At 39.5% G+C, this 66,747-nt stretch overlaps 2 protein-coding genes across 2 annotated transcripts; one reads left to right on the forward strand and one right to left on the reverse strand.

The window, feature by feature from the left end:
• Positions 1-29,674: 29,674 nt before the first annotated feature.
• On the forward strand, positions 29,675-43,996 carry FOXK2 (forkhead box K2). Its single transcript, XM_010082593.1, has 9 exons — positions 29,675-29,691; positions 31,122-31,316; positions 34,025-34,172; positions 34,619-34,765; positions 37,675-37,868; positions 38,700-38,875; positions 39,894-40,190; positions 40,433-40,642; positions 43,771-43,996. The coding sequence occupies exons 1-9, from the start codon at positions 29,675-29,677 to the stop codon at positions 43,965-43,967; spliced, it is 1,581 nt and encodes a 526-aa protein (XP_010080895.1). The 3' UTR covers positions 43,968-43,996.
• Positions 43,997-51,946: 7,950 nt separating this feature from the next.
• WDR45B (WD repeat domain 45B) lies at positions 51,947-61,412 on the reverse strand. The gene is made up of 9 exons (XM_010082592.1): positions 61,338-61,412; positions 58,278-58,379; positions 57,543-57,630; positions 56,921-57,015; positions 56,037-56,227; positions 54,101-54,186; positions 53,088-53,189; positions 52,416-52,537; positions 51,947-51,966 (listed from the first exon to the last, which is right to left on the reverse strand). Exons 1-9 carry the CDS (start codon positions 61,393-61,395, stop codon positions 51,947-51,949), a joined length of 864 nt encoding a protein of 287 aa, XP_010080894.1. The 5' UTR covers positions 61,396-61,412.
• Positions 61,413-66,747: the final 5,335 nt, after the last annotated feature.

The following is a 66,747-nucleotide window of genomic DNA, read 5'->3' on the forward strand; positions in this document are numbered from 1 at the left end:
ACCGGCGCCTCCGCCTGCTGCCCTCGGACGTGTCCTTCCTCGGGTGGCCCGGGCCCCGCCGGCACAGCCTCCTCGCTCGAGTGCCTCCGGCAGCCGGGGGTACAGGTGGGAAGCGTGACCCCATCCCCAGCAGCGCCAGGGCTGGTGGTTGACAAATGGTGACCCTCCTCCCGTGCTGTGCCTTTCCCTTAGTAGTGTCTGGTGTGAGTTTGGGAGCAAATCTGTCTACAGCAGTGCTTGGAGGTATTGTAATTAGCAAATAGAATTGGATACACCCTTCAGTGTTGTTTACGTGCTTCAAAGGAAAGCAGGCAAGTGGTTATCCACATATCTGGGATTTCTGAATTTAAGGTCAGTGCCGAGTGAATCTTGTAACACCCTCGGTGCTTTTGCAGAATGCAGGGGGTTTGTTTTGTGCGGATGATTGCCTTCTGATTTTTTGGTAAAAAATTCGTTATGGTAAACTGAATACACATGAAATATTTCTTGGTGTATTAAAATGTCTTACACGACAGCAAATGTATTAAGAGTTTTAAAATGATAATACGTTCCTTTACCATTACCAAACGTTAACTGTCTTTGCAAAATAATTTTCTAGGGGACTATGCGAGGCCTATGTACTACGTTTAAGGATATGTTGAACTGATTTAAATAAGTAAGCTATGTGTTGAGGAGTCGCATGTAGGAAAAGTGAAAGTGTTTTGGTTTAGTATATCTCAGCTGCTTTGACTAATAAAAGGTTAGGAGTGTTTTACCTTTCTAAAACACATGCCATTAGTGACACAGTCTCAATGCTTTACAAGTTTTTAAACTGTATTTAGAACGTTGATGTTGTATATTTTCCACTTTGACATCTTAGTTTCCCCACCTAGTACCTCTCTGAAAATTAAATTCGTACCTTTCTGCTTTCTAGGAAATGCTCTTTCTGAAAGGGTTTAACAGTGCCAGTATGTGTAGAGTTATATAATCATGAATACAGTTGGATGACTTGTTTGACCTTTAACTGTAACTTCTATTTTTGCTTTCTGCTTTTTAATGTTAATAATCATTTGGCATGTGGTTAATCTATATTTTAATCTAACACCGTTGTGAAATACAGATCAAATACTTTTTTCTTTGTAAACAGAGTTTGGTAGAATACACTAATTGTAAGCATTGTGCATTATATATGTTGATTGCAAACAGTCTGGAATTAGTTTGAGTAATTTAGTCAGTAGCATTCTGTTAAATGCTTAAGACCTCAGGAAAAAAAGTACTGCTTCTTCATGCAGTCCATGTAATTATTGACTTATAATTTATTTTAGTTCTTTCTGTCAGTGTCACTTTTCAAGGGGAAAGAAAATTATGAAGGCTTTTTTGTGTGTCACTTTTTTATTGAACAACGATGAAAACTTCTGTGCAGTTAAAATTTCTTCACGAGTGTACGTGGGTGGTGTTACAGAAACTAGCATTTGCTTGAAACTGGCTGTGTTCAGTGATTACACCATTTCTTAGACTGCACGCTGGTAGCCTGCAGTTTCAAGATCTGTAAGCTGACTGAAGTACTTACCTCCTTGTTACAAAATGTAGGTGTGATCTTCCATCAAGTCTTGTAAATAAAAAGGTGGCATACCTTCGGTCTTGGCTAGAAACAATGGAGCAGTGTGTGCACTGGGTGAACTGGGATTGCTTTAGTCAACAGGCACAGGGATGAGTTTTATCTGGAAGGGCAGGCAAAATCTACAGGGTCATAGTTAGATTGGTGACTAAGATCAAATGCTGCTTTATTGCTTTTTTTTTAAAGAAATAAATGTTTATAAAAGGAAGGTCTTCCTGGAGTTGTATAGGGAAATAGTAGTCTCATTATTTGCAAAGTTTGTTACTTTAACGCAGGAGTCTTCAGGCAAATTCAAAGCAGAAGTTATCTGCTTATAGCAAGTCATTACTGTGAATTACTGATGACTAATATTGTTTGTAGCCGTGTTCTTGAGTTTCATTGTAGATTTAACTGGTCACACTGAAGATAATCTCCTGGATTTTAAGAATCAAACTTAGTTGCTTCAGTATAATGTAAACATTAATTAAGAGTTGAAACATGATTGGAAAGAAAGTAGAGTAGTTTTGGTGTGAGTACAAGATCAATGATTGCTAACCTCCAGCTCAAGTAATCACTAGATCTATTTTTGTTGTTGTTGTTTAATCCTGCTATGTTGCCGGTAATATGCTTTGCCTATGAGTACGCAGTCATTTGACTTTTTTTTTAATGGCAGGTGAAGTTTAAAAAAATCAGGGTGGCGTGTTCCTTTTGTTTGTTTTTAAGTGATTTTTGGAAACCAAGATCTGTTTTTTCTAATTAATAGTGAACTTACAGATGACTCCAAGTAAAATACTGTTACAGACTTGAAATATCTTACTTATTTAGTTGTCACGAATAACTGTATGTAATTCCAGTGTCCTTGGCCTTTTTTTTTTTTTAATTTCAGCACAGTGTTTAAATGTGATTGCATTAGTGATGTTAATGAACTTCCTGGTTTTGGAAGGGAAAAAAAAGAAATACAACTCTGTAGTCTCCTGCAAAACATACATTTTGAAGATCTGAGGAAATTAAATTATTAATGTTAGAGTATGCTTTTACCTATAATAAAGGCATCTTTCTTTCTGCAGGTATAAATGCTATGAAACATGGAATTAGTGTGCATTAAGATAACTGTTCCTGTTGCTACTAATGCTTCTCTGGAAGCCTTGCCCACAGTTCAAATGTTTAAGTTATCAAGCAGGAGGTAATAGCAGTGGGAAGTGTGTTTTTGTTTTTCTCATTCTTGACAGACTCACATACCTACTTGTATATATACAAACCAGCTGTCATGTTTTTCGATGAATAAAATGGGGGCTGGGGGAAAATAGCAGGTTTTTTGTTTGTGTCCAGTAAATAGCTCTCCTGTCAATATCATAACAGAGGCATGGGAGGAAAGAAGTTTCAGAGTCTCCTGTTAAATACACACAAATCAAAGGAGTTCAGTTAGTCTTTTACATCTGCTTTTAAGATGCATGGACTCTCTCCAGTTCATACAGTTTATGTTTTTTAACTGTTTTTGTTTGATGCTTGTCAATTTTCCCCTGACTTCAGTGGAAGCATTGTGAGGATATATTTCTAAGTAATTAATAACACATATTTTACTTTTGAGGTACTTGGCTTGAAAAATACCTTTTGTGCTGGGCACAGCAGCAGTTGTTGACAGCGTTCTTGTATACAGCTTTTGGAGAGGCAGGATTCCAGACAGATGCAACTGATACAGCTGGAAAAAGCAGACTGACTTCTGGGTACAACTTAGCTCTGAATAAGATTTTTTGTTTTGTTTTTGGTTTTGGATTTATTGGATGTGCTTTGTACATTAGCATTCGAATTCATGAAGATCCTGACATCTTGGGCTTGACTGTTCAAGACAATGTGGTGTTCATTTTGACAAAGCCACACATTTTGTATTTTAGGAGTTACTTTAGGTTTTGGTTTTGTGCCAGACCACATCTGTGAATCATAAACACCACACCATTAACATAAGAACAGCATTTCTAAGTCAGAGCAAAGATGCATCTAGTCCATCACCTGCCTCCAAGGGTAGTCAGAAGCATGCCTAGGGAGGAGCATAGAAATGGATAAAAGCAAGTAGTTGTGTTTCCCTTGTTTTTTCTTTTGGATCCCAGAATCAGAGTTTCTGATGGGTTTGCCCTTGGCTGGGGGCCAGACCACACACCCACTCATGCAATTTCCGCCCCCCACCTGAGGATAGGGGAGAGAATTAAAGGGGTAAAGGGAAAAAAGGACTCGTGGTTTGGGTTGAGATAAGAACAATTTAATAACTAAACTACAATAATAATGAAAATAATACTATATACAAATATACAAGTGAGTGATACATAGTGACACTGCCCCCCACCCGATGACCAAGGCTCAGCCTGTTCCCAGCTAACGATCCCAGAGCAGGGAGAGTCTTAAAACCACACTCACGGAACAGAGATAACAGTCTGAGTGTCCCAGACCGAGAGCTGACTGGGATGGTGGGGGAAGGGCCTTGGGAGAGCGACCACCTGGAGCGAGATGATCTGGAACCAAAAGGGCCGATCTCCTGGAGGGTCCTTACCTATATCCTGGGCATGACGTGTATGTTATGGAATAGATTATTGGCAACTTTGGGTGTCAATCCCGAAGCTAAGATCAAATCCTGGGCTAGTAACTGGGGCTGTGCTCCCTCCCAGCTTCTCTGGTCTGCAGACCTTGGCAGCAGTGTAAACATCACTTTTTATCAGCTTTCTTCTGAGCACAAATCCAAAACACAGCCTCTTGCTAGCTATTAGGAAGAAAGTTAACTCTGTCTCAGCTGAACCCAGGACAGAGTTGATTTCCTTCTGAGTTAAAACCACATACTGTTTGCATTTTGATGAAAACCAATAGATTCTGAACAAGGATCAAGTAAGTCTATTCACTAAGTAAATGCCTTGCAAAAGTTGATTGTGTTCAGCATTTCCTGAGCAGGAAGTAGCACAACAGCTTCTAGAGAACCTCTAATGTATCAGTGCACTTTTTTCTGTTATCTTATTGCAGTTATTTGAATTACATGCAAAGATGTGATTGCTGTATGGAGCTAGAGCTGTGGCTGCACACATGCTCAATGAAAATTTCTCACTGGAAACAACTTGGGTTTGGCTTACCAGTTGAGGTGAACGGATCATAACATCTCCTTAGGTAGTGCTACTCACTAGCTTACGAGGAATGTTCTTTCCTTTTTTTTATGGTTTCTATTTTAAAGAGTTTCTTTATGAATGTAAGTCTTAGATGCTTTAAGAAATCAAACAAAACAACTTTTTCAAGGAATATATTTGTAATTATAGACTAATACCTCAGACTGGATTGATATCTGCTTTTTCCCTTTCTTGACAACACTTTTGATAGATACAGTTGCTCATAAGAAAGACAGCTGTCTGAAATTTTTTTTTTTTAGACCCTATGATTGATTTGTGTTCAGAGGAGTATTTCGAGTTCCCTACTGGTTGGATTAAAACTATGAATTACTTACAAATTATCTCTAAGCATAAAACTAAGAAACATTGGACTTGGCTGTGACTTATAAATCAGACTTCAGAAATTTTTTTTAACTTTCTTTATCAGACATTGCCATAATGACTAATAAGGTTAACTGGGCTATGTTTATAGGTGTCTTTTTAGTTGCTTTAAGGTAGGGTTTGCAAATGTCAAGCTCAGTAGCGATAGTGTTCTCACATGAGCAGATCTGATTGAAAAGGAATGTGGGAGGAAGAAGGTAGAGCGCATATTATTTTAAATGAAAATAGATGAGTGTGAAGTTCATATGATCATAATTTGTGTTACAGTTGTTTCTGTCATCTCATTTTTTTGTCTTTCCCTCTCAATTGTACACACTTTGAGTGATTTTTTTTTTTTTTAATTTGTTACTGAAACAGCATTGCAAATCGTCGTCCATGAATCAGGTAGTGGAGGTAAAGCTTAAACAGTTTTATGTTTGTATTAATTCCCACTTGCCATGCTTTTTCTGTTGGTATGATTGTTAGGTATATGAAACTTCCTTACCCAATTCTACAATTTTACTTATCTTACAAATGTTTATACATCTGTAGTTAGCTATAGGAGTAAGTACATTCTTTGTATAGTTCTGTGAAATACTGTAAACTGTGAAATCATCTTAAAAATTGATGGTTTATTTATTGATTGTTAAGTTCCAGTTCTCTGACAGAAGCAAAATTGGTGGGCTTTTTTTTTGTTGAAAAGTGCAGTCAGTATTAAAACTGTTCCAAGAATCTGTAGTTGAAAGAGAGTTTTGGGATTCTTACCTTCAGTCACAATAATGAGGTAAGAGATATGTAAATTAAATAATTCTTTGCATTGATTAGATCAAAATACAATACTGCTCCGGTTGCGAGATGCACTGTGTTTGAGTAGGAAGAGACAACTTTTGCTATTGGATAAGTTTAAGTTAAGTTAATAAAAAAAAGTTGAACTGTCACCCTTGCCTTTCAAAATAAATGTGTATGATTAATTTGCTTGTAATTAGGAAATGACATTGTCTTGTAAAGATTAGTCCTTCATGAAAGTAGATGTGTTTTAGAGAATAATTCTGCTGTGGAGGAATTCTGCTGCTGTTTGGTTTTTGTTGTGGGCTGGTTTTTTTTTTTTTGAGCATGTGTAATTCTCATGCACAGAGCAAAAAATTTTTTCACAGTCATGCCTAAGCTATTCAAAATAAGGTAATTGTGCATCTGATTTTACTGTATTTTTCAGTAAATATAGCACTGCCTTCAAGACCTCTCAAGTGCGAATAGCCTATGCAAAACACATGAAAAAAAAGGTAAATTTTGTAAATTACACAGATTTCAAAGAAAATTACAAATTTGTCATGTGATAGTGTGAGGCCATCTCTTTTGCGGCCTATAATGAATTTTCACAACAGCCTTGTGTTTACTAATAAGCTGATATCTTTCATGGAACTTCATACTGAAATATTGGGAAGATAGTGGTTTTGTCTCCTGTCTTGCTTGTTTTCATGATAAAAAGTTGATGTGTAGTGACATTTGTTTCCTGCGACTTCTTGCCTTTGAGGAGTTTTTTGACCTAGATAAAGCAGTTGGAGGGGAGGAACCGTATTTATTCTGCAGCTATTCCACATTGTATGGCATAGAAAATAAATGTTATATTCTTCAGTTAAGATTTCATCACTGCTGTTTTATCGCTGAAGGGTGCTGAGGCTTTAGTAAGTTACTTGACGAGCTAGCGCACATCTTTGTAATGTTGTAATACATCATTTTTTTATAGGGCTAGAGAAGGTCTGTACATGATTGGAGTCTTTGCTTCTTCACCTGCGTTTGTGATTGTGCTGCAGCTCATTAGTACTGTGAATCATAAACTTTTACAAAGCATCATCTTAATCTATGATGTATAGTTAAGTATTTGTGAAAATTTTTCAATATTCAAAATTTCAGAATGTCTTAATAAATATTTATATGAACACATCACCTTTTTGTTCGTCCATGTACACCAACTAAAATGAAAACCGTCAGCAGATTGACAAAAGTTGTGTCCGTGTTAAACTGTAAACATTCCTGTTGACTTCAGCAAGGCAGCTCATGTGGGTAAAGATGCATATGTAGAACTGAGCATTTGTAGAATCAGCGCTGTAAAGTAAGAGAGCTGGAGACATGTCATTATCGTAGCTTCATGAAGCATGGCAAAATAAAGTTGACTGGAATTAATTTTAATTCAGTGTTAATTTTAAGGTTTTACATTATGAGTTATAGAAGGGACCTCCAGCTGAAAGCAGAAATGACTTCAACATTAGATCAGACTGCTCAGCACCTTGTTTGTTTGCATCCTGAGTATCTCCAGGGATGGAGAAGTGTTAACTATAGAATAATTAGTGTAACTACAGCCCCATATTGAAAAAAGTATTATCTGTATTTCCAGTAGCAGGATTTGTCAGCACACCAGCTGGTTAGCTTAATGTGCAGCTTAGCGCTAAATCATTAAATAAATACTTGATATTGCTATTTAATATTGTTTTTGGTGATCTGAAGTAAATGCAATTGCCGATAAACATTTAGAGATTATATCAATGTTGGTAAATATTGTTCTCACAAATAATGAGGGCAAAAATGGACTTGGTAGATCCATTTAAAGAAAAAAAAAAAGCATCTCAAAAGGTATGCAGACCAGATCTACAGGGTAGGAAACTTGTGAAAAGTAGTAGTAGAGTGCATTTGAAAGAAAGGACTGAAGAGAAATCATCACATGCCTGTACTGAGGTGATGTGTCAAAGCAAAGTGATGTGATGATTGTGTGCAAATAGGGCAGCTCTATCGGGGAGTACTGAGAGGCGCTGGAACTTCGCCTGGTTCTGGAATCAAAATCTGTGTTCAAGAATCTTGCAAAACTGCAAGGGTCTAAGGGGGTGATTGCTAAAAAGAGTTGAAGGCAGGAGGAAATCCCAAATAGTCAGTGATTTAAGGAGTTCAGTGTATTTGTGCTATCAAAGAGTGCAAGATGGCTGGGTTGGCGTATGTACACTTCTGTGGGGATGAATTGGGGTACTGAAGGCTTGCTAATGGATAAAAACCCAAAGGCTGTAACTAAACTCTCAGGGTTTGAACTAAGCACATATTTTTAGCAGTGTTGGAACAGCTTACTAAGAATAATGATGGTATCTACATTTCACCATCTTCTGCTGATCAAAAATAGATGCCTTTTTGGAAAAGGTCCTTTAAACAAAAAAATAAACCTTGCTGTAGTCAGACGTGGTGATTAGGTGCAGTGTAGGTATGGTTGGATGAAATTTCATGGCTTATGGCTAGAAGAGGTACAAGTAGGTGAAGCTGCTTAGCTGTTTAGCCTGTACTTCCTCTGTAAGTCGTTTTTTAATAATCTCCCATTGGGTTATAGCAAGAGCCTTTTTTGTCAAGTGTTTTGCAAAGGAGTCAGTACTTGGCTGGGTTTTTAATTGAGAGTACTTCTAAAGCATCAAACACCTAGTTGGGCATTTGTTTATTTACACTTGCCAGCAGTGTTCTCACGTGCAAATGATTTTGATGCTTTTGTGCGTTATCACCTTAGTCTTCGTATTGGAGTACACTGTAAAGTTTCAAAGATAGTTTTCTTGTATTATACAGTGATTGTTCAAAAATTCTGTTTTTCAAATAAGTTTTAGATATAGCTCATAAGGTACAAGCCTCAGTTCTTGTATTGGTAAGTCAGGTTAGCATGTAATAGCAAAAGTGTTTACAACTTATACTGAAATTAAATTCAGATTTTCTAAAACACTTAAATGAGAATGAATGGCTTTGGTTCAGAGTTGATATGGACAAACTACTGTGTTGATAGAAGTTGCTTTTAAATTCTGATTTTTACTGACATGTTGCAGTATGGGAGCGGATAATTTCCTATCTTTTTCCTTTTTTCCTTCCTTTTTTTTTCCTGTCACAAATGGGAAAAAATAGTTTAACTTCCATTGAAGCATCCATTTCCTCAAAAAATGTATTCCTGAAATGTTAGTGTCTTAGTACAGTGTAGGATACATTGTTGTACTAGACGTAAGGTAAAACTCTGATTTATTTACGAAGATTCAAACATAATTATCTGGGTTGGTTGGTTTGTTTTGGTGTTTTTTTTATTTTGATTTTTTTAAGGCTGAGGATACATGAAGAAATTGATTTATCACTTTTTATTGTCCTGTGGACATATTTAGGGTGTTTTATAATTAGAGCAGAATATAATTTGAGCAGCGAAGGCATATACACAGAGTTTATAAACTTCCGTAGTAGGCAGGCTTGTTGTTTACAGTGTCAGTGTAGTAAACACCCAAGGAAAGTAGTTGGAAAGTGTAAGTGATGGAAACTGACTCTTAATTTCCTTTCTTAGGTGATTCTGCTATCTTCTGGTCCTTCTAGATAGGTGTAGTAATGAGGGAACTCAAAGAATTAATAAGATTAAAAAGAGTAGGGCTTAGACGAGAGAAGGGTGAATGTCATCATGCAAAATTCCGTATGGGGATAGGTTCAAAACTGGACCAGAAAAAGCTGATTATTTAAGCAAGCAAAACCCTGTAGGAATAATGGTAAAGAGATGGTAAAGACTATTTTAACATCATGCCATGTATAGATCAGAGAAATGGAAGAGAATTCAGTTACCACTGGGGAAAGATGGGGACATAGGCCAATGTGTTTTGCTTTAAGAGATGGTCAGGATATTGGTGAGGTTTGTAGTTGTTATTCACGGAGAAATGAAAGGGTTTCCTGGGAGGCTTGAAAAAAGATTGGAAGAAGTTGAAGGTCACCTCAAGTTTAAGAGCTGAGACTAAGAAGTAATACAATTGTTATCATTACAGAATGAAAGCAGGCTCTGTCTTTGATATTTAATTTGGGAAATGCGATTCAGAAGAATCTGGGGTCTCACTTTTTAGAAACATAGGCTATCCTTTTGTGAGCACCTGAGCTATCTGGTGTTTAACTGCTGCTGAAATGGAGCATGGGAGGGGAAGGTCTTGTTTTCTGCAGTGTTCCCAACTGCAGGTTGTGCTGGCCTTGAAGCTCATCAGATGTTCCATAAGCTGCTGATGTCTGCTTTTTTTTGCTATTTTTGGGTGGTTTTCAGTTGCACTGAAGTGGCTTACAGAGAGCTCTGGCAAGCAGTAGAGCTGGCATGAAGTATGTGGTGGGCCTGCACAGACAGTCAGCTTGCTGTATCTTGTGGAATCATACATTAAAGAATTGCAGTTACAAGAGCCATTATGATCTGTGAAATAAAAATAGAAAGAAGCAAAACACTAGAACACCAAAAAAAAGTTGGTATATTAAAAAACCACTTGCAATGTAATGTAAAAATGTTTAAATCCTAGAAGTTCTTGAGACAGCATGCCTTTTGATAAAGGGTTATGCTAAGTATTTGTTTTAAGTTAAAAAATAAAAAAGTTCAGACTGGATTCTGAGATGACTCTGTTGTGTCAGACCTTTGGTTAATATATGCTTTCTGGCCCTTTTTTAAAATCTCTGCATAATGTGAATGCATACAGAAAAACACTAGAGAAAAAGAGGTACAGGTTCCTTGGCTGTGGATCATCTCATAGCGGAGGACAGAATTAATGTATGGTCTCCATTCCATATGCTAAATCATCGTATCTCCTGCTTAAAGGTAGACTTTGCTCCATAGGTCATTAGTCCAGTTGGTGATTTAAGTATATTGTAGACGTGGGAAGTCACAACCTCTAGGGAAACCTGAACATTAAGGATATCATGGAGGTAAATAGCTCTTTTTAAAAAAATTAGTGGTTTTGTTTCTTGTGTCCCACCCACCCCCCTTCTTTTATCTCAGGAAGCAGATTTCTCTACCTGTAAGACAGGTGACTGACTAGAGTTTGTGGAGCATTCTGTAATCTGCCCAAAATAAGAAAATATTTTGAAGAAAAGTGTAAAAACCTTTTTGTTTTTCACATGTTTTGTTGCAGGGGCTGCATGTATCTGTAGTATTTTCTCAGGAAATATGTGAATCTGCTGAAGTTGGCTCTGCGGGTAGATGAGATTTTATTTGGATTTCCTGTGTTGTCTTTTGAGGGTCTCTGCTTGATAGGATGCAGAAACTTCTCAAAAAAATTCTTAATTTGAGAGAGAGCTTTTTCTTTCCCTTCTTTATACAGGATAGTGAAACAGACAGCCATTTAAGGTAAATGTATTAGTAGTCGAGAAATAAGTTTAGTTCATCCAGCCTTCCAAAAGTGCTTCGGTAGCAGGCTTGAAGGTGGCTGTGCATTTGCTCCCTTGTCTGCTTTAATCGTCTTCTCACGGTCACTCTGAGAATTCCTTCAGAGGGGATGAGGTGAAACATCTAAGAAAAGCAATAATTCGGAGAAGCATCAGATTATAACGAAGTGTCATTCATTTCCAGTGTGGTATTCAGTGGACTTAGATGCTGACAAAAGTTAGTAGGAGTGAATTACTTAAATTATCATCAATCAAAATCCTGTTCATAACTTCCACAGATGTAAGCATTAAATAACGTATTGAGCAAAGATGTGTTAAAGGAAGCAAGTTATTTCCTTTCCTTACATGTGTGAATATTCTGGGTGTGGCTGGGTTAGGTTCAGATAAGATTTCTACCAGCTATTCTGCCCGATCTGTCTTATATGGTCATTGGTTGAGATGCTTGTTTTGGGGTAACCAACAGAAGCAGTTTTCGTGTGTGTGTGTAGAGATCTGACCCAAGATGTTCTTTATCAAGTAGAGGGGGTTGATGGCTTTGGTTTTTTCTGCACTTTCATCTTCCTGAGCGTATTTGCTTTTTAGTAGCATTAGGGGCTGCAAGCTAAACAGTGAACTGTTATGCTGTTCAAATGATATGAAAACATTGCTTTGAAGAGTGTGCAATCTGTTCTTAAGTAACTCTATTTAAATGACTAGATTGGATAATGAGATTCTCATAGAAATTCATCCTCGTGCAGTCCAGCTATCAAGAGTACAGCCTTTTTCCTGGCAGCACTTTTGTAACTACATCGCTGAGTTGAAGAACAAATGCAGTAGTTTAAGGGGGTTACCCTCTGCTATGAGTGTGGGTTCTGAAATGAATGCAGAACTGAATTCTGAGTTTAGGGTGGGCTCCACAGTTTGTGGTTGATTATCGTATTAGTCATTCAGCTTTCTAGCTATTGATAAGTGCTACAAACACTCTGGACCTGGAAACCACAGTGTGTATGCCAGTTGAAATGTTCAGATGACAGGCACATTTAGCAACACAGGAAAGAGATGCAATAGGTAAAAACCACAGAAGAACTTCAGTTGTTTATCCTCTTGAATTGAAATTCAAGCCTTTGTTTTTAAAACCTTTTCCTGGTATTGGTCTGTCCATAAAGCTGAGAAATGCAACTAGTCTGTATTATCAGCAAATTCCAGAACCATGTAACAGTGTTCAAATGCCTTGTGAACCCCAGCAAGACAAAATAATTCTTCTGATAAACCTTCTCCAGTGAATGGCACAGAGCTGTGTAAGTTCTTGCCTGCTCCGTTGCTTAGTTCTTGACTAGCTGCATCTCTTCTCTTTTTCCTTTCCTCCTGAAGGACTCCTGGCCTCTGAGAAGTGCAGTTGCTTGGGCAGAATACACATAGTGACTTCAGAAATTCTTGTGAGCTTATTGAACTGTACACGTTCTTGTGAGTGGTTAAGCAGAGGAATGGGATGAAATGGAGGGAGCAGTGAGCAGCAAGTTGACAACGAAACAGGCTTTTCTGGAAGTGTTTCATTTTTACTTGTCTTTTTTTTTTTTTTTTTTTTTTTTTGAATATCCAATTCTATGAATGTCCAGGCTTTCTGCAACAAAACTTTCTTATTATAACTGAAATTCTGTCAGACTGTTAGGACTTTTTAAAAAGTTAGTTTTCGTAGCTGTTTTCTGTTTTGAAGCTTTTTCTGTGGGCTAAGGTGCTGTTTCCTCCAATAGTAATTTTTCCTTAACTGTATAGTAGGATAAAGGGAATATTACCTGTTTCAGATAGAAAAATTTGGCAGTAATTACATGTGAAAGAAACTTGTCCAAAGATGAAATGGGAAACCTTATTCACAGCTGGGGGAAGAATTCAGATCCTTCCACCTCTCTCAGTGTTTTAAAGATGCAAGTTAAATTCTGAAAGCCATTTGTGATCAAGATTTTAAGTTTCCTTCATGAATTTTGGCCTGTTGTGAATAGCTTTTACTGTCTACTGCAGTAGAGGCAGCCAGAGCAATCATCTGCAAGCATACCCCCGTACACAAATGTTTACTTTTCTGTCAGTAGCGAAATAACGCTGCTTGTTTTATGGTGTGGTTATTCTGAGGTTGGAAGATGGTTGAGCCTGGAAGAGATCACTAACCCCAGCTTGCTACTTAGCTATAAATAAGTTTGGTCTGCTGTGGGCTAGTAAGTACCAAAGATTCTTATGTGAGGTTATTCACTATTATCTAAGGTTATCAGCAAAATGGGTGTTTTTAAGCCTTTAAAGAAAAGAAGCATGCAAACCATGCAAAAAACCCCACCCAAACCCCCCAACTATGTGAATTCAGCCCTCAATCAGAAGGATAAAATTAAATTCTATAAAAGTTTTAAATTTGCGGTTAGTGTTTTAAAGTTATTTTGTCCTAGTAGTAGCTGGAGAAAATATTACTTATATTTATGTGTACATAGTGTTAGCTGGAATGTAGCTGAGAAGTGTGCCATAAAATGTTTGAACTTAATCTGAAAATCTTGAAAAGCGTGGTTATACAGAATACAAAATAACCATAAAGTGAGAGAGTGTGATTTTGACTACTTGGAGAAATAACAGGGTAGTAGACAGGGAGAAGAGACTGAGGAAGGTGTTTCTGAGGAATTGTATTTGGTAGCTTAACCAGAAATGTTGGTTATAAAAATTAGGCTTTTCTACAGTTTTTGAAATGAAGAAAAAACCCTGCAGTTGTGGAAATGAACGTGGGAGATGGCAATGTAGAAATGTGTTGCACAAGTCTCTTTCTGTTTGGGGAGACTTGAGAAGGCAGGATGTGTTTTTGGTAATTTTCATAATACTCTGTTTCCATTCTTGCACTGCAGTGTGTCACATGCCTTGTTTCCAAGGTAAACTGTTGTGTCTGCAACTTTTTCTTTTTGCAACAGCATTTGATAGTAGTAGAGTTAGGTGGTTTTCTTGTTCTCCCAGTTAGTGAAGGACTGAGTAGTTTAGGGTTAATCACTTTCAGATAAATATAGGTAAGTACCAGGGGGGTTGAGTGCCTGTTGCAGTGACGTTGCATTTCAACTTGGCGATCCCTGGGCTCTGATTAAGGGAGTGCTGGTTACTGGCTGTGTTACACTAATGCAATTTTGTCCAACGTGTGACTGTTTTGTCTTTGTGGTAGCTGCTTGTTCAAACTTTCCCGAAGAGGTTGAAAGAAGAGAATATATGTGACTGCCCTATGTTTTTATAGGGATGTTTTGTGGTAAACAAATTGCTGACTGAGAACATAGTGACAGTGTCTACAGAGAGAGCAGTAAACTGGGCTGATAAGGTTCTTCACGAGTGAAGGAAACTTTTCTTTTTAAATCTGAAACATGCTTAGATACTTGTATTGTGATGGTTTACACCATCTTTAAGTCATTAGAATAACCCTCTCAAAGCTGTTCTAAATGGAGACAGGATTTGACTTGTGCAGGTGATGATTTAATACAAAAGTACAAAGGAAAGAGAAATCGCTCTAGGGGATTTAAAATTAAAATACTACAGGATGGGTATTTAAAAGGAAGTAGATAGATCTAATCATAGCCACTGGTTTGGATGCAGGAGGGGTTGACATGGTCAGAAATTAGCATACAGTAGTGAGGCGGTGATCCTTTCTCAAATGGTCTGTGTGTCAGCACTGGAAACAACTTTCTTGGTATGACTTTGACAGAAATGGAAATGACTGTAGAGCGGGGAGGCAAAGCTGGCTGTTACAGAAAGCAGGTATTTGAAGTTGCATGTTTGAACTGCAACTGAATTCATTTTTTCCCCTGTGTTTTGGAATCTGAAAACTACACCATTGCATTTAATTGTCATCTGGGCAATGGGCTGTGTCATGTTCTGTATTGCTATGTTTGAGACTGTGAATGCATAGAGAGTTGTGCACAACTTCCGAGAGTGTTGCTGTTCTGAAGCTTAAGTGCATGCATATATAATCCGTAGCGTGGATCCAAGCAGAAAGTTGCCTGTAAGAATCACAGATGCTATAATAGTAATTTTATGTAATCTTACATAAACTGAGTCTACTGGTTTTAAAAGTTGCTTCACACTACCACTGGTTATATTTAATATAAGCTCTTCAAATGAGCTAGTGCCAAGCAAAGCATTGTTTGGAGTATGGAGAAATAACCTGCAAGCCAAAATTAGCATGTATTCATTTTGAGTGGTGTGTGTTTCGTCAGGGCTGCCCAGATCATGTCGTCCCTGAAGGCAGCGCATTTCAAATTTAAATGTTTAAGCTATTACAACATGGAACATGCTGGTGAACGATGCCAGTAACATACGCTGAACATATGACCAGCACATGCCCCCTCTTCAGCACAAGCCATGAATTATTTAGTTTGTGTTCCAAGCTGTTTGTTTTTGAGAGGTTTTTTCCCTTCTGTCAGTGTCAAGCACTGAGCCTTTTGTTTCTTTTTTTCCTTACTTTCTACTGTTGCTATTGATTCTGTATTTCTAAAATTTTCTGCTGTGTTCACGACCACCCCCACCCCCCCTATTTTGTGCTAGTTCTTTCAGGATGCAGTCCTTGGTATCTCATGTAGTAGTGTCATTGAAACTGTGGAGACTAGTCTGATTATTTTCAACTTGAACTTGAGAGATAAAATGACCTTATACTTAATCTTTTGGGACTTGGTCTATATTCATTAGTTAGCTGTGATACCTCCTCTTTGTGTAAATTTTTTACCATTATGTTTCACATCTGTGAAATGGCAGGTTTTTTCCCTCATCCCTTGTCATCTTTGGTTAGATAAATGATGTTAAGCATATACTCCACAGGCCTGTTCTGATCTTTAAAACCACAGCTCACAGGCTACTAGTGACTCTTCTGGAACAGCAGCTTTGTGCTGTGGGTTCTGGTACAAAACATCTGAGTGAGCACTGACCCAGGCTGACAGCCTGGCGAGTACTGGGGAGCAACAGTAAACAAAATACAAATACATACAAATACTGCCTCTTTGCAGTGTGTTTTGTAACATTTTAGAGAGTATTACCTCTCTGATGGGGTCTGGCTTGGCACAAAATTAATTTGACTTGGTGTGCTTTTCAGAATGCATAACTTCTTAATGATTTGTGTGTGCTGTAGGTAACAGGTTTAACATTGCATACTTTTTCATATAGATTATTCTCTTAAATTCAGTGTTCTCCTGAGACAGTGCATTGACTTAAAGAATACACTGTTACAGAAGGCTTTTGCTTCTCAGGTATATTGGTAAACTTTATTTTTCAAGCATTTGCAGTAATTGAAAGTGTCTTTCTCATTGTTCCTGTTTTTAAAAGTGTGTTTTTTTTTTTTTTTTTAACCTTCATATTAGAATTATGCAGTAGTACAGCAGCACTTGTTAGTAGATGTTGTTGTTTTGAGCATACCTGTATATAAGATTCAGGCTGCAAAGACAAACTGTAACTAACCCTTTGGTTTCAAGGTTAGTTAAAACAAGCTAATTGGGAGTTAGAGCTGAAAGAGCCATCCTGCTCTGTCCCGTGTGTTAGCTCTGGTGTTCACACTGTGCTTAAGCCGGATTAGTTTACTGGTAGGCCTGAAAAACAATCCCTTGGAAGAGGAGGAGAGAGGCAGGCTCAGGATTAGTTTTCTGTCAAGTCAGAAGTGCAGTTTTTTCCATTACCAGATGGGAAGAAGTTAATAAGATTGATAAAGTGGCTTCACAGTGTCGTACATAGCAGTGTTGTCAGCATTTGAGCCCGTCTAAAGGTTCTCTGCTCTTGAAAGGTTTTAGTAATTCTTTCTAATTCCTGATCCTGGCTCCAGGGTCCAGCCGTGCCCCTACACTGGCTCTGGCACTGCTCAGTCCCTTGTTAGCTGGTTCTCTCACTAGCCCCAGAGAATACTGTTTCCTTTTAAAATTTTTGTCTTGCTGGGTTAGTTGGTGCTGCATTAGTGAGTTGAATCTGCTCACTGAGGGGCCTAAGAAGCCTTGCACTTAGCAGAGAAGTCCCTGGCCTCCTGCTCCATGGCAGAAAAGCTGCATCATGTTTCTGGACACTGCTTCTGTGAGGAGTGTAAGTTTGTAGTCGAAGGTGCTATCCACATGCCTCAGAAAAAGAAAAGAACGGAGTAAAAGGTGACCACAGTGGGCAATGAAGTTGGACTGGAAAAGCAACAAAACTGTGCTTGGACTATTTTTAGTAGTTTCCAAAATGTTTATATGATTGATAGTCCTCATTTCGCACTTCACCGCAGAAATATCTTCAAACACAGCTGTTTGGTAACTAGTTTCTGGTAGTCTCTGGTAAGCTTTGTGTTTTGTTTTTTTCAGCAGTGACAGAGTTTAAGGGTTTCGTATCACATTTCAAGCTTTCTCCATCAGGTGATGGTGTCCTGTCTCATTGCCCTTACGCTTCTGATGGAAAAGTCACGGATTCTTGTGACACTTTTGTATAAACTGACTGTTGTTTTCTCAGGAGAGAGAGGAAACTGATTATAAGATGTAGTTTTGTAACTGAACTAATTAGTACTCTTAAGGTCTTAGGGATGTGATTCTTGGTGATGATTAGGGGAACGGTAGTTTTAAAAATATCTAGCGAACCTTTTTCACTCTTGCAGTTCTTTTTTTTGTGCAGTAGCATATGCATGGAACTAATTTACATATTTTCAGCTTTACAAGTGGATTCTGCAGTGGAATTTTGAAGAGATCACATCACTAATGAAATTGTTCTCAAATATGCAATCCTACATTCAACATTCACTACAGAAATCTATGATTTTATAGCAATCACTATTTGTGCATGACAGAAATTAAATAGTAACAGCAAATGATCTTCTGATATAGGGAAGGTCCAGCACAGAGGTATGTGGGGAGGGGAAGGTGGGGAGTTTTAATTGATAATTTGCAGGGGTTTTTTATGGCTGTTTTGACAGCCCCATTCAGGGAAGAATGATGCTCAGTTGATAAGCCTGAGAAGCCTGACATTAACAAATGTCACTTTCCTTTTGAGGAAGGTGAATGTAAGACACAGTATTTATATGTCTAGGAAAGTTTTGCAAATTTCTGCTCATGGAGAGAAGTTTGAGCAGTTCAGCAGAATGTTCCTCTGTGTAGCTGTACAAAACCTGTTGAGCTGATTGCAGCTTGCTTTTTTTTCAGCATTTTGGAGCATTTAATAAACTTAACTGTGTTAGTTTGGCTGCACCAAGAGAAAGAGAAGACTGGACTCAATTTTTATTCTGGAAGTCTTTCACTAATATTGTGTCAGTTACGACCTACAAAGTTGGTTTGGCTCTAGCGTATCTCAAAGAAGGACCAGAGTTTAAAGCAGAGTGATGTATAGTGCAATAGTGCATTATGTACCAGGACCAGTTTTTTCCATTTTGATGTTCTGTTTTTAGATAATTTAATAGTCTGGAAAAGCTAAATAACAGCACAATAATAAATAAGGGTTTAGAATTTGAAACTAAACCAGAAGAAACCTCTGTCAAGACATGGTTGTTTTAGTGTCAGAAAACCTCAGACTGGGTTTGGTTTGTATGACCAAGCTGTGTACTTTTTGTTATCCTCCTGTAGAGTATTCTGTGTTGCATGGGATCGATCCAGTTATTGTGAACTTTGCCGCCTGTCTGTAGGAGTGCAGTTAAAGTAAAACCAAGTTGAACAGTGTACAGCAGTGCTGTTTATTTAAATAGGACAAGAAATGAAAAGTGAAGATACTACTTGCCATGTATTTCCCTCTCCAAAATAGTTCAGTTATTGCAAAGAGAATTAGTAATCTGGTTTCTTTTAGGCCAGTGAAAGTTTTTACAATTTAATTACATTGGTATGGGGCAATGTAGGAGCATGATTAATTAAAAATAGCAGATATAACATAGATAAACAAAGTTAAAGTAAGGCTTTCAATACTGCAGGTGGGTAGGACTTACTCTTAGTTTTCAGCACCTACGTCTTTGTGTTGCTGGGACGTTTGCAGGTTCTTCTGCACTGGTACAAGTAACAGCCACAAATGAGTAACGGTTTTAGTAGCTTGACAACTGTCATCTTGAATGAGGAGCTCTTGTTCGTTACTAAAGCTTATATAAAGGAAAGCAAATGAGTCTCTTTTTCCTCAGATATTTTTCAATATCAGGATATCAATTTTAGCTTTTCCTGTTTTATTTTTTGTTTTTTAAATTACTGTTTTTTTCCCACATGATAATGGGAAAAAAATCCTGCTTCTAATAGATACATAGGAAACAAGGTCTGTGTAGCTTAATGTCTTCAAATACTTCAGAATATAGCTGTGTAGATTTTGATTAGGATGTATGCATTTGATGTGCAGTTTTCATGGTGTAATGGTAAAGGACTAGTGAACTGAAAATTCCTTTAACTCTGTTTGGGAGGACGTGTTATATTGCTGAAGATACATGTGCATGTTTTACTTTTTGCCGTGTAGGCTTCACAGTTTCTTTTACTGAGGACGTGTGTTTCATATGGTGTTCTGCCTCTTAAAGTGGTTGTAGAAGAAGGAAGATTTAAGGGGTGATCCAGTGGTTTAAACAAAGATTGGGTGTTGGGGAAAAATATGTTCTGTTCGCAGCTCTGTTGCATGCGTGCTAAAATTACTTGGCCAAGTCACAAATCTGTTTAATCTGTTTTTAAAAATGGGGATAATACTTCATGGGTGGAGGCGGCGGAGGGCGGGAGATATGATGAAATTTCAGTGTTAGTTTCTAGCACGTTTTATCAGGAGCTATGCCTTGCCTTTTAAAATTGATTCCTTGGGGTTTGAAGTGGTTTACTTTGTCTGCTGTGCAAACACACTGGTTCTTTCTGTTTCTGACTTGACTTCCCTCTCCCTGTTTTTGGGGACTATTGATTCTGGTTTTGCAGTGTTCCAGGCTTTCTTACATACGCTGTTACCGTGTGAATGCTGCTATCCCTAAACCTTGTGCCTAGGAGTGCAAAGAACACTGGATCTAATGTGTTATGCTGACGTGTGTTCAATGCTTCACTGTTTCCTAATGAAAGATGTTACAGAAATGCAGAGCAGTGTGTTTATTAAATTATATTTGAGACCTTGGAAGTAGTGTATATGGGAACATAGAAGTACCTGATGATTTCTTTACTAATACATGATACCTCATTGCTGTCATTCCAACAAGTTTTATTCCTAGTGTTACTTTCTAGTACATGTATGACTTAAGAGCAGTAGAAATTTTGTGAGGAATGCTTGACTTAAGTGGTCATAATCCATTCTGTTAACAGTATCTGCAGTCAAAATACTGACTTTCTTGGTCAAACTGAAAGATCCCAAATTAAGCAAAATTTATTCTGTCGAAAAGCACTGAATAGGTGCTCTTGTTTACAAATGTAATTTTGCACTTCCTTTTTATGACTAGTAACTTCTGGAAGCTTATTTTTCTGTATTACTTCAAATTTCAACCTTTCAAAGAGAATGGTTAGAGCGGTTGCAGAATAAAATGTTTTCTTACGTAATAAGTACAATGAAGCTTTTAAATTAAGGTGTCATGATGGTTTTACTTTACCTTTTTGAAGAGAGATGAGACTGTGAGATGACTTAAACTTATAAAACATCAGCAAACTTGGGCATTTCAACTAGACTAGTTTTCTGCTGGATTAGTAAATTAGCTGGAGATAAGACTGGCTCCTAGTAGCAGGTAAGTGGAGTAATCATGTGTCTGGGAACAAAATTGGTGCAAGAGGCAGGGAAGAGCCTGCCCCGTTTGGAAGTGCTGAGCTGTTATATCGCTGTATCCAATGAAACCATCCCCAAGATCAAGCTTTTATTGCTAAGAGCCTGGTTGGTTGGTACCTATGCTTCAGGAATCTTGGCTTATATTTTTTGTTACTTTACTAGATGTTGTTCGGAGTGTGTTTCATTTTGCTTAGTACTGGGGTGTGTGTGAGTGAGAGTGTGTGTGTGTGTCTACACCTAGACGCCCTTTTTTAAATTCCATGAAAAATAGGCATCCCTAGACCTGATTTCTCCAAACCAATGCAGGCTTTTCCCTTCTATAGGAGTTACACCATTAAGCATCTTCATTTTCCCTCTCTGTGAAGACAGATGACTAACACAGGTACCGGTTTGCTCTTTACCCCTTCAGTTCTCTCCCCCATTCCCTGGGGATGGAAAGTGGCTGCATGGTGTTTATTGGTGGCTGGTTTCAACCATGACACCCATGCTTCATGTTTGCGTGCTGTACCCTTTTCTTCTCTATACTGTTGTTCCTTTACCAGTACAGTGACAATAGTTAACATATATTATGATGAACACTTCTATTTAGTCTATCTTTTTTTTATTCGTGGACAGATTACCACTTGTGTGGTTGACTTCTTAAATCATGTCTGTCATTTTTTATTAGTTTTTACCCTTCTGCACTTTCTTGCAGCCCCTTACAACAGCCCACGATTTGAGAACTTGAAAGAAGTGACATGGTCTTAGAAGAATAGCTCAGGAGGAGTGCTTCTTGAGGAATATGTTCCAATAACAAATGTGTTTGTTGTAGATTAAATAGTTTCTTTGCTTTGCGGCCTTTCAGACTCTTTGGAGTCTTGATTGATTCTTGAGTGCCCACACAAGTGATGAAGGAAAGTAGGTTTGTGTGCACTGTGGAGCAGTCCTGGTGTATAAGATTTCTAGAGGGTCTGTACCTTCACTGGAAAAGTTTTAGGAATTTGCAAATAGAAGAAAAATTGAAAACTGGTTTTAACAACCATTCTGCAGAGTACAGTTGTTTAAAAAAAATTATCTTGGAATATAATATAAAATCTTTATTTCCATTGAGATACCCAGTGCAGCAGTATCACCATTCCATACTTTGGCCCGTGGACATCAAGCATCTTTAGGTAGGTAATTGTGAAATGTAATTAATGCCCATGGCTTTCTGAGAGGAGACTGGAAATGTCTGTACTTTGACCAGACAGGCAGATTTAAGGGGGAAATTAAACACTACTGTCAACTCAAAATTAGAGTTGGTAGGAAGCAGGTTTTGTCATTCTTCAATGGCCTGAGTTAGTCATGGATTTCTGTGTGAAATAAAGGACTGTTCTGCTCTTGGAAGCAGAGTTCTCTTGAAAAGCCCATCTAAAATAAACTTTCCTTCCCTGATTCAGGAAGAATCTTTTTTCTGGTGCAGCCTTGCCTCTGTGGGTAGCTGTTCTCTGTGGTAATGATCAGAGAGTTTTGGATTAATTTTCCAATGAATGCAGGGCTCTGATGAGGTAATAAATGAAGTCTTTTGTTACTAAAGTAATACGTGAGTCATAAGTGCTTTTTTTGTTATTATACTTGCGTCAAAACACATCATGACAGCACTTGTTCACTGTACTTCCCCCTACTATTTTAATTGTAAGGAGCAGGAAAATGCCAAGTGCTGTATGTTTGGCTCTAAGCAGTTTTGTTTGGTTTGCTGATAGCTTTTTATTTAGCACTGAATGATATTATTATAAATAAGTTCAGTGTTTCTGTGTGAACTTGTGCATTGCCATGAGTACCCCACAACTGAGGGTGAAATGCCAGGCACCTCTGTAACTAGCTAACTTGGTACTAAAGGATGCAGTGGTTTTGGTTTTGTCTGCTTCAGCTCAGCTGCGATTTTAAATCGTGCGCTTTATGAAAAATTTTTGAATGGTATTTACTGTCATGGAAGTTTGAGCTTGCGTATTTGATAATAGGAAACCATTGTTAAACGCAGTTATCTGGAAGGAAGAAGAAATGATGATTGATTTTTACTTTCCTGTTGCAAGTGTTTTGTTTCTGTTTTTTAAACAGGAAGCTATTGTATTATAGAGTTATGTATGCTCTGTTGGGACCTGAAATAGCTGTTTGAAATTTGGCCAAGATAGAGGCACACAATCTTTTGGACAAATTTTAATTTGTTTTTATAGTTTAGAACGAAATTTAAGGATAGAGACCACACAACCTGACTCTGCATATGGCTTTTGTGTACAGAGATGCTAAATACCCGAAAATGCAGTGTTTCCATAGGCGGAGTTCCTTTTGTATTCACAGGCTGGGGAGCCTCAAATTCCAGAGGCATTACATGAGCAGTTTTAATGAATTAGTGTCTGGTTTTCCTGCAGCAGATGTGACAAGCAGCTTTATAAGCTGCTTCCCATCGATCGCTGTTTTCCAGCTCTTTTGTGTCTTTCTTTTGCTTAGAGAAAAGCAACGAAGAGCTTGGTTTCTACAGTAACTGCTGCCTACATTCTTGCCTGCAGGCCAATTTCTTTCTCAGTTCCTGCAGCCTGTGCAGGGCTACTGTATTGAATTTCTTTAGATTTTGGTGAGGTTTTTTTTTTTTTCTTTCTTCTTGCTGGTTTAAATATTTTATCCTTTGAGAAAAGAGGAGAATGCAATGGGAATTGGTGATTTTGAGATATGTATTTTAATTGACCATAGCACGTTTCCATGACTGTAGGATAACCTAGGTGTTTTTGCTGTTGATCAATACCAGTGTTTGGGTGGTTGGTGTGTAAAGAAAAAGAAATGCGTGACTGCTAAAACAAGAACCTTGAAAATTTCTAACGGCACTTTTGCTGATGCTTGTTTCTGTAGCATAATAATGTAGGGGAAGGGTGAGATCAGCTTTAAGTTGTTAATAGAACCGTTTACATTTGCAGCAAAATTTGCTGTAATTGAACAACTTCAGGACACGGCTTTTTCAGTCTCAGCTCTTAAATGCCCGTAGAGAAATTGTTGTGAACACAGGCTTAAAAATTGTTTCTTCTGGAAGTTAGCTTTCTAATTGGGGAAGAATTAGAACACCATTTAAAACAAGATCATGTATTTATTGCTCAGTTTGTATTTGCTGTTAGTGGTTCAGGAATGTTCCTGTTGTCGTCATCAATATTCTGTTGTCATAGGATCATTTTTGACGCAGACAGGCTTCTTCCAGATCCTTCTAAGAGTGGGTTAGCACCGTTCCTGTAATGAATACCAGAAACTTTACAGAGGTTTTATGCACTTGCTGAACCATCAGTGGGGAAGTATGTAACCCAGGTTTCCTATGGAGGAGCCATTAATTTACAACTAGGTCATGTTTACAGCCTTTGCTTAGAATCTGGTAAAAGTATTTTGTTGGCCAACTTGAATTAACATGAGGCTACAGCAGTATTTCATCACGTCTGATGATGCATAGGTCTCTGCTTTTGACTCTTAAGACATCTGAGTGTGTAGATAGGTTAGTGATCTTTTTCTTTCAGGTGTTTTTTCATAGTGCTTTACATTGCTGTGTAGACAGTGGTGGGACACCTGAAAGAAAACACAAATACTTTTGAAAAGTGTGCTGACTGCTCAGAATAAAAAAATTGCTGGTTTTAAATTCTGAGGGTGTTTTGTTCCATATGGTGTTCAAGGTCGAGCTTGCTATAGAGCCTTCACATTTTCTGTTTGTGGAGGATGTGCTTTGCAGCTATTGATCTTTTGGTCAACAGAAATCAATTACAAAGGATACAGAGAATTAAGGGAAACACACATGAGGTCATGATTCACTCCCCAGAGGAAGAGCTGCCACTTTTTAAAAGGCAGTTCTTTCTGAGTAACCTCTAGAAGTGTCCTGACTAGTAATAGCCAAATAATTGAATGTAAATTTATTTAGCCACATTAGGACTTAGTTAAAACCATGGAGGCAGGGAGGAGGAGGAATCCATCCTAACACACTGTGTGTATGTACATGTATGTGTAGGAAGTGATGCTGTGTTCCTGCTAGGGTAGTTTCTCACATTGCTACACAGGGTGTGGTCAACTGCAAGCAGAAGAGCATGAAAAACTTCCTTTTAAAAAAGCTACTAGAGGAGTTGGGCTTTATGTTTCTTTCATATAAATTTTACAAGTAATTTTTTTTTATTTCCCCACCGCCCCCAAAGTTAATAGAGAAAAATAGATGCACCTTTCTTCTGTTACCAGTAATGTAGAAAGCTTTACAAATGCAATGTTAGAGCTACCGTTGCTGATAGGAGCATAAGGTTATACCTCATGTAGATGAACAAGCACCTGTATAAAAAATTGCCTATGAAGAAAGCTCTGTTTCAGATAATAAGAAAATAATTATAATCTCATTATAAACTAGTTATAAAAATAGTACTGTAATATGCTGGATCACCCTTTTTCAGTGTATCCATTATAAAATCTCCTGTACAGTCAGCATTTTTCTTATTATGGGTAAGTTTTACAGCCGCTCTTTTTAGTGTAATCCTAGAAAAGACTTTGTAAAACAAATCTCTAAACAGTTATTTGTGTTTAAAGAGTCAAGGAAATGGTTACTACAAAAAAATCGTGTGACTTTTTTTCTAGTAACTTATACTTTATTAGTAATCGTTTAGTGCTGGAGTTTTCAGGCAGCTAATATTGTGACTATTTGGATGGATTTATATATCTGCGTTCATTACTAGTATGGAAACCCAGATTTTTAACTTGTGTGCTTTAAGATTATCTTGAAATTTTGACTCTGCTTTGAAGCAGTTCAGTTCAATTTGTCTTTTTAATAGGTTTTGGTTTGTTGGTTCTGTTTAGGTCTAAAGATGACTATTCTGTTCTGGAAATGGACTGCAGTATTGGCTTCAAGTTCAATTAAACACAGCCCAAAGTCTTAAATTCTGGATGTGAATAATTTAGTATGTCTGCTCTTGGTGTTGAACGATCAGGAACCATTTGGTGTAGAATTCAGAAGATGAGGAAGTTGGAAAATGTAATTGTGTTTCTTTAGGCTGAGGGTAGGCTGAGGGAAACAGGCACTTTCTCCTTGGTATGGAAACTGTTGCTTTTCTCTGAGTTAACAGAAGTTACTTCTTTCAGGCATCTCCGAGACATGGAGATCTGTTTTTACAGGTTTCCTAGTGTTTTGCATGTGTCAGTTTGATCTGTGGCAGGAACCAAGCTCCGCTCTTTCTTTAGAGATGACGTGAGGACACAATACAGAGACTTTACAAAGACTGAAAAATGTTAGCCCTGCTTTCAGAGGGGTAGAGACCTTCAGAGGTCCCTTCCGCTCAGTTTCTCTGTGGTTCTGTCTCAATGATGTAAAAAACAATTTTTGCTTGACTTTTAAGACAATTGAATCAGAAGTGGACCTGGAAATGTGCACTGTAGTATCTTACTGATGACCTAAGCTCCAACGTGTACAGATCTTTTACCAGAAATATAAATAAATTGGCCATGAGGATTGCTTTTAGAGGGATGGGGAAAGACCAACTGGGAGGTGTGTCATAAGCAGGTAGGTAGGAGGAATTAGGAAACGGATTAGTTTCAAATCTCCTTCCTTGGAAGGAAGGCCGTATCTAGAAGTGCAGTGATTTCCATGTTTTTTGTTTGTTCGCTTACGGAAACAGGGGAGGAGGAGGAAGTACGATTAGCATGATCTTAGCCTGCTGTACTGTCAGAGAAAACCTCAGTTGTAAAAGGTCAGTTTAGTGGTACGGGTGTTGTTAAGTTGAAAAAGGTCAGTTTAGTGGTACAGGTGTTATTAATTACCACAGTTTCTCTTTGAGGTGAGTTACACTGTTGCCCATGCTTGCATTTAAAGTATTTTGAAGTCAAAAGTTGACAAAAAGAATCTTCTAGATGCTGACTGTTCTTTTTTTGTGGGTCTTACCTTTTAATGTAAAAAGTTGAAGCCCTTCTTGGCTCTCAGTAAATTGACAAGAGTTCGAAAACTCTCACCTTGTTCTTTTTTTACATCTGTTTAAAAACAAGGGGATCCTTAAGGTAACTGGTGTTCATTATCATAGTCAGTGTAAAAGAATTGAACTATGCAGTTGTAACTGCCATGACTTTGGGCGTTATAGTGCCAGACCCCTATAATCTATTTGAACGTAAAATCTGGAGGTGCTGGTAAAAGAACAGTAGGATGGCAACTTCTCTCCAATTTCTGTCCTGATTGTTAGAAGGCAATTAAAGTGTAATAATTCAAAGGCTACTGAGACACTGAGTGCCATAGCAGGGTTTATGTATAGGGAGGAAATTGAATTCCTACTTCTGTTTTGGCATCCCAGATGGAGACAGGACAGAATTCCTTGTTTTCAGTCGGAGGGTATTTTCATATAGGCAGAATTACAAGTGTATAATTAGCTTTTCCCTGCAGCACAGACAGAACTACTGAGGGGAAGTGAGAAAATATTAGAAATACAGATGTGACAAAGCTAGACTTTGCACATTTTCCCACGAGACACTTATCTGGCACCCTACGAAGTTGCTAAACTCTTTAGAGGTAGTGCCTAGGTCAGCACTTCTCTGTTTTCTTAGGAGCTGTAGAGATAGTAGGAGTGTTCTATGGAATAACTTGAAATTATTTGATGCTTCTTGTCTGTTTTCCAGTTGTCAACTCAGAATGAACTTTTAAAAAAAGAATAATTAGGATCATGAGTTGCATTTTAGTTGTGACACTTCTGCTGCAGTTTCCATGGTTGCATACTGTCCTCCTCTGTGATGCTCTGTAGAAAGCACGATGCAAATTCTCATCATAATCAAAACTTTAAGTGTGGATACTGTGAGTAGTTGTTTGAAATACATGCAGTGCTTGCACATCAGCTGAATAGTGCTATTTGTTTTTGTCACTTAGATACCTAATGCACTTCATATAACTGTTCAAACATGGATGTCTTGTAAACGTTTGGTTATAGGCGTCTGTTGGAACAATCTTGGTGGCTCTGTTGGATTTCGTACACCAAATGGGATCATCCTATAAAGGAAGAATGGAAGTTAGTTGAGTAGATGAGGTATAGAGTGACAGCTCGCAAAACTACTCTTCTTTCTTTCCTTTTTTTTTGAAGTGGGTTGTATAGATGAGTTTCTTCTATAGCGACTGTCCTGTGGTAGCATGTCATGCAACTATTGTAAACACACTAAAACAGTGAGTTAACAGTGAGTAAAATCAAATTCAGCTTGCTGTAGACTAAATGTTTGATTTGGTCTCTCCCTCTGGATGTGCTGTGTATTTTGTTTAGATGATTGTATAACTAAAGAATTTGCCAAAACCAACTTTATTCTGATCAAATTAGAACGTGTTCCTTACTGTGATTTTGGAAGTAAACATAATGCAGTTTCATGCAATCTATGCAGAAAATCTTTTGGTTAATGTACACTCTTTGTTCTGCCTTTTCACTGAATTCCAGCTATAAAAATATGCTTCTATTAAGAAACTCTTTTTACAACTATGAATCAATTGATAGATGTGATCTTCTGGTAATATTCAGGTGTTTGCATGTTCTAACCAGATAGTAATTTGTTAAGGGTATTGTGTATTCCTTAATAACGCCATCCTTTCCAGCTCAGCATGGGCAATGTTGTAAGCTGTGACAGTAACACTTTTAGGCTTTAATGTAGTTCCTGACTGTAAGTTCCACGTTTGTTTGGCACATATGTAACCTATACACTACCTTTGATTAGTCAGAGCTCTGGGGTTGGGGTGTGGGGTTTTTTTTTCTGAACTTGATTGACATTTGAGAGCACCACGTCTCTGCTATACTTTGAAATCTGTGCTTTAGTTTTAGCTGAGTAACCTCCTCTTACCTTTTTTTTTTTTTTTTTAATGCCCACGGGGCAGGTGATGCATTAAGGTTAAGGTAGTACAATAGTGTAAGAAGGGAGATGTTTTAATATGCATACTTAATGGAATGTTGGAGAAATTGTCAAGTATACATTCTGTGTGTTTCCATATTTCTGGTACTTGTGTCTGAGTTGTGAAGATCTGCCTCCTCCCCATCCTGAAGGACTCTGGTTGCTCATTATTATGTACTGTCTTTTTTTACAAGGCAATAAGAAATCTAACAGGTGATTGAGTGTCTGAAGCTATGTCCAGTTTTTCCCATATTTTTTTTTCTTGAGTTGAAATAAGTTTGGTCTGAAAAGCACTAAGTTAAATTTGCAGGTATGGAACAGCCTTATAAAATATATAGAGCAGGTGGCTAGAATTTTTCTTAAAATATATAGAGCAGGTGGCTAGAATTTAAACCTGTCTCTATGTCAAACAGATAGTGGTGTTCACTTTCTCGCAGGGATTTTTGTTTAATCTTTATCAAAAAGGATGCCTTTGGCTGCCCTATTTGCATACACTTGAGGAGCACTGTTGTCGTTATTGCTGATTAACTGAAATGTTTAGAAAATATTTTTGTTAGCAAAACAGCTGAGACCTCTTTCAATTGTCACTAAAACAATATAGACAGAAAATACTTCCTGCTGGAAAAAAGCAGAGAAATGAGTTATTACTGAAGATATTAATTAAAAAAAACAACCAACCCAGAAACTGGTCCATTTAACTTTCTTGCTGAAATGTGTGTGCAGTTTTTTGGCATAGATAATTGTTACTGAAGATATTAATTAAAAAAAAAAACCAACCCAGAAACTGGTCCATTTAACTTTCTTGCTGAAATGTGTGTGCAGTTTTTTGGCATAGATTCTGTTCCTAATTTAGTACATTGAGCATGTTTCAGAAATAGGTCGTCTGTTAAATTCGGACATGGTCCATACTGAGAAGTAAGACAGAGAGAAAAGAAAGGTCATTGTGGATTCTTTCTCTTTTTCTTTATCCTTGGGTGTGTATTGTAGGTAAAAAGAATCACTGCGGTGCATGTGGCAAGGAACGTTGTGAAAATCAAATGCTGTCTTTGTCCTAAAAAGATCCTTAGAATAATGAGAGTAATAATTTGAGAGTTAGGAACCAAAACAGATGAGAGTCAGGGTTTTTAAGGCTACTCCACAGCTGAGTGTTCCTTCTAATTCCTACATCACTTTTATGCTTAATATATTTTTCCAGAGAAATGATCACTTTTGTTTACAGTCTGTGTCTCGCATTCATAGCAATATTTCTTAGGCCTGTTCCAGTATGCTATTGTTTCCTTTCTTCATAAAATTAGATCTACCTAGAATCACATAAAAAACCAGTCCATTTTTGAAGGTTTGTTTCTGGGTATTGTATTGTGGGAAAGTCGTTTTGATCATGTGGAAGAGGTGTGTAAATGTAATTGTGGGTTTAGTGCCAAGTATAGTCTAACAGCTTAAGAAAGAGGCGATAGTAAAAAGTTATTTGAACTGTATTTTTAGAGATGCTTTTGTTGAGAGCAAGCTAAGTTTCTTGTTTGCTCAATCTGTTTATTTACTGAGAAGTTGTAAATAGCCTGGTCTGTTTAATTGGGTTAACTTCTAAATGCTGTATACAGAGATGTAGAAACAAGAATGCTCAAAAGGTGGATTCAGTGTATTTTATTTTTGGAATTTTTAAACAATTGCACATCATTAATTCTTAGTCTTTTAAATTTGGGCATGCAGTCTCTTGTAATATACAAAAATGTGCAGTTTATTGAGATTGGGATTGGCTCTTAAATTCAGCTCTGTAAAGAAAGATAGTTGAATGTAGTACTACGACAGCAATATACTCTGTAAATTATGAGAATTAGGATTGATATGTGCTTAATTTAATAAGTATTTTAAGATAAACCAAATCTTTTAGTTACACCAGTCTGTGAAACTGGGTAGACCTCAAACTGTCCAACATTTATGCTCCTGATTAATTTTGATATCATGGATCTACTTGTTTATTTGCTGAAGCTGTTCTTTGGCATCATAAAGTAATAGCCTGTTGTCTTCAAAATAGTATTTCTTTTAGGGATTGTTGCGAGATCAGGGTGAACCTCAAGAAATTTAGAAACAGCACATAAACTGCCCTTGTTACAAAAAATTACATTTGCTTATATTTCTTTCCAAATTTTAAAATTGCTTACTTGGAGATCTTTTTCTGGTCACATTGGTCTTTCTGTATGATCTGTAAAAAGAAGATGGTTACAGGTAATTACAGAAGATACTGTACCTTTTTATTTTGAAATAAGGTTGGGTGATACGTGTAAGTTAGGCAGAAGATCTTGCATTCTGTAAACAAGTGGTTTATATATTTGTTCTTTATTTTTCAGCTGTACTTTCAGGTTTCCCAGCACAAACATCAAGATAACATTCACAGCTCTGTCCAATGAAAAGAGAGAAAAACAGGAGGCCCCGGAGTCCCCAGTGAAGCCTGTGCAGCCCCAGATCTCTCCCTTAACAATAAACATTCCAGACAACATGGCTCACCTGATCAGCCCTCTCCCTTCTCCCACAGGAACTATCAGGTATTTAACCCTGCAGATTGGATCCAGGGCAATGTATGGTTACAGACTTGCAACAGCTTTCTAATTCATTTTAAGTATTTTACTTTTGTGGTAAGGTTTAGTTGAAAACCACCATTCTGCTACCTAATGAGATAGTTGCATGAACAGCTTTTAATATTAATATGTTAAATGTGTAACAGTTTGCTTAGGAGCCTGGCATTCTTAGAACAGCAAAGGAGCATAGCTTTTTATTTGATTCCAGATGATTTAGATTGCTTTTTACTCTTGCATGCTTATAGCAACACTTTAAATGAGATAAGTCTAAATTACACCATTTTAAAACATCTTGATAGTCACTGTCCTCCTGAAATTTATCATCAGAAAAAAATGTTTTTTGGTTGTCATTAGCATGGAAAATAGACTGATCTCTTACTCCAGAAGATTTATCATTGCTGGAAGTAAACAGAGAGCATAGGATGGCGAGTTTAGTGTAGGGACTGCAGAGGAGGTTAATCTGGGTTTTTTATTTGCTGCTTAATTTTGTAGCCATTGTCGAACTTGTTATTTTGGACCAAACTCAATTAAACATAAGCAAGCTGTCCTCACAAACTGGTAAAATTAGTTTAGATACAATTTTAAAAATTCATAGAAAGTTCAGGAGCAAAAATTTCATCTAAAGGCCCTGAAAGTTGTGTTTCAAAGTCGCATACATGCTTTTGAAAGTTTTCTCTTCCCCTCTCATTTTCTGTATCTTCACTTGAGTGAAGGTGTGTTAATGCTTGATTTTTAAAAATGTAGATCTTGTTAATGAAATTTGGATGTAAGCATAATTGACTTCTTTCATGCTTGCCAAGATCTTGATCTCAATATTGTAGTGTTTAATGAGATCTGTATAAATTGTGGAAGTAGAGAGAAAAGAGGTCTAGACTTTATAACAGGTTTGCTTTCTTATTAAAATTCAAGGAAAACATATCTTGCCCAAGAAATGACAGAGCATCTCCTAAATATTTCAGATAATATCACATATATCACCACAGTCTTTGCCTCACTATGAATTTTGTAATTCTCTTCAGGGCTTTCATCCACCTGTTGAGTATAGTTTATTAAAAAAAAAAAACCAACCTGACAGTTTTGAGTCTATTTTGAGAGCAAAGCTTGACAGTTTCTCTTCAAATCATCCTGTTTTGTAGAAGACTTGTAAACTTGCTTTGATTATACCATATGTGTAGCTTTGTCAATATATGCTAAAGTGAGCACAGTAGAGGAATGTTGTCAGTTGATAACGTGAAAACACAGAACAGCAGTGACCTATATTTAAAAAAATAAATTAGTTACACGTTTTGGCTCTAATCAAGGGTTCTTCCGTACAACACTTCAAAAATCCAATCTCCCTTGTATAGTATATCATTAGCAGCAAATTGTTAGTGCTGGATTTCTCGTGATGTGAAACTTAAAGTGTAGAATATTTTGTTATATATTGCCCAATCTACAGTGCCTGCCTAGTTTCTGTATATAAAAATGGAGGCAGCAAAAAACTCGAGAGGTCCAGCAGACAAGCAAAACTTGGCAGGTGTATATTTGTTAAAGCTTTATTGTATGAATCTAGATAACATTCTCTAAGCTTTATTTGTCACTTGATGTTTTGAACCATGGATTCAAGTTTGGTTAAACGTTGTCTTTGGGGATAAGGCTGGTTCTGGGGGCACAGCTTTGCCATTCTTATTTCTAGTGAACTTTTTTGGGCATTTCTGAGGACAGTGTTGAAATCAGTTACAATATCAATTGCTGAGAAGTTTGCGTCTTTGTAGAGAACTGCCAAAATTTTTTTTTGGAGGAAGAGGACAGACATCACCCACTGTCTCTTTCCTGTTGGCTAAATGGAAATGGTGGAAGAAAACCAGCTTTGTGCAGCTGCGTTTCCTGTGGACTGTGCAAGGCAGGGGGACAACCATTAAAGATGTTACAGTGGAGTTACATACAATTTTATCTTTGTTTTTCTGAGATGGATAGTAAGATGCGAGGTATCAAGAGCCACTTTAGTCTGTTTGGCACTATCTTTTGCCTTGTAACAGTGTATCTGCTCTGTTGGCCTAATGCTGTGTTAAATTAGATATGTCAGTGCTGATGCATCCCATTTATAGAGTTTGTGATTTGTAAGTTTGATTTTTATACATATACGTGTGTGTATATCTGTGCACATACCTGTAAACCTTTAAAATAATGTTTTACATTGAAATGAGAATCAAAGCTTTTTTTTCCTCACTGCTCGCTGTATTTTCTCAAATGTGCAAAAATACTGCACAGGAGAGATGATCTTTTTTGAGCAGACTGAATACAAGCATATGGCAGAAATTTCATGCAAGATGTCTTTCTTGTTTCAAATGAGTGTCTTAAAATTTGTGGTTGCTTATGTAGTTAAAGTGGACTTTTCTGTTGGCAAATCTTACACAAATACAACACAGCCTAAATAAATCAGCTAATCCATTTTCCTTTGAGGAGGAAAGCTTGAGCTTCATTTGACAGGTGTCTTCCTGCAGTGATTTTAATTCCCACGGATGACTTAGAAAGGCTTGGGAGATGGGGTTTGTAATGGAAATACTGACAGACCCTTAACTGTAGCCTAGAAGCCCTGGTAGTGGGCTTTTCTGCAGTAAGAGCTTTTTGATTAGACATAATGTGGTGATATACTGTATAACAAAATAGTAGGATCTTCTTTTTATGCTCTACAGTGCTGCAAATTCCTGCCCATCTAGCCCCCGTGGTGCAGGCTCTTCAGGGTACAAAATGAGTCGTGTAATACCATCTGACCTACATTTAATGGCTGACAATTCGCAGTCAGAAAATGACAAGGAAGCATCGGGTGGAGATAGCCCAAAGGTAAACAGTGTTTGAAATCTGTCCTATAAATTACATCTTAAGTGAATGTAGAACTTCTGAAATTTAGTTTGCTGAAGTATATGCACCAAGTCATAATTTAACATTAGAGACTTTAAAAACAATTCGTAGGGTTTTGCGATTACATATGAGATTTATTTATTTATTTACCTCTCTTCCCTTTGAGGAGGGTCTGTGTGAATTTTCAGTTCTGTATCTGTTTAGAGGCTATTGAAAATTCCTTACTGTTGTTTCTCCCAATTTTTAATGTTATCTTAAAATCTGCTAATCAGAAGAGAAAAATTGTCTTAGATTCTTTTCTGCCTCAATATTTCAGTCATCCAAAAGTGCCTTAAATCAAGTTAATTGTGTTTCGTAACTTCTGATTTAGAAAGGAGTGTGTATATCTTTGCAGTTTATTGATGCAGACTTTTCTTTTTCTTGTACAGGACGACTCTAAGCCACCTTACTCCTATGCACAGTTAATAGTACAAGCAATTACAATGGCACCCGATAAGCAGCTTACACTAAATGGAATTTATACGCACATAACTAAAAATTATCCATACTACAGGACAGCAGACAAGGGCTGGCAGGTAAATTTGATTTCTGGAATGATTTTTTTCAGTTGTGAGTAATACTGGCAGCTGTAAATGGTCATAAGAAGTCAATTGGTGAGCCTAACAGCCCTTCATAAATAGAATGTGTCAAATGAGTGTGTTCTCTTTCTCCTGATTGTAAGTTCTCCAACAAAGTAGGCAATTTACATTATTCTGTATTTGAAACGTTGCTTTGTTCATGGAATGGCATGCTCTAAACCTCTGTGAGGGATACATGCACACTTTTGGGGAAGAAAAGTACAATTGGTACTGTGGGTTTAAATGTACATATGTTATCTAGGAATGTAGTTGTGTTCTGTAACTTACAATTGTGCAAATATCTGTACTGCTATCTTAAGATAAAATTACATCTTACAAGTTCAGTTTTATTTGACAATTATGATCTTGACCATGCAGTGAAGGAACAAGTGTGTGTTATTTGTCGTTATCTTGCACTATTTGCCCTTTTTTATTTGTGCAGCATAGTTTATTTGTGAACTTAATCATTTCTGTACTGAGTTAGACCAGCCCCTTCAGTTTTGTAGAATTAGTTTCTGCTTTGTTTTCATTTTTAAAGAGACCACCCTCAGCACTTGCCAGGATGACTAACCCAGTATGAATCGGTCTGGCATAGTCTTTCCAGATAGGTGTAAAGGTTCAATGCCTTTGCTGCTGTTTATAGTTCCAGCAAAGGACAGAAGAGCACAATTAGCAGGACTGGCCAGTTTGCCTGCGTAACATTCAGACTGCACTGTCGATCATGCAGTATCAGTTTCACTGCCTTGCTGCTTCGTACAGTCACGATGATCTGCAGCAGGGGCATGCTCTGAAGTTATTTTCAGGGAAGTAAAATCTGGAGAGACTGGGGGAGGGGAAGAGTGAGGAAGCGTTAATACTCTACTTGCTGGACAAGTAGAAGACTAAAGAATACATGCCTTCTCAGTAGAAGAATAGATGTTTAAATATTAATCACATACTTATTTGTCATAGGGCCTATATGAGAGTTGAATCACTCTTAGAGGAATTCCGAGGTCACTGGGGAATGTAACTGTTCCTGGCTTTTTGCTAATGGTTTGGCTAGTAAAGCCAAACTTAGCTGCTGTTGTGGCTAGGAAGTCTCTAAGAATTTTGTTTCCCTTTCACACATATGCCATGCAGAATCCTGTCTGCAGTCATACTAACAGATCTGTTTTAGCAACAAGATTCTGTTTATAAAATGTTGGTGTGCTTTTTGCTTCCTATTCTGAAATACCTTGAATTTCGGTGCGTATAATGCTGCTTCATGTAAGCATCATGGAACCAAACGCGAGCATACATTGTAATGCGTGGTTAAAGAATTCTGCCTTAGAACAATGTATGTACTTAGGTGGATAATACTTCACAAAACCAAGGTGATAGACACAGCAGGCATATATATATTCTTGAATAATGAATTAGCACCTTTTCATAAAAACAACTGGAAAAGCTGAAAATTAGGTGCTGTTCAGTCACTTGTCACATAAAGCACTGCAATAACTAACAGGTGTACCTTCTGTATGAATAGCTCTTCTAGCTTTGATCCGTCACGTATTAGATTACTGTTAGGGCAGCTTCTATGATGCTTTAAATAATATTTGAGGCTATAGATGTGCATATTATTCAAAACAGAGTACATACATCTGTATAGTGCCCAAATCCTATACCTTACTAAATAGTATTGAGGTATTTATATCCTTTATTATGTGCAGGTCCCATTTTGTTGAGGACTCAGAGTCCTCTTTGTGAACTTATTTTAGCAGGTACTTTTGGATCTACTCTTTTTTTTCTAGCATATGGAGAAATAAATACAATTTATAAACATGTTCTTGGCATCTTTCTAGTTCTGTTTCAATTTTTGGCAGGGGAAATAATTTCTGGTTTCATCAGTTTGCATTTAAGAAACCATACATGGTTATCATTGCTTTAAGTTTTCCAAACTTGCCATCTGGGTCATGAATTCAGACATTTGAGGAGCATTTGCATTTGATTTTTCAAATTTTGAAGAGCTTTTGTTAATGTAAAGCTTTTTCTCCATTTTGCCCCTGTTCCCCCGCAAATATTTCAGTGTGTATGCTTATCATAATTTTCTTCTTGTTCAGTGATTATATTTGGAGAGATTTTGGGTTTATCTATCTTAAAAAATAATTTTAAGAAATGTGTGCAAAGCCAAGCATAGATACAGCCACCTCAGGTTGTTAGCAGTTTTCTACATTGCTGTGATTGAAGAGTTGTGTGTGTTACAGCAAAGTGAGGCTAAAGTAACGTGCAGACTAGAGCAGTAACAAAGATCTTGCAGAAGAGCTGTTTTAGGACCTCCGGCCATTTGTTGTTTTTCTAGACACACTAAATCCTTGGCTCCTTTGTTGAGACAGGCTGGACTGTGGGTGAGCTCCCAGCAATCTAGCTGCATGTGGAACTCGTGTAATTTAACCTTTTTCTGTACTGTGGAACAGAAACAGGGTTATCCTATAAGATCAGTATATGCTGTATTTTAGTGGCCCTCCTAGAATGAACTGACATTTTCTTTGACACCTGGGGAAGGGTGGTGTATGAAGACCGATACTTTATTTTTTTACACTGCATTATGCTCAAGTATTTGTAGTGTTCTAACAGTTTTATTACAATCACCGTGTTTCTCATTAGAGAGTTAAATGGGATTCCTGTTATTGCCACATTGGCATACTGTTTTTTTAATTGTTGGGAAGGATCTGAAAAATGCGAGAGTCCTTTCAGGTTTATGGCACTGTCTTTGCAGTGCTCTGAGTTCTGTTGAATTAAGGAATTAAAGAGCTGAACCCCGAGTCTCCTGTAGTACAAACTGCTGCAGTAGGCCACATTTTGACTTGGAAAAGTTATATGAATTCTACATATTTTTTTATGTTCCATAGAATTCAATACGTCACAATCTCTCTCTGAATCGTTATTTCATCAAAGTACCACGTTCCCAGGAAGAACCAGGCAAAGGCTCATTCTGGAGGATAGACCCTGCCTCTGAAAGCAAATTAATAGAGCAGGCTTTTAGGAAAAGGCGGCCTAGGGGAGTACCTTGCTTTAGAACCCCTCTGGGACCACTCTCTTCTAGGTAAGGAAAAACAGATGAACAAAAAGACTATGGCTGTTGTTTGATCTTCAGGCTAATGCAGACTTGAAAGTTTTTGATACAGTCACAAGTTTAGTAATTTAATTTCATCCGGACTCAGTATTTGAATTCTGTATGGTTTACTAGGAGGCTGCCCCATACACTAGGCTTGTTTTTATTGTTTGTTTTTAGTGTTAAAGAACTGACTGACTCAGTTTGCATAACTAAGTGTCAGACTGTTAATGTAAACAAGCCTTGCTGTACCTTTGGGTCTTTTTTTTTTTTTTTTTCAGAATTATTGTTTTCTAACTGCCATCTACTGCATTTTAAAACTGTTCGCAAAGAAAATTATCAAATATGGGCTACCATTTGATTGAACTTAGAGATGACAATTATGTCTTTAGTTTGATAATGTTCAAGCAGAATTCATGATGGGGAAATATGTGGGTTTAAATTATTCCCTCTGTAAAGTTCTGGCCTTTCTGCTGGTGCAGTTCTTTCATTACTTGCCTTATAGACTGAGATTTGCTCATCATTCTTCTCCACCAGAAGAAACTTTTATGTTTTGCAGATTGTTTAGAGTCTCCCTAAGAAGGCATCCAGCCACTTCTCCTTCATTAACTAAACATGAAGTTTGCTTTTAAATTCTGACCCTGTTTAACAGAAGCTTTATAAAAGATCATCAGAACTGCTTTGGGTTGTAACTGCACTGCCAGAAGGCAGAGGTGCCCTCCTGCGGGCAGTGTGTGTTATGGTCTCTTTAGAGGAAGGTCGCTGTCTGTCACAGTTCAGAAGTTAAAACACATCAGCTGCTGCTTTCATTTTTAAATACAGAAGTGCCCCAGCTTCTCCTAATCACTCTGGAGTGTTGTCTGCACACTCCAGTGGAGTCCAAACCCCCGAGAGCCTGTCCAGGGAAGGATCTCCAGTCCCAATGGAACCTGAGCCTAGTGCTATCCAGCCAAAACTAGCGGTAATACAAGAAGCACGATTTGCACAGAGTGCCCCAGGTGAGGAATCCTGAAATAAGCATTTGGGAGTTGGAGGTGGGAGAGGGTTAATATATAAATATTACCAAGACTTCACATGTACCCCAAAGAGAAGGGTAAATATTTAACTTCTTAACTTTTAGAGCAAATCTTTGATAAGCACGTAAACAGGTAGATTCTGTTTGCGTTCCAACAGACTGTTATCTGTGTGCTGTTACAGCACTGTTGATCACTTTGTTACTAAGAAGAGATTGTACTTCTCTCCTGTCTAGGACTGTTCTGTGTTGTAACAGTTGTCACTTCCTTTCAAAAGGTATTTTTTCTAGTTTAGAAAAAAACAAAACAAAACTTCAGGTTACATGGATTACAGAAATAAGCAAACATCTTGCACGCATCTGTGGTCATGTCATCCTTTCAAAGGTGGGGATAAAAAGAATTTAAAGGATAAAGAGAGAAAGAATAAATTAGTGGGATAAGAATTTTCCAGTTTAGAAAGAAAGAGGGTAAGTCATGATGGCATAAGGATGTTATTTGTTTAATTACCTTAGCTTATATACTTTTGCCATCCGTTTTTTTTTGGTGATACTGCAGAAGTGCCAGTGATCATTGTGTGGCAAAGGCAAATCTGGTCCTAAGCACAGACACCAGGCTTTCCCCCGCCTAGAAGTGGAGAGTTTTGTCGTGCAGACATGCTCCACACAACACCTGAAGCATGTATATGTTCCTGTCTATGGAAGGGAGTTTTACTAAATGAGTATTAAACATAGCTTTGATAGTATAGCTGCATTTGAGGGGAGGTGGGCAGATTTTACCCAAAGGGTGCATGGGTCTTACTGAGCTAATACAGCGCTTGTCTTGAGAATGTGGCTTGGGATAGCCATGTGTCATCTTCATTGTCTGGTTTTCAACTTTTGGATCATTCAGGTATTAGTGAAGGAGGTCATTAGTCCTTCGAGGCTTTAGTGTTAAGTTTAAAAGAGTGACTGGCTTGAAGAAATAATTAAAATTGGCAGCCTAATTTTTATCTCTTTCTTGGTAGGATCACCTCTATCTAGCCAACCAGTTTTAATTACTGTACAACGGCAGCTACCACAAACTATTAAACCCGTCACCTACACTGTTGCAACTCCTGTGACAACCTCAACATCCCAGCAGCCTGTAGTTCAGACGGTTCATGTTGTCCACCAGATACCAGCTGTGTCTGTCACAAATGTGACTGGGTTAGCACCAGCAAACACTTACACTGTAGCTGGACAGGCAGTAGTCACGCAAGCTGCGATGGTAACCCAGCCCAAGGTAGAACCTCAAGAGAATGGAGACCACAAGGAAGTAAAAGGTGAGAACCTGCGGGGTTAGTTGTTTTGCTAGCTCTTTTATACAGAAGGATTATTATTTGAAGCTTAATTCCAGATGAACACGTAAAATGTTTGGCTAAAACTGAAGATTTTGCATCATAATGTCTCAGATATGTTGGAACTTGTAATAAAAGGGTATACTTTTTCACTGAGGGTTGAGTAAAGATAAATAGTTCTTTAATGCTTTTCTTGTTTTTAACAGTGTTTTATCTTCTGTTTTCAGTTAAAGTGGAGCCAATTCCTGCTATTAGTCATGCTACACTAGGAGCTGCTAGTCGTATCATTCAGACATCTCAGACCACACCCTTACAGACAGTTACTATAGTGCAACAGGCACCTCTAGGTCAACACCAGCTACCAATAAAAACTGTAACGCAGAACGGAACGCACATAGTCCCCATCACCACTGCGATACAAGGACAGGGCAACGCTGGTACGTATTGTGTCAAGATGTTCTGTTGCTTTGTACCTGTTAAAACGTCACAGTATGACCAGTGCTGAATTTTTGAATTCTGGTCTCCTGTCTTATGTTGTTATGCTGAAAAATAAGTTCTACAAAAAATTTAGATTACAGCCTTGGAAGGGATTCTGCCCTCCTTGTTGCTAAGATCCAGTGTTTCTCTTCATTGATGATTACCTGAACAGCTACTTATTCTCTCTGTGGTCATTGTAGGGATGTACTTAGTGGTGACAGTCTGTTCTCCCTCCTCATTAAACCCAGGATATAAACACGTTTTAGAAAAGTTCCTGTGAAACAGTGCCATTAAGATGGTAACTGTTCCCCAGATGATTTGCCAAGAGCCAACCAACAGGACAACAAGACAGAACTTGCTTGTGGGTTGGCTTTTTGAACTGTTACTTTTTATTCAGTTTTTATTGAGCCTGTACTAAAAATGACAAAAATCCTGTGAAATTTTGAGATTTTTCTTGTCTGAGTACTATCTTTCCCCTCTCAGACTGAGCAGGCTGAGTGGGTAGCAGTGCTTTTTTGTAATTTTCATATATTCACACTTGTTCACAGAATGTTCAGTTTTGGTTGGCTTTGCAGGTGCATACAGCTTGTTTTAACAGTTTCACTTTGAGATGTTAGCTGATCTGAAGTAGCTTTTCTATTATAAAATATATTTACAGAAATAGTTTTAGGCTATCTTAATTTATTAACTGCATTTCTGCTCTAAAATCTTTCTAATGGAGTGAATTATCTGCTTTGTTTCCTTTTTACTCCTCTTCCTTCACTGACATTTATAGGTCAGTGTTCTGTCTGCTTCTACTTCATTTCCAGCTTAAGTAAAGTAAAAGCAATCACTGTCAGACTTCATATGCGCGTTTTTGTCAGAAGGGATGTATGAACTGAGCTGAGTCATGTGAACTAGACTGAAAGGTATTCTTAAAAGTAGGAAATAATTATTTTTGTCTTTTTCCTGGACTCTGAAAACTGACCTGATTTCAGCATGTTTTCCATAGCAAGGGTGCCTAACGGCTGCTAGGCGTGTTCAGGAAACGTCGCTGAACCAAGGAGCAGAACTGTGGTGCTTCTCATCCCTGTGTGGGAGAGGGGTGTGCTTGCAGTGATGGGAGTTTTCATTCTGAGATTCCTGGGCTTAAATACCTCTTGAGATGTTCACATTTTGAACAGAAAGTGGGAAGTATTCCAGGTCCTGGTCTCTCTGTTACAGTAATTCCTAAACCAGCAAGGATTCTCAGGTGATTCTCAGGTAATTAATTCTCAGGCAAAGCATCTAAAGGGGAAACCAGGCCTACAGAAATGCAGATGTGTTTGTAGGTGCCTACAAATGTCTGTTCAGGTGCATACATCTGTATGTACACATTTATGTGTGTGTGTTTATCTCTGCCTTTGGAGAAAGACAATTTATGCAGTCTGAAAGCAAAGAAATCCAGAGCAACTGCTGTTCTTCTAACATTTTCTGTTTGTAGTAAGAAGGTACTTTCAGCTCTTACTCTCAACAAGCTGGGCAGTGCTTTTTACTGCCTGGCAGTCTAACGGAAAGCTCCGAAGTCCAAAATGAATTCAGGTCTCTTATTGCAGAATAAACCTATGTAACTAGATAGTCTTTATTTTCAGTGTAGATTTCAAACATGGTGATTGATGTTCTTTTGTGTATTTCATACTTCCACCTATCAGTTGTGGCAGCAGCCAGCAAGTGTCTTTGTACTAAACAGACCCCCGAGTGAATAATGCAGTAATAGTCTTAATGCATGTTTGAAGGTGAGGGGTAAACTTCTTGTTTTTATTTAAGGAACAATAAATTTGCAGTAAGGCATTTTATTTAGAAGTAACTGGCTCTGTGGCACCTCTTCAGAAACTGTACAAGGAATAGCTTTTCTGTTAGAAGGTGAATGACTGCTGAGATAGAAGAACAAATTATTTTACAGTTGCAGTGAAGCTTTTTGTGTCAGATAAATCTTTTCTGAAGTATTGTTCTAAAAGTTAAGTACAGAGCAGTTTGGCTGAAGGCAGAGGTGGTGTTCCAGGTATTCTCTAGGATTGCTTGCTGAAAACAAATATAACAGGGTTAGCAAATAAGAATGTCTTATGGGCTTCATGTCTGAGCTCCACTAGCAGGGAATGCTCTAACAATGTCAGCAGTGCCGTGGTGCTGAAGAAAGGGAGCTTGGGGGTAAACAAGCGGGTGGTTTGATAATGCTTAGATCATTTTTCAGGAAACCCAATGAACAAGTAAATATATAATCAGTATTTTGCATTCTTTGCAAAGACATTTGAATAGTTGGTTTAATAAAGTCAGGGTTGATATTGAGAAAGAGACTGCTAACAAGTAGAGTGGAGGAACCTTGGGCTGTTTCAGAAGGTTTAAAGGACTGCTCTCCCCGCGAATCGTGGCTGTACTGTTTCTTCCATGGCATGAGAAAGTTCAAAATCTTATACAGGATGTTTGAACTACATACATTTCTGTTGGTCTAATTCAGTTGTGTGCTTGAATCTAATCAAAGAAGTAATTTCTTAATACTGCTACTTGTTAAAGCACTGCCTTTTCCTTACGTGGTGGGTAAACACCTCATTACCTGTCTGTCAAAGAGGAATTGCTGCTTGAGTTGTCTGCATCTCACAGCTGTGTGAATTCAGTGGCTTTTCTTAAACAGCGCATGGCCACGATGAGTATGACATGATGGTGCTCTCCTTGCAGGCCAAGTAACGCATTCTGCAGTGATCCATAGGCACAGCCAGGTCCTACTGACAGGGGATTTTTGAATTTGCCTCCCAGTGCTGTCACAAATCACAGCGTAGATTGCTGTCAGTCATTTAATCTTTCTCTGTCTTCAACTCCCCATTGACAAAATGGAGATACTTCCCTGTTCTCCCACCTTTGTCCAAATCTGCATGAATGTTGAGTGATTTGGGAGCATTTCTTTCAGGTTTGTACAAAGATTAAACAATGGGACCTGAATCTCAACTGGGACTGCTAATACCCCACATAGTACAAATAAAGGAATTAATCATTTTAATGCAAATGCAAGTTTGCTTTCAGTATCATTTGTTTTGACAAGGATTAGGGTGCTGAAGTTTTTATTCTCTTTTTACAGCTGCTGCGAGTCCTTTGCATATGTTAGCAACCCATGCATCCGCATCGGCATCTCTTCCAACAAAGCGCCAGAACGGAGACCAGTCAGAACAGCAGGAACTCAAACGTATCAAAACAGAAGATGGAGAGAGCATAGTCATAGCTGTTAACGTGGACACCCCGTCTGTGGCAGTGAGTGATAAAGGCAGCCAGAACTAGAAACTTAGGGGAGTTTTCTTTTTTTTTTTAAAAAAAAAAATAAACTCCATGGTGCCAAAAGGAGACACTTAAATATAACACCTAAAATGTTGGAACATGTTCTCACGCAGTGGGGAAAGGGGCCCTGTGATCAGACTTCAACTTTCAGCACTGAAAAAAAACCCAACACAGGTGGCCTTAAAACTTGGTAATTTAAAGTCAAACTGCAAACCATCTTGTTCCAGAGGCTGTGACCCCCGCTCCTCCCTGCCCCTACTGAACTGTGTACACTGAGAAATACAGTGTTGGGGAGGGCTGCAGCTTTAAAAAAATCTTTATCAGATTATTTTAAGGACTGAGTATCTCAGTGTAACGGCAGCATGATAAGCGCTTAGTGTGAACTGGTTTCAAACGATTGTATATTCCTTAAAGGGAACAGAGGCAAGGAGCCATTTCCTACATCTTGGCAGCTAGCCTTTCATAATGACCTACCCGATGCAGTTGTTGGTAGATACGCAGTATTTTGTTGTTCACATGTGGAATTAGAAATTTTTGAGGTGTATTTTCATTTCTTTGCAAAATAATGGGGTCTTTGACATTTCAAATCACTCCATTTCTACTCCGGAAACTTTGGAATCACACAATACTTTTCATGTGAAATTTTGTTTGGTAAAAAACTGAATGTAGGGTTTTTTTAACCAATGGAATGATTTACTTTTGTCTGTCCTGTTAAAGTTCAGATAAAGCTACTTTATTACATCTGCAAATTTTCATATTTTAGCAGTTGCCTGATAAATTTAATCAAATTTTATTACCATGTGTAGTGATCAAATGCTTCTTTGGGCTTGCATGTAACTGAATAGAAATTACAATGTAAATGAGCCGTTAACTGACGTAAAGAACTGCTATGAATTTGACCAGAGCTGCACTTACCTGTTTCTCTTTCTGCTACCTTTTGCTGTTTGTTACTTTGTGTTGACTTTGACTGTCCCTGGCATATTTTTCCAGTCTAAAGTAAAACAAGAGTCTCGCTTAATATTGTGTATGTTTAAGATAACAGACTGTTCTTCATTTAGAAAGATGAAATTCTTTATCACAAGTCCTTTTAAAAAGAGAGTAAAATTATCTTGTCAGAGGTATATTCGATATTTTTAAGCTTAAGCACCCATCAGTAGAAATTAATCTGACCAGTTTCTCCGTAACACTTTTGATGTCATACACGGACCTTTTGGGGTCTCCAGTAAGAGTAGCTGTTGTGGTTTTCTAGCAGTGGCTACCATATTATTATAATAATTTTTTTTTAAGTGTTCTGCAGTTGAACATTTTAAAATGTATTGGTAATTTCTCACTTTAATTGTGGTAATAGCTTCCACTTTACATTTCAAGATTAAATTTAAACGTAAGGCTGCTGTTCGGTCTTTAATTCACGTAACGTCTTATTTCCTCATGCAGTAAGGTGAGTGAAAGCTAGGTAGTTGGCTTAATTTGAACCTGATTTTTGTCATTTTCTGTAATAATGATGCATTATTTATATTTCCTTTCTCACTATGAAAGGAAAAACTGTATTTTCATGATGGACTGAACAGTTTGGAGTGGTTTATTTAGGCAGCTTTTGGGAACTATTTACCTAAAGACCAAATATGAGAAATCTGTACAAGTTTTGTGTTCATCCACAAAATGGAACTGTTACAATGTCTCTGCAGATAATACATATTAAAAAACTATGAAAAAAAAACTCTACACAAGCTGAATTTATAACAGGCATTTAAAAAAAAGCATAACCTGAAAAGAAACATTTCTGTAAAATTGCAACATTTTCTTTAGAGGTTTTAAAAATAAAAAAAGTAAAGTTTTAACATACTTTTTTTAAGAAAAAAAATCCAGTACTAGTAATTTAATTTGGTGTTGAATGAATTGACTAGAATGTGGTTTATTTTCAGAAGTGAGAATCTGTTCACAACTAGGGCTAGGTGAATAATAGTGTATAAGATTTTTTTAAATAAAATTAAATTTTATTCAGCAAATTAACTAAGTTGAAATTACTCAACAAGTGTGTTTGAAATATTTATGTATATTTTGGGGTCATTAATCCAATTTATGTTGGCAGTGCCACAGGAAACAGTATCAGGCCAAACAAGCCAAGGTGATCCTTGCTATCAGTTTATGGTAGGCCAGCTGTACGCGATGTCCTTCCTCCTGGGTAGAGGGAAGGTGAGAATGTGGTCTGGGTCCCGATTTCTGTAACGTGGTGGCGTTTTACACTTTTTGGTGCATGTGGAATTTGGCACAAGAATGCACCTTCATTCAGATGGATAAACCCTTTCAAAAAGCTGTGCGACATGAGAAAACTGCTTACGCTCTTACACAAAAATAACAGATGCTTATCCGTGCGCTGGGGGATGCTGAAGAATGCTCATATGGGATAATCTCCGGTGCTTTTGACTAATGTGTGCTTCTCTGTCTTACGTGTCAGGCCTTACTCAAGTGAGACGTTGGGTTGTGAAACAAAACTGTTTTGTCTCTGGATTTATGTGCCCCCCACTATTAACACAGTGATGGTTACTGCATATGAGCAAAGGCTGAATGAGACCCCTGCTTCTCTGCTGCTGAGGCGACGCTCGTGACCTTTGTTAAATTGGTCGTACGTGCTGATCATCCTGGACTCCCACAGTCCATGTGATCTTTCTTTTGCAAATGGAAGATTTCTTCAGGTGATTCATGTACGTAGAGATTTGACCTCTCTTTAAGAATGGATGTAACCTTTCCAGTTACCTTTTGTGTTTTATGACGCATGGTATTATTTCCTTTTGTGCTCCTTCGAGGCTGCCTGCTCCGTGTTCTTTCTGTTAAAAGTCAGCTTTTTTGTAATCTTTAAAATGACTTTGAAAAATACTCAGAATTCTAACATACGGAAGACCTAAGTGTGCGTTTGCTTCTAGTGACAGAAGTGTTCATCTCCACTGCCAGCGTTTTCTGTCCTCCTTGCATGAGATCCCTCTCCCTGTCCTTACGCCAGCTTTGTTTGTGATCCAGCTGTGTGTGGCAGTGGCCCCACGTCACAGCAGGTTCGAGCAGGCAGCAGCATGGTCTCCTGGGCGGTGGGATATTCTTGCCTTTGGATGCAAGAGTTTTGCCTTTGTGCTGGCCATTGTAACAGCAGCGGTAGGTATTGCATGATCCAGCAAAGCAACACCATCTTCAAAACAGAGAGGGGACTGTGGATCGAGTGGCATGAAAGACCAGTTCTTTTTGACTGGTGTGGTTAGTTTGAGTCCTGGGCTGCTGCTTCCCCCTGCCCACATTGCAAACACATTGATCGCAATGGGAGCATCTCTGTGATGCCATTTTTAATTTTGATGATTTACATAAATCCCTGTGCCAAGATAATCCCAAAAGATACCTGCAAAAGCACTGCTGCTTCATAAACCACTCCACAGGACAGATTGCTGCACGGGAGGCAAAACTGGGAAGACTTTGCCTTTGCTTGCACGGTTGTTCCAAGGCAGGTTCATTTGAAAATGTTGGGGTTTATCATTGCTTTAATCCAAAAGTGGAACTTGAAGTGTCAACAATCTGTGTTTGAATCTAGGTTTTGTATCTTGATTTCATTTCCTCCAAAAGGTAAATTTTGAGTAGTTAGTAGTCATTAATATGGGTTGAGTTGTGGTTTTGAATAGCATGTGATTTTATATGTATGTGCACATCTGAATATGTATTTTTATATAGATCTCATTTACACTAAATTGAGTGCTGCGTTCTACTAACCTGATTGACCCCTTTCTATACACGTGTCTTTAACTAAATAGTTTTAACTTTCTTACTGAGAACCCTACGTTGTGTCTGACACAAAATTAATTGATAAAGTCTGAAGTTAGTAAGTGCATCGGTGGCTTTTAGCCACCAGGTTCTTGATCTTCCTTGTGGACTGGCAGATGAAAACAGGCTTTCCTCCTGCTTTTACTTGAATTAAGAATGGTGTGGTGTGTGTGGGGGTGTGTATCAGAGAATCTCGTTGTGTTAGCATCTGGGGCTGATTTGAGGTACGTAGCCAGGGGTTTGCATTGGTTCAGTGATTTGACTTTAAAAAAACATTGGCCATAGATGCATTGATTTAGCACAGACTGCCATACTAACAGATAGATTATTATTTTTTAAATAAGTTTAATGAGATGTGCACTTCCTGGAATAATTTTCATTAATGTTGGTTTGGTTTCTGATAATTTTTTTATGCATTAGTTATGTTCTTTTTGTTTCTCATCTGAGTTGGGGAAATGCTTTTGTCTGAAGTTCTCGAACAACTTACAATGCTTGGTTGGGTTTTCATTTCAATACTTTCAAGAAGTGTTGGGGAGAAATCGAAGGCAGGCTACGAAATTACAGTAAAGGGCTGCCATATATGAAGCTGAAAGAGCATAACCTATTCCTTTAACAAAAAGAATGGACTATTGTGTGAAATTCCACCGGCTCTCTTACAGACCAGAATAGTCATGGGCTTGTTCAAACAAATACAACCTTTGGGGGAGAAGAAAAAACCCGCAGTAAAAAGGGGGCACTGAAATGGCTTCACCAGAGAGAGGAAGATTCACTAGTGCGTGACTCCAAAACAAGACTGTCTTTTTGAAGCATGTGTTCTGTAGCCTTTGTATTTAGGTCAGCAGTGTCTGCCACACTCCTGGCCTACATACGTAAGAACTAGCCTTGTGTCCTGTGTTTTCTAACTTTACTGATTAATCTGGTGGTTTCTACCATAATGTGCATACTTAAAGGTTCTGGAAGAAATACTCGTATTCTGTGGCTCCTGCTGCCAAATCCCTGGCATTACTATTGAATTTATTGTCCTGGCTAATCTTTCAGTTTTCTTTTCAGGATTTTGAGCTGTGACACATGTGCTGCAGAAAGAGATAGCAGAATAGGAGGAGAGAAGGCATTTAGTTGTTTTTAAATACAAATTATATTAAGAATCTGCACACTGATGCTGGTGGAAATACATTGTTTTTCAGGAAAGGTCATATTTTAGACTTACTGTGCAAATTCTGCCATTTCCTCACAGATTAACGCTGTCTGCACCACTGGCCTGTTTCCCTTCCAGTCCGTGGGGCTCTCTTGCCGTTTCCCAAAGCCATGCTTCTAGCTAAGAGTGTACTTAAAGGAATAAATGCTATTAGACCTCTGGACTATTCATCTTAAGCTAACAACTTGACATTTTAAAATCTATTTAATCCTCTTTTGTCCCATAAAGTAGACTTCTGACTGCTTGCCTTGCCCCCCTTTTACTCTGCAGCCCTGTGTAGAGCAGGGGTCTGTTCAAAAGGTGACTGGCTGCTTGTCTTTGAAAGCTTGGCTTTTGTTAAGTGTGTGCTGCTCTCTGAGGAAAGCCCAGAGAAGACGGGGTCTTTGTGTGAGGCCCAAAACACAAGTGAGCGTTACTGCCATGTGCCACAGCGCAGGTGAGTGCTGCTGCCAGTCTCGGTTCTGAGCTTCACCGTGTAACTGGACGCCGTGGCCATGCAGTATTGTCCGTCAGTCAGCATGGGAGATACGTGGTCTGTCAAATGTGTCAAGTACTCTGTTTTCCAGAAAGGTGACTAACCTGAATACTACTCCGTTTGATTGTAGAGGTGTTTATCCACTACCCCACTTAAAGCAAATTTTGATTAAAATTACCTCCATGATGCAGTGCAGCAGAAAGTGATGTGATGAAGTACTGGCAGGGCAACCTGGAGCCAGCACCAGGGGGAAGACATTCTTTTGATCCCTGTATCAGCCTGTATACTTAAGGATCTGTGACTAGTACAGGCAGCAGGTATTAGAGATTTCATATATGGAGGTATGTATAAAGGGATTCTTCATTAGTACAGCACTATTGTCTGTGTGTGCGGTTAGTGTTATTTTCATTCTTACTCTCAGCCCAGAACAGATGTTTAGGGAAAGTTTTACGAGTTCATCAGAGTTTCAGTCAATCCAGACATACGCTCATAGTCTCTGGTCAGCTGTGGGATAACTGTAACGGGAGGGCAGGGGGATGGTGCTTTGGCAGATGAAGATATGTAAAATCTTCAAAGCGCTGGGCAGAAGGCTTAATGTTTTAGTTAGTAGTTTCCTTGCTGTTTAAAGTGAGTGCAGCTGCCTGGATCATAAACAGCTTACAACTGCACCAGGGAGAGAGGATTTACATCATCTTTGGAGAACGGCTCCTAATGCTTTCCTGTGCACGTACTTCCCCAGGGAGATGGCGGTTTCCAGCCTGTCACGCTACTTGTACAGCTGTTAAAGGTAAGAAGCTTCAGAAGAGCAGCTGTGGTGGATGGTGTGGTAAACAGTGCTGAACAAGAACTGGTTTGGACTGGGAGTTGCACTTGGTTTGGTATAAATACCAGCCGTGTCCCAGGCAGCAATTTGTGTACTTCTGTTCTGTGTATACATGACCCGGGCAGCACAATTCAATTCCTGTTCTGCACCAGTAACTAGTTAACGTATTTATTCCCCAGAACGAATGGGAGTAAGAACTCTGGCTGTGATGATCACTGACTACAGCAAAAATTAGTCACTTTTATTTAAAAGAAATAACATATTACAAATAAGTGCAAAACAATTTATGTGATTAAATACACATAAAAGCAACATGCAACCTCAACATCAAAATCTGCGTAGAAGTTAGTCCTTAGTATGTTACGTGACACTAAAAGAAACTTGTCAAATTTAGTTTGCAGCTAAACAGTCTTAAGAGTGAACTGGCATGTCAGATTTGAAGATGTGAAATTAAATTCCAGAAGAGCAAGACTTCGCCCCGTCAGGTATTTAGTGCTATGAACGGAGAGCTTGTGTCTGTTTCAGTTTCTACTTTAGTATCTTGTGTCTTAGTTCAGCAGTAAATATTAATTGCCATATAACGATTTTGGGAAAGAAAACAAGTCAGTCGGTTTAGTCTAACTTAACTGTCCCTAGGCCAACAGTATTTAGTATGCAACATCTCAAATAAAAAAAAAAAAGAAAAGTTTGCAGGTTTAAAGCCATTGCAGAGAAGTATACTTCATGCCACCTCATTCATTTATTGTGCTGGATGTGTAAGTGGCCTGTCCAGTCTTCCAGTTGAAGCACAGCAGTGTCAGAAGCAGCCAGTACCGAGGGTGGTTTTTAAACCTGGAATGGCTGTTTTGTTACAGAAGGAATTGCGTCTACAGTAAATACAGGAGCTCCGTGTGCCCGGGGTGCTTGCTCCAGGCTCTGAGGAGAGGTTAGCTGGGTCAGCCCGTGCCTAAATGTGCCTTCAGCTACTATATACAGTTTGGCACCTTTGACAGTTTGCGCTGATCACTCAACCAACACCGGTACGTGCATGGGAGCAGCAGTGTGGCCACAGGACTAACCCCACCCAACCCTGTAGACCTTGTTGGAGGACAAGCATGATTTGAGCTACAGATGTCTATGGCTATGCACTTGCCATCTTTTCTCCTCTCTGACTCTTAAGGTGTGTTCAGGGGACAGGGGAAGGCGGTACTCCTGCTCCTGGCCAAGCTGGTGGAGTTTTTTTTTGAGCATGATCCATAGTATCCCCCCTGCTCCCAGCCATTCAGTGGAAGTAATGCAATGCCTAAAATCTTCTCTTTTCACATCCCTTTTTCTAAGGCTAGTTGTACATTTGTACAGCCCCCTGCAGATCTTTCAGTGTGGCAGGCACTCATGTTTAATCTGAAGTCATTTCACAGTTTAGATTAAGAGAAACCCAATAGGTAGAAGCTTATTGAAAGCCACATCTTGAAAACTTGAGTTGATGACAGTAACCCAAAGAGATTTTAATGATGAATACTTGCAGAAATTAGAATAAACATATGTAGTCCACTACTTCAGAGCTTGTTCCGACTGTGTTGGGCCAGGCTTCTCAGTGAGGTCTGCTAAACTTCCTGATCAGTACTGGACATTCATACACTGTCCTTCCAAAGATGTGGAATAGCTAAGGCCGTACTTTGACCCATGTGCTCCCTCGACTCAGTCAAAGCTTGTCATCCGTCATTTCTAGAAACTGAGCATAGACATCCCTTGAGCATTCCCCTTTTTGGTTGAATAAGAACTTGTAGTAGCTGCCATCTGCACATATTGCTGAAACAAAAACAGAGTCACGTTCAGTTCAGCTGTTCCAGAGGTACTGTTGCATTCCTTCCCCTGGAGCTTAAACTGACCTTTCAAGCCAATGGAACGTACAGGGAGTTGCTCTGGAGGAACCTGAGCTAAGTCAGTCCTTGTGCCCTTGTCAGCTAGCACAACCCCGCGCTGCACCCAGGCTTGCTCCCTTCCTTCCCCCGGGGCACTGCTTGATCTCACACCCGCGCAGCGCTGAGCACTAGGAGCTCCTGTTCACGGCTGAGGTGACACATACAATGTTGCCTCATCTCGGCATCCCCTCAGCTCAAAGCCCGTGTAGCTCGAAACCTTGTTCTCCAGACAGAACCTGAGGAAGCCTCCACTACTCACCTATGACAGCGTTTGGCTCCGTTCCAAAGGCACAAATGCACGGAGAGCCTGAGGGAACCTGAAATTTGGAAAAACTCCATTTGGAACTGAAGTATTTGGGGAGAAAGGTGGCAGAAGCCAAACTGAAAGAGATAAAAAAAAAGAAGTGTAACAACTTAGTAAGGTGTTGACTAGAGTTGATGTAGAACTGCTGCTGTGTTTGAGCAAGTTGCAGTGTTCACGCTAACTGCTATTTTTGGTTGGCTTTTTATTTTGTTCTACTGAGTATCAGGTAACACGTACGATTCTCCTTCTAGGGAACAGGGACCCTACAACTGCCTTTCTGGCTTCATGTTTTAAATTAAGTGTCTGCACAAACTGCTAGAAGGATTGATTTTAGTAGAGATTACTTTAAGTGTCTACAAAGTATGTTTATGCTAAGAGATAGCCACTGAAAACCCACCCCAGCCTTCTGCTGCAATTCTGCAGCTCCACAAAGGACAGCAGAAACTTGGCAGCTGTCATATAGTCCAACATCAGCAACTGCTCTCAAGCACAAGAGATTAATCTGACCACTTCTAGTAGGGCAGATATTAGCTACTGCTTGACAAAACCAGTGTTTTAAACTCTGTTAAAAAGGACAAGCCCCCCCTCCCAGTCCCTATAAAGGCTTCAGAAAGGCTCAGACCCTACCTTGACTGCTTATTTCTTTTGGGGTCTTCGGCAGCAAAAATATGTACTGTGCCGTGGTCGCTGGATACGCAGATAAGGGAAGCATCCTGATTGAAGTTGATACTGCAGAGAATACACACAGTTGCAGTTACCTCTCCTGGAACGTACCCACAGCTGTTGGTGCACAGAATGCTGCTTCTGCAGTTGTCTGGAGCAGCCACCAGCCTGGCAGGGACGGTGTTAACAGCTCCTCTCTCCTGGGGGAGCTCGGACTCCTCTAGACTCCTCCAGTTCAGTGCTGCTTTGCTGGCAGGATGAACAGCCCCTTCAGGTATGAGTGCACCCACTCACAACAGAGAACCTGGTTTATTGGGGCCAGCCGTGCAGCAGGCTGCCCTGACTGCCCCGAGGGACACAATCAGCGTGGGCCCTTCATCCGCTGGAAGAACTGCACCACCTCTGCTCCCAGGAGTAGGCAGGTATTGGATAGAAGGTGCCGCACTCCTACCCCGGAGTGGTGCTAAGCAGATGAACAGAAGTCTCCCCACTCCTGGGAGAGTGCTTTCAGCAGTGGATTAGAGCCAGGCTTGTGCCTTGGGCTCTCGCATGCAGAGCAGCACAGTGCTGTAAGGAACACTCCACTGACCCTGAGCTACTCATCCTGGTCTGTCTGGGCAGGGGCAGACTGCATCACCGCATTCCCCCTGTTTCCGTGTGAAGTCAGTGTATCCCCCCAGCCACAGCTTGTTCTGTGCAGAGGACTCAGCCTAGCCATAGATCTGGTTTTGTCCCAACCCCTGTCACCTGTGCTGGGCTTCACACAGCTGCTGCCCTCTCCTCCCCAGCATGGAGCAGAAAGGAAGCAGCACAGCCCAGCACAGCCCTGGGACCTCTGACTGCTGGGAGAGTTCTGCCTTGTGTCCACAGCAGTGTACCTCTCCTTCAGTTTTTGAAGAGGACTCAGATGCTGTTTACTAGGCTGCCTCAGCACAGTAATTCCCCCAAGAAGACAGAGCAGAAGCAGTTAAACATACCAGTATATATTGGCTGCCTGTGATCCTCTTCGGAGCTCCTGGATTAAATGCCCTGATGAAGTATCAAATATTCTTATAAGGGTCCCCTTGAAAAGGAATCAAGCATTGTATTAGGAAAGACAGAAGACTGTACCTGTGAACACATCCTAAAATTCTGTCTGACCACCTGCCCCTACATACACAATGGGGTTTTTCATCTCAGTAGACCTGAGAGAACCTCTCTTAATTTTTGGTAAGAATATTGATTCACCCCCACACACCATCACCACCATGTTCTAATGCTTTGGTATACAATCATGTTACCTAGCTACTCAACTGAGTAAGTGTCATCCAAGTTATATTCTAAAGCTCTAGTGCAGCCGTGGCATTAGTTTGCAAGACTAGAGCAGATTGGTGTACAACCTTTTGTGCCCAGGTTCTGTGAATTGTTTCTTTCTTGCTCCCCATAGTCTGCTTTGATTGCTACTGTGCAATTTTTTTTCCACTTAAGTATAATCAGGCTGTGGCTAGTCTTGCCTTACAATTAGTTCAGTTGAAGTAATCTAGAATTAATTACTTAACACATGCTCATTGTCTGTGTTGATCCAAATCTGAGAGACCCCACAGATACATCAGGTTACAGACAGAATACTGCAATAGAAACTCGTAAAACAAGTTAGTGTATCCCCAACAAAGTGATCAGCAGTGCAGTAGTACTGTCATCTGCTGAAGAGTGGGTATATGTTATCACCTGCGACTCATGTTATACACCTGGTTCACAAATGCATCTCTCCAGTCGCACACCAGTAAATAACAGAACCCAGCAGAGAAAGATTCTGGTAAACAGCTTAGTTTTGATTTAAGACACAAGCTGAAGACGTTTGCTTACAGTACGCTCAGTAGGGCAGTTTGGCCATACTCCTGTTTCCGTTTGAAAATCCTGTTTGAACTTTTTCTCTACACAAGAAAAACGAATGTCTGAATACAAATTCAGCAGGTTACTATTCTGTTCAGCAATGGAGCTGGGACTATGTTCTTTTTTTAAGCTTTTAGAGCTAGAGGCTGTGCAGTAGAAACTATTCTAAAAAGAGACTCATTGAATTAATTTAGGTTGTCCTTGAGGAACTCAGTTGAGTGGCAGAAGGTAGCGAGTGCTGGGCCTGCGGCAGGCAGAAGGGTAAGGTGGAGCGGTACAGCTACCTGCCCTTCCTTGGGAGCTTTGGAACCAGTCGCCCTTGGGCAGATGAAGCTCACTAGCAGCTGTCACTGGAGTGCCCGTGGAGAGGGCAGGCATTTGTGTTCTTCCTGCCTCTCCCTGCATCAGCCCAGCCCAAAGGGATTTGTACAACGCAGTAACTTCAGGTTTTTGTCAGTGCATTGCATGCTTCAGCCCTGTGTAACGTATGACTGCACACAAGGTGGTAAATATTCCAAGAATCATTTTATCATTTACACTCTGTATTGAAAACATCTTGGTCTGTGTATGAGAAAAATGGAGACCGTGCACCTCCCTCCTGCTCTGTAACGGGAGCTGAGCCAGAGCAGAACTAAGGCCTGCAGTATGACAGACCTATTTGCAAGTATTTCTTTCGCCAGTAGTTTTAAAGTGAATCTAAGGACAAACTAATAAGGTGAAAGAATGTATTCTTCAAATTAATTGTATTTATTGAAGAACACATGAAACACGTGAACTGCTTGGGCCAGATCTCATTCAAGAGTCACTGCTACAGTCAGCTCAGATACAAACACCACCTCAGGCATAGCATTGGGATTGCTGGTTGGACATCCCAGAGCAGCAGTAAAGATAACGAAAGACCAAGAACACATATTTCAGTGACAAATATACCAGTTAGTTAGTTCTATGTCTTTCCTACAACAGGATGTGACTTCCTATTTTAGAAGGCCTTACTACACTGGAATGCACAGTAAATCAAAGGTAGGTGGAGGTTATTCTTACTTTTTCTGATGCAGTTGCAATTCTTGTTCCCTGCAGGTTTAAAGCTATACAGCTCAAGACTCCTTCATGAGCCGGTATGTCAACAGGAGGCTTTTCTGTATTAGCGAGATCCACTATCTGCACATGCCCGGTATGTGTTCCAGGAAATGCAAGAAGAGAATTATTACTATTTGGACAAAGGACACAGAGACCTAAAAGACAAAAAAAAACCCAATAACTGTAGTTCCCATAACCTAATAAAGTTTTCAAACATAAGTTTCTAAACTATCAGTCATTTCAGGATAAACAAATATACATGTAGTAAATCAGAATTTCACTTTAATAGCTATTGCGGTATCCCAAAACATGATCAGTCTAAGTGCAGAGCACAGAGAAGTAGGGTAGCAGCATAATTTTAACTTGCTCTCGTCACTTTATTTCAAAGTAATCTAAAAAAAAAAAAGTTGTGGTTATCCAAAATCTGGATGTTTTCAGAGATCAGCTCCATCAGTCTGTTACAGCAAAGCTATTTAAAAACAAAAGAAAGTGTCCTTAGCAGCCCAGAAAGGGTAAGAGTTTATAATAGGTGATATTTTAGTTTCTCCTCTGTCAGTGAAACTGATTGTTATTAATTCATGTTTGAATTTGTTACAGAAGAAAGCATATAGCTCTTAACAGAAATCAAATCTATAACCAAAGTACATGAAAAAGCTTTTCTGTGCAAATATTAATACATTTCAATAACCATTTTATTAAAGAAAGCATCTCCAAAGGGCATTACTGTAGTGCAGTAAGCAAACAGTTTAATGACTTACTAAGTAACTGTTGGAGGCAGCTAAAGATAAGTAGCATGTCAAGAACAGAGTAAAGGTGTTTCTGTCCCACAACCCACTTACACCACTAACCTTTAGGGTTGTAGCAGGTTTCAAAGACGTGCAACTGGTGGGGATTATGTGTGAATGTGAAAACTTTAATCATCGAGTCCAAGACTACCACAATTCTGAAACAGACAAAAAGTTCCTGTGACTTGGGGTAGGTGAAACAGGGACGTAGGTATTAATTCACATCTGTAAAGACTTTCAACTGATTTACTGGCTATATGCTTCACACACAACAGACCTTGCAAAAAACACCATGCAGCAATGAGCCTCCAAAGCACTTTTATCTAAAGCTGTGACAGCAGAACCCCTCCGCCCACGCACACAGACTCCAGCTGTTAACAGATGCTCTAGAGATCTGCTTGAATTCCCTTCACACTCCTCCACACCTAGAAAAACAGTCAGCAGTAGCCACAGGAACATTTCCTTACATTAGGGGGCCAGAAAGGCTTACAGGCTTTTCACTAAGGTCTCAGATCCCAGTATGCTTGAGCTGTAACCTGTTAACACCTAATGCACACCCCAAAGGCCTCTTTTACCTTTAACTGCTTGTGCTAAAGCAGGATCTCTTTCTGTGAACAGACAGAAATGAGTAAAGAATAGCGTACAAAGCCACGCTGCGCATTTGGAACACGTTTGTTGTACCTACCTATCTCTTCGCAGCTTCACTGCTTTGACTTCTGTAGAAAACTCTATTTCAATGACGGTCTTCTTCTTCAGGTCATCCCAGATCATTACTGGAACAGTGCAGAGATTGCATCAGATCCTCAAGGCGTATCCAAAGATCCACATCGTCTCCCTCAGAACAACTAGTTTCTGAGAAGGCGTATCAAGAGGTGCATCCCATAGCTAAGCAGTTCCAGGCTGGCATCCTCCTAACCAGAAGGTACTCAGCTGCTACACATCAACCCGCCCTTTCAGGCTGTGACTCATGCAGGTAGGAGGTGGTAAACTCTAACCACAAAAGCTGACAATAATAAAAACACATTTTTCTAAAGACAATCAGCTTTTTTGTTTTGCTCTGAGAGTTACCAAAGCAATAAGGCAGCAGTCACGAAAAGCAGCGTACTTTCCTACAGAGCTGGCCAGCCAGGGACCTTTTCCCTCTCGGACTGCTGAGCCACAGAGTCTCTCTGCAAAGTTAACTGTGAGAACTAGAAACTTAGTCACCAGGCCACAGAGACTAGTCACTGCAGGTAACTGCCTGTTAACCGCAGTGATGCAACTTATTTCACCACATTTACTTAAACCTGCTGCAACATCCCCTCCACCCAGCCTTCAGATCACCAGACCCCAGCTCAGGGCGTTTGGTTTGGGAATCCCTTGAGCAGTTGCACAGAGATAGCGAAGCAAACATTGACACGATCTGTTCCTCGAGACTCACCTTTGTTAGGTGGGTACTTCGGCTTTTTTCCTCCACCTACTAGTGCTAAATAGTTGCAACGAAACAACATTTCGACATGGCCAACACCACCTTCTAGAAATTCTGAAAGACAAATGGATTTTATTGAGAAGGGTCAGAAACTGTTAAAATTCCATCTAATCTTTACCGCTGTTAAAAGAAAAGCTGGCGTTAACAAGTGTTTCTCTCAGGCACCGAAGAATGGTATCTTCCTACCCTGGCTGACCTTAAAAAAACAAAGAAACCTCTAAGAGTGGGGGTGACAGACAAGAGATCCTGACTAAAAGGGTGGGTTTGTTTTTTTTGTTGTGTGTGTGTGTGTGTGTCTTGTTTCAGATTAGGACTCTCAGCAAAGCTGCTTTATTTTTCATAGCAATGATGATGACTGCTGTTGTCACACAGCTGGGACAGGCCTCATTTTCATATATAAAACAGCACAGCAAGGTTTTAAAGTTATATTAAAACAAGCTGCATGAGAGGAGATAAGCAATAGCATCACAGCAGCTTGATCATGTCTGTTATACAGTGGGTTTGTAAATCTGTTTAGAAAGACTGCCCAGCTAGCTCAAACCCACGCCCCTCGCACACGCACATGTCAGGTGCAGTGGTGTTCCAGTATGCTAACAGCACTCAGAAAAACACCACGGGTAGTCACTAGTCATGAACATTTTATTTGCAAGGGGATTTGTCTTTATAGACTTGGTGAATCTGAGGGGAGAAGGCAAAATGCACACCGATGTAACTGAACTAGAACCTCTAGTGCTGTTCTCTGGAGCTGCTGGAATAGGTAAGAGTACCGCCCAGCTCCAGCAAGCCCCCACCCAGTGCTGCAGGAACCAGTGAAAACGAGATCAGCTGGTGCAGAGAGCTGCTCATGTATGGGGCAAGGAAAAGGCTTTTTTTCTTTTTAAGAATCTCAACTGCAGAGGAAATAGACTAAGATGCCATGCTTATGGTGCAAGTGGAAGAACAAAATACCAACCAAGGAATTTTATAATAAATTAATTTTTTCTATTTGATGACATTTGAGTGGGGGCGTGGCTTTGTCTACATGTCTTAGAGGGGTGCTTGGCATTCCACCGCAGCGAGGGAACTGAATTGTCAGGAAGAGAGGCTGGAACTGTGGCCTTCAAGGTAGATGAGCAGAGTCAAAAACAAACTTCTGCTTTAAAAGACTGTCTGATAACTCCACGCACTGGCAGGTTGCAGCAGGAAAGGTGGACGAAAATGAGTAAACCATTTCAAAGCCAGAGGAAAAGTTGAAATTTCACAGGACTCAAGATAAACCTACTGTCAGAAATAGGGATGGGAGAGACCAGCAAGAATGTCTGAGGAGCTGGGAGGAAGCACTACAATGGAAAGATGGAGCCATATGCATGAAGCACAGGACGAGGGAGATGAGGAATCTGTGCTGGGATTTGACTACACAATGCTGAAGGTAGGTGCCTGGAAAGATTCACACTGGAGCAGTAAAGCCTTGGACTTCATACAAGTCCTTGTGGTTTCTTCAACGACACTTCTGACTGCCGAGTTTCCTTCCTGAACAGTTGGATTGGGACACTGCCTCCTTCTGCACCACATCCTCCTCTTAACTCCATTACAGCATTTAAAGCATGACAGCACATTTTGTTACGAAAAGATATGATCACCACAACAAAAAGTCTTTAAATATTTACAAACTACAACCTGAGACAATTTAAGAACATGCAGTGTGTTCTGAATCTGTATTAGAACAAACACTTTAATCATTATCTTTACAGTTCTGACAGGTGATGCTTGGATGGGGAACTTCATGGAACTCCTGGATGTAAGAGACAAGCCAGGGTCTAGTGGTTAAGACTTGGTTTCATACTGGCTTACAGAGATCAAACAGACAAGCTCCATCAGGGACCATCTCAGGTAGGTGTAAATACACCTGAAAGATGAACAAGATTTCTCTGTGTACCTGTGCAGCCAGTCCAGTCTGGCCTCTCAGAATCCCCAGGGGAAAGGCAATCTGACTCATAAGAAGCATTTCCCCACAGAACTCCTTGAAGTATGTCCAGAGCTGCTACTGACTGGGAGAGTTTTGACAAGGAACAACAGCACTTCAGCCCGAGTTCCCATCCTTTTAGCACACTATCACAGATGACAGTCTCAAGACATGTTGCTTAGGGAAGAATTTAGTATTAAGAACAGAAAACAGTCTGTTGGCTTTGGCCACGGGAACAGTGACTGAAATATCTTACAGCACTAGAAAGTGAGAGTATGGCTGACTTGATAGGGATTGCCATTTTTAATACATTTTTCCTCTTACTAAATCCCTTCTGTCACCGCAGGCTGGAAATGCTTGGGAACCTGTTTAGTGTGGCAGCTTTCTTCCTATATTTAGGGCTAGAGTCACATGGCTAGGATTCATTTTCCCTTATTTTGACTCAGTTATGTTTGCTTTCTGGCGAAAAGCCCCACTACCTGTTAATAATAGCTCATATAGTAATTTCTGTTAAGACACAATATTAGGTGTACCACCTTAAGATCCTCCCAAATTTTTTAAGTGTACAGAGAATACAAAATTTTGAGTATTAGAGGTCTGAGCTCACAGTGCTCTTGCAAGCAATACTCTAAGCAAGTCACGTTCCGTTCAGATCTCCCGTAACAAGGCAGCAGTTTTATTGCTGTCCCAGCTCATCCATACTGCACAAGAACAGAGCAACTTCTCTTGATGGCACATAATAACGCTGCAGCAAGGAACTCTTCTCCCACTTGTGAATAACCAGGACTGCAAACATCAGCAACAGCTAACACAGTTCAGCCTCTGCAAGAAGGTGAGACACATTCGTCACCAGCCAGCTTTCTGCACATGAACAGCATCTAAACATCTGCCCAGGCAGCGGAACAAGCGAGAGTCCCTTTGGGACCAGCATGGACTTCCTGTCTTGAGGCTTTATTCAAAGCCTTCCAGTGATGGAACAGTGAAAACTAAGCAAGAATCTTAGAGAAAAAAACCGAGGAGGCTGAGCTTCCAACACAGAACTAGCATGGTATAATAAGTAAGCGTTTTACCTTGTTTCTCTTTTTCTTTGAGTGGGTCTGCATTATAAACTCTGAATCCATTTTCCATTCCACATGCAAAGCATCCTGTAGTAAAAAGCACATATATATACACATATAGAGTAATTGCGAGGTACACTGAGAACTAAGCAAGAGCCAGAGGGTTACGAGAGCATTACTGGATAACTGCGTTGTTAAATTCAAGCTGGCTTTGAATTGTTAAATTCACCTGCAGGCTTTGTTAGTGTTTGCAAGTGAAAACCTTTCAGAGGGCTGTTCTCTCTGCTGGCCTGGGTTGAAAGTGGGAAGTTCTCAGTATTCTTTCTAGACAGGTGAGAAAACAATGTAAGGAAAGGACAGCAATTCCCAACCCATCTGTATCCTATGCCATGCACTACCAAGGGAAGGAAACCTGCACTTTAACTTCCATGGCCCAACAGTCATTATGAAGCAAAACCCCTCCTTTCTTACTGGATCTACATTTACACCATGACTACAACTCTATGAAGCATGATCCATTGTTCATGTTTCCACAGGAGAGAGCTTCTCCAACGTAGTTTTAAAAAATGCTCTAATGAGAGTTTATTGGGTCAGATGCCAATAATTACATGCCGATAGCTTAAGTCTAAACCAGGGAATGATTAGAAGACAGATTAAAATACACTGGAAAAATATTGTAGTTACACGTAATTCATACAGAATTATGCATATGCCTTTCCAGTGGAATCCATCAAACGACCAGTATCCTGTTCTGCTGTTTTACTTGCTAATGCCTGAATGCAGTTATTAGTATGAAGAAATGCCAGTGTGAAGTGAGAGCAATTACAAGTCATTCAGAAGCAGCTACCATCGCGAGAGGCAGACTGACAGAAGATTACATACACGGTATCAAAAATCCAGTTAATATCTTCAAGGTACTGGAACAGAGATACTCAGATTAGCCTGGGTTTATTCTTCTGCACTGCAGTGACTGCAAAGATGTGAACCCCCCAAACAGAAATTGAGGAGCTATGTCTAAGTGCACCCCTTCCCCAAACTCAATACCCAGAGATCCGAGGGCGGGTGGGGGAAGGAGAGAAGGAAGTCTTCACTCTTAACATAAGGTCTCCAACCCAGCTGCTCACAGCCCAGTGCCCCGTGATTCCCTACAAAAAAAGTTTGCGATGGCTCAGAAGCTGGCAAAAGGGCTCAGACTGCAGGAGGCTGTTTCAGGTGTTCAAGGTTCCCAAACAGCCAGCAACGGTCCTCACAGCCCAGGCCCTGGCTGCCTTTGGGGTTTGCATGCTATTACCTTAGAGGCGCAATTAAAAAATCTGTGTATGCTCACTGAAGAGCAAGTGAGCAACGCTCAGTACACATCTGCTGCTGCTCACATCTTGATGTGGGTTAAGATGTCAGCAGAAATCATGCAACCAGTGACACCTTTTCTTGTTTTGATAAAGGAAATCCACTGCACAGAACAAAACCAATGTTCTCACATAACAACACAAAAGCATACAATAAACTTGATCTTGACAACAGTATGAGTTTAAAAACTCCACAATTTGGGAAAAATCATGCAGCCAATTTGAGATTCCTTTTTAATACTTCAAGAGTTTCATTCCAAGTAGGACCGCTTTAAGGAAAAAAAAAAAAACACAAAAAAACCCAAACCAAACCAACAACAAAAACCAGCCAAACACAAAAACCCCCAACCAAAACCCAACAGCCACAAAAAAAGACATCGGACCCATCCTCTGCTTTAGAGACCAGTATCTTTACAAGGTGTGGGGGTGTGTGTGTGGCAGCATCGGTAGGGTTCCTATTCACTGAACTCACACATTCAAAGGAAAAATTACTACAAGATCCATCTCTGCACCCTTCAGTATAGACAGACAAGAAATTAACCCTCTTCTTTTACATCTAGTCACTAGCAGCATAGTCCCAGACCCAACACACCGGCCTGTTCTAACAGTACAACAGTTAGCTGAGCAGTGAAAAACCCCCTGCTCCCCCAGCCCGAAAGACTCACAGCCACAACTCCACTCTGTCCAAGACTTCATAAATAAATTAAGTGCAAAAAGTTCTTGTTTACATATGTAAGCACACCTAGAGAATGGTCAACAAGAACATAATTATAGAAACATTAGCAAACATACTGAAATAGATGCTTTTAAATTAACTATATTTCTTTTACCTCCTTCCTTCTCAGTGCATCGTTCTTCCGTGTGCCGTCAGCCAGGCACATACGGTGTGCTGTGCTGCTCTCACAGCACTAATAACCTGCCGCCTTGTGCAATATACTCTACTGGGATAACTAGAAAGCAAATTACAACGGAAACATTTCTATCTAGATAAAACAACACTGTACAGGATGTGAACTAATCTGCTTCTGGAAGCTGGAGTGTGTACCTGTACAGTTATTTTTCCAACGACAGTTTTATAACACAATATTGCATTTCCAGGAAAGATGAAGGAGAGGGATGGCGAAACTGGTCTAGAGTAAAAGAGCACTGTAAAGCTTTCCTTGTGCTAATATCAGCAGCTTCTAACAAACCCAAACAGAGCATTCCCAATGCAGTAAAATGCAGACATTACATTTCCTGTAGCACCACTACAGCTTTTCTGCAGGGCTAACCTCCTGAGTAAGACATGGGCAGCTTTTAACGTCTTGGGAATATCCACATTTTTCAGTGGAGACAGCACACCAGAACTGAGGGAACGTGGATAATGGTGATATTCCCCATCCTCTATCCTTACTGATGGAGATACAAAGTTCTCAGTCATGGCAACCCCTGAGCCAAACAAGAGAAAAAACTATACAGGAAGATTGCTGCTATTCATTCAATTCCAGGTTACGGGAACAGCTTTGGAGCCCAGTGTTTCCCATCTGACTGACCTCAGCGTTTACCAGTGGGATCACAAATTTGACAGCCACAGCTTGTAAGTTCTTATGTACAGAGAGCTGGGGAGGGGCTGCCAGAAAAGGGAATTGCTGCAGTAACAAGTATGCTTCCTTCCCCAGGAAGTTCACATCTCATTTTAAGAGGGGACAGACATGCTGTCAAAGGGCCACCAACAGATGACAACTCAAAATAATAATTAACTATTACAGAATTATTACCCTAACCTGCAGCTGTGCTTGTTCCTACCCGTAAAAGCACTATTTGGCAACAGTCCCAGTGAGGCCACGGTAAGTTTTGTTTCTTCTAAAATCAAATAAAAATGAAGGGTTAAATTAATGACTGTCCTAGAGGATGCCACAAGCTGGAGGGACATGCTAACGTAAAGAAGTCAGCAGGCTTTAGGGCCCAAGATCCAGAAATTGCAGCAGTGAAGCCTAGGGAAGTAACTATGGCAGGTGCAGTTCCTCACACCTTAGGTTTCCTCGCCACAGGAAATTTTGTCTAAAGCCATAAGGGAGAGCACAGAATCCTGCTAACACATATGTGGTCCTATAGCTAAGCACTTCACCCCACTACAGGAGATGAAACAAACAAGCCAAGTGTTTCAACACCAAAACAAGTCCACACCTCAGTTTCAAACTGGCTTTAGACTGCAACAGTGACACAAGAGCAGCCAGTCAGCAATTTGCACACATACTTTCTGGTATGGTAATTTATTACGATGTTTTGTCTATTCAGGTCTGTAAAGCACTTTAATGTCCTCCTGAAAGCACTAGAAAAGCGCCTGGAATCAGGAGTACACCAGCTTGAGAGTAAGAACCTAAAGTCAGAGTATTCTTGTTTCCAACAACGGAGAACACCTTGCAATATGGCCCTTCCAGTTTGGAGGGTTAGACTGTTTCTTTATTTTTTTAATTTAAAAACAAAAAATGGCAAGGACACCCAATATAAAAAGACAGTATCACTCAAAACGCAGTATGGGAAGTACATTTCAGAAACACTGCAGATGCTAGCTTTATGCCTTGTCAGTCACAGGAATTACAACTTGGCAAGACTTCTTAGATCTTTCCTCCCATCTCCCCATCAAGACTGGCTAGTCTTAAATTACTAAGAAATTAGGTTATTGTGACAACACAGGCAGACACGCACACTGGTAAGCTTCAGCACTCAGGTGACTCATATTTCTATTTTTGGTGGAAGCAATAAGGAAGAAGTGAGCTTTTCCTCTTACCTACTCTTCTTTGAGCAGCCAGAGGGTTACCTTTCCTGTAACACTTTGGGGCCTTTTGAAAAGTCAGCATGCTACCTACAGTTCAAAAGTCATCGTTCCTAAGCAGGAAGAGCTCCAGGAGCCTGCCTGTGAAAGCCAAACATGGTTTTTGTTGCAGTTTTTTGTTTTTATTCAGTTGGCTGCCCAGGCTAGCTAGGCTGGGACTGCAGTGCTGTGAGGAGCACGCTGCTCACCTTACAGGTTCCCAAGACAAATCCCTTAACTTTGGATGGGACATTATTAAAAAAGTGCTTACATTGCATTTATCGCTACAGAATTTAAGGAAGCCTTTGCAACAAAGAATTAGATTTAAATTCTAAAATTATGTTCTGAAGGCATTTTGCGGTAAAAGAGAAACTTCTCTTCTTACACAGTTCTCTTTATAACCCAGCCCCATCACAGGCCAAGCAGCAAATATTACAGACCCTGCAGATCTGAAATGAAGCTCATTCTCACAAATCTTTTTCCATCGTTGTTGAAAACACAGGATGAAAACGAGTGCAAACAGAGTTGCTAAAAACCAGACTCTTCTATTGCTTTAAATCCAACAGGATAGCATGAAGAGAGCCATCAAGAAGCTCACTTCATTAACAGCAATGACAAAACCTCATCAGAGATGTTAGGCTAGAAGCAACAGAATAATTCGTGCTTACACATGACTTCAACAGCATCAGCAACAGGCACGGGAACAACAGTCTACAGTGAGAGAAGCTGCAAGGCTGTCTTAGGCAAGAGTGTTATTTGTTAAGACAAAAGGATGTTACAAAATGATGACCTTCTATTCCACAAAAATGACACTTACTCATAAGACTGGAGCTATTTTTGCATTGCAAAAGCAAGATGAGACACAAACACCTCCTTCCTAGAAAAGGCCTTCTCCTTTCTAACAAAGGAAAGAACCAACAAGCCTACAGCTCTGAAACTTTTCAGTGCTCCGTGTATCTGCACTCGTCTGCCCATACAATCAGTACGTTTAACCCCCATTTTCAAAATACAAATCAGACAAAAACACAAACAACGTACACCACTCATTTTGAACGGAAAGTATTTACACCGGGAAGGTGGCATTTGGTGAGTGACCTGTTCCTGCTGCGGTTTCAGAAGGACAACCCTTGGAGCAGGGGATTTACAGCAGACACACAACTGCACAGGGCAGGGGGCCAGTTCTAAGCAGCACAACTCGCAGCACGTACCAACCCCCCCGAGAGCCCGCTGTCCGGCCAGAGGCACAGCGAGCACCGCCGGGCCTCCCCCCACCGGCCCGAAG

The sequence above is a fragment of the Pterocles gutturalis genome, unplaced genomic scaffold, assembly GCF_000699245.1.
Source record: "Pterocles gutturalis isolate BGI_N339 unplaced genomic scaffold, ASM69924v1 scaffold44379, whole genome shotgun sequence".
Lineage (NCBI taxonomy): Eukaryota > Metazoa > Chordata > Aves > Pterocliformes > Pteroclidae > Pterocles > Pterocles gutturalis.

Bases quoted from the DNA above. Each gene is read 5' to 3' on its own strand.
- WDR45B (XM_010082592.1), bottom strand. From the start codon at position 61,395: ATGGAAAATGGATTCAGAGTTTATAATGCAGACCCACTCAAAGAAAAA. The intron at 58,380-61,337 runs GTAAAACGCTTA...TTTGTCTTTCAG, and splicing joins CAAAGAAAAAGAGAAACAAG to AATTTCTAGAAGGTGGTGTT. The intron at 52,538-53,087 runs GTAGGGTCTGAG...TATCTCTTTCAG, and splicing joins AAAAGAAATAAGCAGTCAAG to TTTGGCTTCTGCCACCTTTC.
- FOXK2 (XM_010082593.1), top strand. The intron at 31,317-34,024 runs GTATTTAACCCT...TATGCTCTACAG, and splicing joins TCTCCCACAGGAACTATCAG to TGCTGCAAATTCCTGCCCAT. The intron at 40,643-43,770 runs GTACGTATTGTG...CTCTTTTTACAG, and splicing joins ACAAGGACAGGGCAACGCTG to CTGCTGCGAGTCCTTTGCAT.